Genomic DNA, 72,089 nt, shown 5'->3' with positions numbered 1-72,089 from the left:
AGTATGCTATTCATTCAAAAATACAATGGTCAATGACCATTTGGTCAATTTGGATTCCGTGTTACAAAATATGGCTTAGTAGGACCAGGCTTAACATGAACATTATAATTGATTATTCAAATTTATGATCTCAACACAAAATTAAGACGTACCTCAAATTTTCGGTCCGACTTTGACCTTCATCTGGAGACTGGCAACCCAAGTTCGGGATCAATAACCTTTTAGACACTTGACCCCAAGACTCGGTCGTACACTCTTGGTAACTTGTATCGGCTAATGTGGCGGTTGAATGTTGATTGGTTGACTCTGATGTAAATTGATTCCGTCACACCACTTTCAAAGTATCTATCGTTCAAATTTTCGGTCACCACTTTGACCTTCATCTGGAGACTGGCAACCCAAGTTCGGGATCAGTTACCTTTTGGACACTTAACCCAAAACTCGGTCGTACAGTCTTGGTAATTTGTATCGGCCCACGTCGCGGTTGAGTGATGTTTGTTTGACTCTGATGTAAATTGACTCGTTCACCCCTTTTTCAAAGTATGAAGCGTCCTGGTCAAGGATTTTAACAGTGTTCAAATCAACTTGGTGGCCGATGTATTCAATGTGGAGGTGCTGGGAGACTTCCGACGAGGTTGTACTCGGACGACGGTGTCCTAAGAATCTGGTTTTCAATGATCTTTCTGTGCCACCAAATATAAGATCCTACACATGTGACGAAATTTCTTGAAGTGTGTTTGAATTGTACTTATTCATGGCAAGCTCCGAAGCCCTACGAAGAATTTTTATACAGCTACAGTGTCAGAGTTTGTTTTTAACACACTCAAACTTTGAGGCAGCTGCTTGTCTCACCTAAAGACAAAACCGAGAAAAAAGACATTACCGGACCAATATATTACATCCCCTGTCAGGGGAAATCCCTTTGAAGATTCAGTGTCCAGAATCTTATATTTGGTGAGACAGAAAGAGCATTAACAACCAGAATATTAGAAACCGTCGTCCGAGTACAACCTCGAGTACAATCTCCCAGCACATCCAGATTGAATCCCCCGCCCACCAAGCCGATTTGGACACTGTCAAAATCATAGACCAGGACGCTTCATACTTTGAAAAAGGGGTGAACGAGTACGAGTCAATTTACATCAGAGTTAAACAAACATCACTCAACCGCGACGTGGGCCGATAAAAATTACCAGGAGTGTACGACCGAGTTTTGGGTTAAGTGTCCAAAAGGTACTAGTAACTGATCCCGAACTTGGGTTGCCAGTCTCCAGATGAAGGTCAAAGTGGTGACCGAAAATTTGAGGTACTTCTTAATTTTGTGTGAGTTCATAAGTTTAAAAAATTAATTATGAGGTCTACCAACACATATGAACTTTCATGCTAGGAAAATCATATTTTCACCGTCTCTTTGTCATAAAATACACAGATATGCCAGTAATAAAAGTATTCAATATTGTTAGAAATCGTAAAAGATTAACTCATTTAAAAACAAAATATGAAGATTAATTATGATATGTATTTCTCAAAAAATAGATTGCTCATACTTAACATGTCCAAGTATACGTGTAGTTTTTCTATCGAAACAGAGGAACATCACAGCAAACACAAAAACGTTTTAAAAACATTTTAAATAAGTTATATTTTGGCTTTTGGTTTGGGTAAAAATGTTTTAATAACATTAAAATGTCGGGTTATATAAAGGTCATGAAAACGTTTTAAAACGTTTGGTATGAAAACACACTGCAACAATATTTTTAAAATGTTTTCAAAATGTTATTGTAAACTATTTTGCAAACATTTTTCCAAATGTTCTTAAAATATATTTTTCAAAACGTTTTAATAACATTTAAATGTCGGGTTATATAAAGGTCATGAAAACGTTTTTAAAATATTTTGGGCAAACATTTTTCGCAAAATATTTTGTCAACCCCAAAATAACATTCTGTTTAGAATGTTTTGTATCAAGTTTTCAAAAATGTTTTTGGAACGTTATAAAAACGTTTTTATACCCTTTATATAACCCGACATTTAAACGTTTTCTATGAAACATTTTGTGTTTGCTGAGCAGTTGATTATCAAGAAATGTTTTTTAATGTTATGAAAACGTTTTATACCATACCCTTTATATAACCCGACATTTAAACGTTTTCTAACAACCTTTTATAACCTTTTGCAAATGATGTCGAAAACGTTTTGTGTTTGCTGGGATTGCATTAAATGTAAATATTAGTTTTGCTGTTTTAAAAAAAAAAAAAATAACGCATCTTCTTACTCTCATAATTTCAAATCTCTTTTAATTTATTTTTCAGCTTATTTCCAATCCTTGATAGCATTTGAACTAATAAGTTCTATCGCCACACTCACGGGGTGCCTTGTAGCTCTAGCAGCGATGGTTCAGGAACAGCCACTAGCTGTTCTAGTTGCAGGATTTACTATGTTCTTCTCAGGTAAGTATAATGGGAAAGGGTTTCTTTCTTGCGCCTCGGACAATTTACTTGTCAAAACCAAGTGATTTTTTTAACTCACTATTAATATTTCGTCCTTCACATGCATCTGAGGACATATCAGATAAGACTGATATGATCATTTGATCTACTGGAAGAGAGACGAAGGAGTATCGGAAACCGGAAAGTGTATCAGATGACCATATCAGTCATATTTGATGAAGTCCTCCGATGTGAAGGACGAAATATACAAGATATTGTGAATAAAAAAATGCCTTGGTTTTGACAAACAAAAATCCAAAAGGGCAGCAAACCTGATGATTTTATTTAATATGCTTGTAAGTACCCGTCTCAGGTATAAGTATTTGATTTCAGGAAATCAAGACAATGTTTTTTGAGTTGAGCACACTGGGGAAGCTTAAATATACAGTCCACAAGTTCTCCTCTAATACTTTTTAAAATAAGTCGAAAAATATTTAACGAAATGTAAAAAGATATGTATATAACCCTATTTGTTTTACCCATGTGGACCAATTTACAGCGTTACACATCATTGCGTTCAGTCGCAATGGTTAACGTTGTAAGAAAAGAGGCCTGGCCTATAGTATTGTTTGAGATCTTACTCTTATGGACTCAGATGCCACTTTTAACACTGTTTAAAACGGTCTCTTTTTTTTACATAATGATAATGAACCTTTGTGACTGAACGCAATGACGTGTGTCACTATAGTTTGGTCCATATGTGTAAAACAAATAAGGCTACTTTTTATATCTTTTTACACGTTTGCATTTCGTCAAATATTTTTCGATTTATTTTAAAAGGTATTTAGGGGAACTTAATAAGTTGTGGACCCTACGCTGTTATGTATAGATTTGCACGGTACAAGTACACCCTCGATACCACGATACTCACAAACACAACAAACATCCCCACAGACTAAGCGAGAAAACAAACATACACACCCCACACCCTTTTGTATCACCTTCCAAATCTGGTTTAATAAGGGAATCAGACCAGAAGCATCTGGTGTACTGGAGCGAATCATTACAAATACACCTCCCTATTTAGCACTTACATAAAGAGTAATTGCAAAACACAACTGGTCATTAAGAAAACGCTCATTACATTGCTTACTTGACCAGTCCATTTTAACCTCATGCAATATTCAATGATAATGCATACTTACAACACCGTAAAATCATGTAATGGAAAATAGATGAGGCCAATATTAAAGCAGGGCTTGTGCAAAGGTGTTACGGACTTCCATCCACACAATTTTACACAGGATTTAATTTTAAGTGACCTCTACACATGAAATGGGTCAACACTTAATTTAACCATTTGTAGGTTCTAAATATTGTTTTGTGTTAGAGATGGTTACAGTGAATAAAGGAACACATTTGAAGAAATACCAAGGTCGATAAGTGGGTTAGGATTTCCATACAGCAGTATGATTAAATTGCACAGATAACCCCCTGAGCACTAGCTACCTGCCGATCTAACATTGCCTCTGATTGGTCAATTACACGATATCTTCATTTTAATCCCCAATCAGAATGGAGCTTTGCAAATAAGTCACCCCAATTTTTTTGCGTGGTGAAATTATTCTAACAATATTGCTGATTGGTCCAATTGATAATGAAAACTTCTTTTTGGCCAATCGGCAGGTAGTTCTCATAGGGTTAATAGCATCATTATAAGTACAATTAGATATTCTTTCGACCTATTTATAAATAAGGAATTCTACAACGTATTACATGACCCAAATCATGCAAGGACGTAAAATAACATAGAACTAGAAAAGCCTGATTACCCAACAACTGTGGCAATCTTGAAGTATCTGAGATTTTGAATTCTATCCATAGCAGATTCTAGTCATTTTTCAAACAGATTATAATCTATCGCTTGCTTGCTTGCTTGCTTTGCTTGCTTGCTTATTGCATATTTGAACTTGTTTGTATTTGTTTGTTTGCTTTGTTTAGACTATAATGGGTTAAGACCATAAAAGCGTGACTCTATAGCAGTCCCTACGGGATTCTTCATTTCAAAATCTTTCAGCGCAGACGACCATGATATTGCCTGTCATTTATTTAACAGCAATTTCGCGCCATTAGATATTCACACCTCAAATCTTTCCGAATGAATTATATTGCTTAATGTTTTTATTTTATTTTGCGTATTTTCTTCTTCTTTTCGTTCCAATGGTATCATTTATATCATTTCTATATGGTCCTGTGTCACAACCTGGGGTACCTTTGTGTTACATAGTAAAAAAATGAAATGCTTCAAACATTTTACCTACACGTCTCATTTGAAGTGGTTCATCCTCCTGAGCATTTTGACACCTTTTTTTATGGAAATCGGTTAAAAAATGAGAGAGTGCGGGCAAAAACAATCACAAAGTACTAAGTAGGTGGGATTTAACCCCACCTCTTTTTTCCACATTTACAATCATTCTAAGCAAGTATTAGTCTTTTAAATGACCTTCTGTATTTATTTACTTGGTTTAGATGTCTGGGAGTTCATTTAGACATTTTTTTACTAGATTTAAATTTTTAATGGGGGTTTTAGATCAAATTTACGATACGAATCCCTCCTCCGAATCCTCCTCCTCCTAATCCTCAACCACCCTTGGCACATTTCAAACGTCATAAAAAAATAATTTAAAAATATTTTAAAACAGGATAAAAACATGAGTAATATAGAATAAATTAGCCTCAATTTAAGACATAATTGAATCTTCTAAGTGAAGGAATACTCAAGCGACATTGTTTTGAAGTCCAAGCTGCACATCAAAATGTAACAAAACCACCTTTTTGGGTACCCCAGTATATGACACAGGATCATGCGTGGATCCTGGATTTTGACTAAAATTTCTTCCCACAAGGTAGTCATGGTAACACTCATAACGCTAGTTACTATTGTATTGGTATACGAGGTTCACTCAGTCATTTAATTAGGCACTGGAACTGATCGAATTCAATGTTGAAATGGGCAAAATTGTGAGCTACACCTTTTCACTTTAAAATTAATTTCCTCATCCAAATGAAAAGCAATCATTTTCATTTTTCAGTGAATATCAGAAGAAACCATAATACTTGATACTTAGGCGTGAAGTGTAGTCTTCTAGTGTAAGAATTTCGATTTTGACAGGCCGGAACTTGGTCCGTGAGCATTTTTTTTTTTTGGTTGGTCAACGTTTTAGCTTTTCAATATAGTTCGCCAATGAAATATTTTCCCGACTTTCTAAAGCACGTCATATGGGGCTATATATCATAGTTTTGTCAGAATTTTCGTTTTGATTGCACTATTTTTCACTTCCGACTGCCAATTTTTCAAAATTAGCACGTGAATATACCCATTGATTGTGAGTTGATTCTGCATGCCACAATATAAATATCGATTATTTCTGCTGGTTGTACTCGAAATAAAGTACTGAGGTGGACATTTTGGCAGTCGGAAGTGAAAAGGGTGAAATCAAAACGGAAATTATGACAAAACTATAACGATGTGCCTTATGGAGCTGGGAAAAATCTTTCTTTAGCGAACGGGCCAGGTTCGGGTCTGTAAAAATCAAAAATGATTTTTGAAAGGCACTTGTCTCTGATTGGCGAGTGGAATGGAAATAGAAATTTGGTTTATGTTCTTCATTTCATCGTTGTTTTGGAGTCATTCATGTACGTACCATCTTGGAGTCAGTATTGTTGCAAACCATACCAGATGGCGGAGTTTATAGCATACCACTGATCTGGAATATAGCATACAACTGATCTGGAATATACCACTGATCTGGAATATTTAAAAATAGCACGCATATAGCACAAAACCATGCAATGAAAGATACCAGCGATTGTAAAGATAGGAATGATAGTCGTTTCCATGACGACACAATTATGTTGAAAATTTCAGACGGACAGGAGATGAAGGATTAGGGAATAATTATGTAAAGGTAGCACTTTATCGTTTTTCAGTGAAACATATTTGTTGGGCGCCATTGGTTTTTAAAGAGCAATAAATATCCATTGCTTGAGAGAACAGACCTCCGAGAGAGATTGCAAGCCATTCAAATTTATTAACTATGTTGCATATAAAACCACAACACGTCAGTACAGTTTAAGTAGTTAATTTTAGACATGTAAATAAAACAATTTAAAAGAGCTTCCGTTTTTAATATAATTCGAAGACCTATAAATCGATTACGTAACGTTATAATATATTACATTGAAAACTAAATAATTTATGGAAACAATATTTCTGCAACAGTACAGGCTGTATCAAAGTGACTGTTATCCATTAGTTTTGATGTTATTGAAATATCGAAAAGCAGCTTCTTCATAATCACTGTTAGTGTTAAAAAGTCTGCTTCTTCCAATGCAGAATTGACAGTATGTTACAACTTACGTATTTATAAATACGCACGTGACCACCTCCGCGCTGCCATAACAGCTTGTTAAGCTCGAAGTAAACTCTACATAGCGGGTGGTCTTCCTATACATTTGAATGCAAAGGCGGTAAACAACGCGAGACTGTGCAGCAAAATTGTCTATGTTGTTCAACTTTGTGATTATATTGCAAACGTTTCCGTCGATAAATATTTTTTCCGTAGACAAATACTTTCACAATGTTTTTTATGATAACATATTACAAATTCGGACCCCCCCCCCCACGTGTAATAATTTTGCTATTCAACGAACACTTAAATTTGATGATATTTATCTTAAGAGTTCCTATCCTTTTCAATGGTATGAGGATTTTCTCACGCTTGCTAGCCCACGGTTGTTTGATGGCACGTAAAACTGAGTCATTTTAAGAAAAGTTGAACAAGATGGCACTATTTATCTTAAATCTTATTTGCATCTTTACAAAGGGTAGACACTTGTATAATGGTATTAGAACATCAGCAAAAAGACTAACAAATGACAAGGCAATTTAAAAAAAACCTTTTTATTTTAAAATGTAAGGTTTAACTCATATTATTTGGCTAATTCAAATTTAAAATATATGTAAATAGCGCCCTCAATTTGCACAAAAATGTACAGTTTAAAGAATAAACATTATCACAAAAAAGCAGAAAAAAATGAATAATTTGATATAGAAACGAAAATCTATGCTAAAAACTTGCTACAAAATATATGCGTATAATGCAGTTTATTAGCGTAGTAGCTGTTTGTATTGTTCAGGTCTAGAATAGAACATTATATAATGTTTTGTTATAAAGTTTATAACAAGTAATGTCTTTAAAAAGACAACACCATGGATGAAATTCATGTTTCATAATTTTACATTGACAAGTACTTGGAATGCTAGTAGTAGTAATTTTGTGTGTGTAGCACATGCACAACTAACCGGGTTGGAAATGTTGTTACCACAAATACCACCAATGACATATACTATAAGCTAAATTGAATAATGTGTGTTAAATAGGTCTACATTTAATTTATACTTAATTTATACTTGTACATATTCAGACGACTTTGTGATTTTATGATAATCAAAAAGACTGATTACTCAATCCCAGGGGTTCCCTGGCTCAATTCAATCTTTATTTTCTGAATGTGTTGATTATAATTGTAACTGCCCAGTTGCTCTACCAAAATGTATAAAACCAAAGCAACTATCTACCCCAATTACTGGTATTAACCCCCCCCCCCCCCACTAGTGTCACTCCCAACATCAATTAGTGATGGTATAAACTAAAAGCAGGTGCCTGGGCACCTTATACCCAGCTTGGTTCCTGTCTGGTCAGATAATTGCTCATTATAATTGTTGAATTAGTGGTCACTTGTTGACAGCTTATCAGTAGCCTGGATCAGCAGGGGTGCATTTATATCATTTTTCATAGAGCAATTGTTCAAAATATTTAATGTCAAATGGTTCCTAAAAACCTTATTTGTGAATGGATTTTTATCGTTCTCAAAACAAAATGTATGTTTAATATATCAATTATTCCATTAACAGCAATTTCCTAAGTTTCCATCTATAAATAATCACAGAGTATCATCTGTTTACAAAATAAGTGTTTATTTTCAGATTTCCAATTAACCATTATCAGTATAGCTGACCTTGCTAATAGTTATAGTCAGAAACAGGTATTTTGTCCTGTAGTCCCTGTAGTGGCTCACTCGCAAACATACACGACAGAAACGGGCTGTGAAGGAGCCTAATGCACGTAAACAACTTCCTTATAACATGTATAATAAAATCCGATTTTGAGTATAATAAAGAAAGTCATGCATATGCAAAATGAAGCAATTACCTATTGCTAACTTGGTAAAATTGCATACTCGTAGCCCAATCTTGTACATCATAGCACCCAGTTTTGGTTTGTGGTTTCGAAATGTTGCAATTAAACATTAGTTCTTTCAAATATGAAACACTAAAACCCAAATCTAGAACAAACAATCATATATTTAGAAAGATATAGCAAACTTTCCATGATAGAGATTGGACCCAAGACAAAGTACACCCAAATTAAGTGTCAATTCAGAATTATCCCACCATGGTGGAAAAAAATAATAAAAGACCACGTCAAACATGCTGGTCTTGGTATATCGTGCCCATGCGTCACGTGCGTATTTATAGATATATATTTAAGAAATAAAGGGTAATGCATGATCCTTTACACGAAAATAATGTGTTCGAGGCAGTAAAAACGTAAATAATGGGTGAGGCGCAGCCGAACCCATTATTTAAACGTTTTTACTGCCGAGGACACATTATTTGCGTGTAAATGATTATGCTGCACCCTTTATTTCTATTTTCTATTACCCCCACGACCCATTATTCAAAATCGCGCACTGTGATTTGTTGAAACGCGTCACGTGACAGACCATTAATTAGCGATAAAGTGTCAAGGGCAACGAACTTTATGTTCTTCTATCATCACAGCGCACAGCAGAGCGCACAGCACACCTGCTTATTAGGGGAGAATGGAATGTCAGGGGTGTGTTATTGTATGTGCATACCTGCTTATAGGGGAGAATGGAATGTTAGGTTGTGTTATTGGAATGTGCATACGCTTTGGCTACGCGTATGCGCTCCACCTTGAGGTAAACAACTTGAAATATTTGGGCAAAAAAATTGATATTTTCTCTATTTTGTGGTAATAGTTATAAATAAAGTCGAAGGTAGCTGATTGAGTTCTCCTTAAATGACCAGAGTGTGTAGTTGTACCTCTCCTAACAATTAAACTACAAATTATGCAGATCTTGTTTTGCTTTTGGATGTGGCAGTCTTGTCTGTTGAAAAGTCTGCTTCTTCCAAATACAGCATTGGGTTCTCTTTAAATGACCAGAATGTGTCGCCGTATAACCTCTTATAACAATTAAACTACAAATTAGGTAGATATTGTATTGCAGTTGAATGTGGCAATCTTGTCCATAATCACTATTGCATTAAAATCTGCTTCTTGAAAATGCAGCATTGGGTTCTCTAGAAATACCAGAATGTGTCGCTGTATAACCCCTTATAGCAATTAATCTAGGTTGATCTGGTGTTGAACTTGGATGTGACAGACTTATTCATAATCATTATTGAAAAGTTTGCTTCTTCTATGCAGCATTGATTTCTCTTGAAATACCAGAATATGTCGTTGTATAACTTCTTATAACAATTAATCTACAAATTAGGTAGATCTTGTGTTGCATTCGAATTTGACAGTTTTGTCCATAATCACTATTGAAAAGTCTGCTTCTTCCAAATGCAGCATTAGGTTCTCTTTAAATGACTAGAATGTGTCTCTGTATAACCTCTTATAACAATTAAACTACATATTAGGTAGATCTGGTGTTGCATTTGGATTGGACATATGGGTTCTCTTGAAATACCAAAATGTGTAGTTGTATAACCTTTTTTTTTTTTTTTAAACAACATTTAAACTACAAACTTGGTAGATCTTGTGCTGCATTTGGATTTGACAGACTTGTCCATAATCACTATTGCATTAAAGTCTGTCTGCTTCTTTAAATGGCAGCATTATGTTCTCTTGAAATACCAGAATATGTCGTTGTATAACTTCTTATAACAATTAATCTACAAATTAGGTATATCTGGTGTTGCATTTGAATTTGGCAGTCTTGTCCATAATCACTATTGAAAAGTCTGCTTCTTCCAAATGCAGCATTGGGTTCTCTTTAAATGACTAGAATGTGTCTCTGTATAACCTCTTATAACAATTAAACTACATATTAGGTAGATCTGGTGTTGCATTTGGATTGGACATATGGGTTCTCTTGAAATACCAAAATGTGTAGTTGTATAACCTTTTTTTTTAAACAACATTTAAACTACAAACTTGGTAGATCTTGTGCTGCATTTGGATTTGACAGACTTGTCCATAATCACTATTGCATTAAAGTCTGTCTGCTTCTTTAAATGGCAGCATTATGTTCTCTTGAAATACCAGAATATGTCGTTGTATAACTTCTTATAACAATTAATCTACAAATTAGGTATATCTGGTGTTGCATTTGAATTTGGCAGTCTTGTCCATAATCACTATTGAAAAGTCTGCTTCTTCCAAATGCAGCATTGGGTTCTCTTTAAATGACTAGAATGTGTCTCTGTATAACCTCTTATAACAATTAAACTACATATTAGGTAGATCTGGTGTTGCATTTGGATTGGACATATGGGTTCTCTTGAAATACCAAAATGTGTAGTTGTATAACCTTTTTTTTTAAACAACATTTAAACTACAAACTTGGTAGATCTTGTGCTGCATTTGGATTTGACAGACTTGTCCATAATTCACTATTGCATTAAAGTCTGTCTGCTTCTTTAAATGGCAGCATTATGTTCTCTTGAAATACCAGAATATGTCGTTGTATAACTTCTTATAACAATTAATCTACAAATTAGGTATATCTGGTGTTGCATTTGAATTTGGCAGTCTTGTCCATAATCACTATTGAAAAGTCTGCTTCTTCCAAATGCAGCATTGGGTTCTCTTTAAATGACTAGAATGTGTCTCTGTATAACCTCTTATAACAATTAAACTACATATTAGGTAGATCTGGTGTTGCATTTGGATTGGACATATGGGTTCTCTTGAAATACCAAAATGTGTAGTTGTATAACCTTTTACAACATTTAAACTACAAACTTGGTAGATCTTGTGCTGCATTTGGATTTGACAGACTTGTCCATAATCACTATTGCATTAAAGTCTGTCTGCTTCTTTAAATGGCAGCATTATGTTCTCTTGAAATACCAGAATATGTCGTTGTATAACTTCTTATAACAATTAATCTACAAATTAGGTATATCTGGTGTTGCATTTGAATTTGGCAGTCTTGTCCATAATCACTATTGAAAAGTCTGCTTCTTCCAAATGCAGCATTAGGTTCTCTAGAAATACCAGAATATGTCGTTGTATAACTTCTTATAACAATTAATCTAAAAATTAGGTAGATCTGGTGTTGCATTTGGATGTGACAGTCTTGTCCATAATCACTATTGAAAAGTCTGGTTCTTCCAAATACAGCATTGAATTCTCTTGAGTTCTCGTTGTATAAACTCTTACAACAATTAATCACGGAATAAGTAGATGAACCGTTTGACCACATATGAGACTAGTTATTTTTGGTGGGAATATTTCTGCCGGGGAAAGTGCATGAAAACATAGACCATGGAAATATTATGACCAGACTTCAGTGAATAGATTCATCAGGTTTGTAAATCAAATCAAGTAGTAATTTTGTTTGGCAAAACCAGTAAGTTTTTACTTACTAATATTTCGTCCATCTCGTCGGAGGACTTCATCAGATGTGAACATCTGATCCACTTTCCCGGGAAACTGGCTTCCGGTTTTGAGTAGTCTTACTTCCAGTCTTCAAAGCAGGCCAAGTTCAAAACTTAACCGATCACCTCAACACAATCGACAAAACAGACAGTATAAAATTCACCTATGAAGAAGAGAAAGAAGGAAAAATTCCATTTCTCGACACGTTAATTGTCCGGAAACCTGATGGTTCGGTAAAGCTCCTGGTATACAGGAAACCAACCCACACTGACCAATATCTCAGTTTTAAGTCAGAACACCCTCTCCATCAGAAAATGGGTGTAGTCCGTATTCTTGTTTGATCGCATGTACAGCGTGGTCACGGACGAAACGGACAGAGCAAATGAAGAGAAACATGTGCGAGGAGCCCTAAAAAACTGTGGCTATCCAAAATGGGCAGTAGACCAAGTGAAATCAAAAATGCAACTTAAAACAAAACCAGCTGTGAAACCTACCGCAAAGAAAGACCAAAAGAATGAGGACAAAAGCAAGGGTATGGTAGTGCTCCCTTATGTCAATGGAATTTCCGAGCGTGTTCAAAGAATTTTCAAGAAGCATAAAGTCGACACCGCTATGAAACCTCATCAAACCCTCAAAAAAATCCTGGTCCACCCCAAAGACAAAAGAGACAAGCTAAAAACAGGCAATTGTATTTATGAGATTGGCTGCCAAAATTGCGATCTCACTTATGTTGGCGAAACCTGGCGTCTGTTTGGGATAAGACTTGCGGAGCACAAAGCGGAAGTAAAGAAAGCCAACGAGAAAAAGTTTACTCGGTCAGAACGTAGGGCATCCGAGCAAGAACAAACAAAGTCAGCCATATCGGATCATGTCGCAAGGGCAAATCATGTAGTCAATTGGGATGACTCCAAGATACTGGGCAAGGAGCATGTCAGAAAGTCAAGAGAAGTACGAGAAGCGATGGAGATCAGAAAGAGGGGACCAAGACCATGAATAGAGAGGAAGGCACTTATTTCCTAAGTCACGTATTTGACCCACTTTTGAAGACTGGAAGTAAGACTACTCAAAACCGGAAGCCAGTTTCCCGGGAAAGTGGATCAGATGTTCACATCTGATGAAGTCCTCCGACGAGATGGACGAAATATTAGTAAGTAAAAACTTACTGGTTTTGCCAAACAAAAATTACTACTTGATTATGACCAGACTTTTCTTTCTACGAAACCTTATTGTGCATTTGGAGACGTCAGAGGTGTGTGTTAGTGGTGGGATTATGGGTGTAAACTATTATAGGGGTGTGTGTGGGGTTGTGTGTGGTGTTTGTGACATTATTAAGGGGTAATATCGTTTACATTACGATCCGTAAAAATTACGGACTATTTGCATTTTAGAATTTCTAGAAGGTGAAATGGTATTGCAACCAGATTAAAAGGTTACATAGAAAATCTGATAACTCTTATTAACTTAACCTCTACGGAAACATACAATGCTCCGAATGGGAGGGAAAGTAAAATCTTACTAATTTAATGCTTTGTTCTTGTTGTTCTTTTGCCAGGAATGTTCATGCTGGTAGGTCATTTAATGATGCTTTATCAGCACCGTTATAACGACGATGAGATGGTCAACTGGGAGTATGGCTACTCTTTCAAACTCGCCTGGTCATCCTTTGTTTTGTGCCTTATAACAGGAATCATTGATTTCATTGTCTACAGAAACTTCCGTAAAATTACAGAAGAAATGATGCTTGGAACTGTTCCGGCCCCTAGCGCGAAATATGTCACACGGCCATCACCAGTAGATTTACAAGCAAGTATATGATCGCACTATTAGTACAAGTTGAATCAGAAATAGAAAAGGAAAAGAATAAAAGTAGTCTTTATTAATTAACCAAAATCTTTGACAGCAGAATAAACAGTGCGGTATGAACATAACTTCTCCCTATTCCAGAAAAATACAGCACTAATTTTTTGGGATTAAAAAAATATTATCAAGTTCTGCCAAATAAAACATAGCTCAATCCTAATCATTCATTTAGTACTAACTGGAGATAAAAGAAAAAAAAATCACTATTATTTTTACTACTTTCTTGAAAAAAAGAGCCACATTTTCGGCATTTTTTCTGACAATCGAGTAACAAAAATCAAAGACATGGAACAAGATAAAGCATTCAAAATCTTGAGTATAGTAGAACACCAATTGACCAAGTTTTAAAATTGGACTTTTATTGCCAGTTAGGACTAACGTATAACTAACTAAAGGATTAGGATTCAGCTAAGTTTCATTTAGCAAAACAGGATAATGTTTTTTTTAATCCCAAAAAATTAGTGCTGTATTTTTCTGGAATAGGTAGTAAGTAGACTTCCCGAGTGGGAATATTCAAAGGAACAATGTAAAACAAATTAATTTTGATATTATTTTGTGTGATACCTGTATGAACCATTGAGCATTAATTTGTTTTTACTTAAAGCCATATTATAACATTTGCTGAGGAGAACGCCCTCAAAAAAAATTAAATTCAGGTTTTTACACGATTGTAATGTACTTTAGTAAACAAAGATTCTCTGCAAAAATCAAGACTTTAGGTGCTGTAGTTTTGTCAAAATCCGAGATTTTGAATAAACCGCCTGAATCAGCGTTTTATTATTACGATAGAAATATTAGTCGAACGCGTATGCGATGTCAACACACCCCTACGTACACGGCGTGCGGGACACACACACACACGCCAGAGGGTCGTACCATATTACAACCGCCGGCGTGACATGCATTGGCGCTAGTTGTAAATTCCGATTTTCTTTGCTTTACCTCACTTGTTCGGCTCAAAATTAAAGGGGACATATCTGACAGTAAATGCTAATATTTTATTGAAAATTAATACTAATCTATTTTTAAAGAAATGTTATAATATGGCTTTAAGAGGGGTGGAATAGGTGCTTGAATTTACTGGCCCTCATCGATTACTCAGCCAATTTGCGCCATTTTTCCAATACCTTCATTATCAATGCGGGATATCAGGCGGATTAACAGGGAAGGCAGCCAAGATTTATGCGACTGAGGACACCCGAGAATCTGCGGATGTTCGTCTGGGAACGGCCAAGGCTCCAATTTCGGGACCTTAGTAGTGCAAAATCGGACAGAACCGCTACGCTAATCCGCCACCCCTCTTAACACTAATCATATTATTCTCTAAGGCTTGAAATATGAAGTTAAACCTGGAACTCAATGACGCCTACCAGGGATCATTTATATAGGTCTATAAAATTACTAATGTACGTATTAGCGACCCTACTGATCCGAGACCCGGATTGATACTGAGGTTGTGAAATCCATCTCCGGGAGTCGCGAAACTGACGTCACACCAACATGCAAACATAAAAGTTTTTTTTTTTAAGGAATCAGCAGCCATATATTCATCGCGGATTTGTACTCAAAACTATATCTGCTTGCAGAGTTGCCGTTATTGTCGGCGGTTGTTTGTGTCATGTATGAGTGTGTTTGTTTATAGTTAACGCTTGGGTCCTAAACATGGAAATAGTATTTTCATGTTTGAAGATAAAGAACAAGGAAAAGTGTGACGTCACTTTTGCCTCTTGCGTCTCCTGCAGTTGATATCCTCTCTAGTACAGTTAAGGCCGTAATGTGCGATTTTTTAAATGAATTTTATTAATTTTTTGCAAATCTAATCTAATATTTGTGATGTTTTAGGGATCATTCAAATTCATTATTATCTGAATTCAGATAATAAACACATCATAAATAGAAAGTCTCCAGTGTTTGGTGGTCATTACTTTAAGCACATAAAATAAATAATAAGTAATAAAATTGACATTTTAGAATGTGTGGTGAATTTGGTTAAATACAGTATGCTACCACAATTGTATAAAAACAAATTAGAACATGGAGAAATTAATGAATAAACGAAATTCGGTGCAATTTGAAAAGTTGCACATTCAAATCATCCCCATCATCAGCCATGCCCAGCAAACTGCAGGGCGAAAGTCTCCCCAAGTTGGCACCAAAGATTCCTTTTATTAGTTTTTGCCATCCATCTGATCCCAATGAAATTCGATATCTCATCCCTCCTTATCTGATATGTGTATGTTATCACACGAGTTGGGCGCAGCCCAACGAGTGTGATAACACACTTATACATTGGTTACAAACATATATCAACTTGTTCCCCCTCATTATCACTTATACATTGGTTACAAACATATATCAACTTGTACCCCCTCATTATCACTGTAAGTGTCTGATAACACACTTATACATTGGTTACAAACATATATCAACTTGACAGGTGGTCTGATAACACACTTATACATTGGTTACAAACATATATCAACTTGACAGGTGGTCTGATAACACACTTATTGGTGTTATATTCACAGGTGGTCTGACAGTTCTGTGTGTTCCCTGTCGTGTGCTCCCAAGGATTCTCATTGCTGGAGTGGATGGTATGATATCAGATATATTCCCTCCACTTTCAGCACATTCTTTGAGTGAATTTCCTCCGTTCATATCACAAAACACCGCGTACCAATGTATAAGCATAGTATCTCGAGCCCAGCCAAGAGCATTAAGCACGGTTGTGTAGTATGTATGGAGATCACTGAAGACTTGGAATAACCGTGAAGTTGAGTACTTATTAGAGGAGGGTATGTAAATTCAGAATCTGGGTGCCTTCTTGGCACCCGGCGGGATTCTGAATCTTGTTACTTAAAGTAACACAAATACAACTTCACACCCATAAGGCCATTTTCATCCATACAGTAAACGACGCTGCAACTTTTCGAATCGCACCAAACATGCCAAATTTAATTCAATCGTGAATTTATTGGTCATCCAATTTTGTTTTACCATAATTTACACAAGTATGGTATCATACTGCAAGTTAACAAAATTCTCCAAGCGTTCATATCAAATGTGTTACTTGTAGATATTTGTGCTCAAAGTTACGACCTCTCAAACTAGTTATGCTAGTGGAGACTTTTTTGAGTGCCACGTTAAACGGTGAAGATAGACCATCGTTTTCTTTCATTTTATCCCATTTTTGTACTAAAAATGGACAAGACAACTTCCCTCCTACTAATATTATTTTATCATTTTTGAATAAATTAAAACATTAAAATTTGTCGGAAATCGTACATTATGGCTTTAAGAATATCAGAATTGTGTATTCAGTATTTCCTTGAATAGACCATTGCTGATGGATGATTGTTATGTTGGTGACGAACACGTTGTACTCTTAACACATATTCTGAGATATGCAAACTGAATTCTTTATCATCAATATTTCATTCACTTTTATAAGGCCGAATTAAAAAGACTAGTTTGCGTATTATGACGTCCTGTCAACCAGACCAAAAATGCCGTACTGCGCAGGTCAGGAACCAATCATGCTGCGCCTTTGCCCTGACGTCAGACGCAAACTAGTCTTATTTTGGTCTCCAATTATATCTAACAAACTATGGCATTCCGTTCTATACATTTCTGAAAATGCTGATCTTAGCATATTTTTTGTATCTGGAGTTTCACGACCCAATCTGTTATGATGAACTTGCTAATAGAAGAAGGTTCATTTGCGATGTATTTGAAAACAAACATATTCCGCTGAGTGCACCAAATCCGCGTAACTTCGGAGTAAGCTACTAGTTTAGTAAGTTGGCGAGTATCTCGCATTTTGAGACTTCCAAATCGGCGTAACTTACTAGACTAGTAAGTTCTATTGTTATTATACTCGACAACTTACTCTTCATCTTTTGCGGAGTAAGTTGGCGAGTATCTCAGAATTTTGTGACTTCCAAATGTGCGTAAGTTACTAAACTAGTAAAGTTACGCCGCAGCTATTGTTATTTACTCGGCAACGTACTCTTCAACGTTGGAGGAGTAAGTTGGCGAGTAAGCAAAACGATGCATAGATAGAGGAGAAAATCATTGATATTGATGAGATTTTGAAAGTAAATATTTCGCATTAGAGCGTATTCTGCGTGTGGTGCGTCTCGTATGCGGCACCGCAAACCTTTCGTGTAGGCCTACGGACGGAACATTTATTCTGAAAGGGAGAACAAGACAAGATAGATCATCGTTAATTAGTATAAACGCTCTTCAATCAATCAATCAATCTATCATATATCAATCTATCAATCAATCAATCAATCATTCATTCCCTGTGACATGTCACATAATATAGGCCTAGTGATTAGCGAATGCATGTTGGATTCCATTATTTGTATCATCAGTAGATAGCATAATTTATTAATTATAGTAGGCCTACCACAATAGAGTCAAAGTCCCATTACTTTATGCGATTATTTTATGGCTTACAAATGACAAGGACCGTTCACAAACACTTGATAGGGGGCCTGATGCAAAAAAAGAATCATTGCGAATTTTTTTCGGGGCCCCCCGTTTGAGATTTCAAAAATTTCAGCCCCCCTCCCATTTTTTACATGAAAATTATGGGTCAACCCCATAGAAAAGCTTATAAACTCAATTTTCCCAGGAAAATTTGTGGTCATTTTTTCAGAGCCCCCCTTAGGAGGGTCAACATATTTAAGGACCCCCCTTTTTGCATCAGGCCCCCTAACAAGTGTTTGTGAACAGTCCCCAATTGTATTCTATTTACTACACTGAGTAATAATTCGAATTCGAATCTATATAAATATTTTAATATCTGGGGAAACATGGATTCAAAACTCAGGATATCTTTATTAATATCTCTATTAATACCGTATAGGCCTACATATAAATGATCTTTTTTTAGGATCTCCCCAAGCTTTACGAATTAGGAATAATTGCAAGTTTTGTGCCAAATAAATATTCCCTTCACACGGCTGGATACAATCACAGAAACAAATTATTTCCTCATGATAATCTCTTATTTTAACCTGATAACGGCAGATCCATATGCTATATCCCAATCCGACTGGCCCTGGATGGGATTTATTTTAAGTATATTTCCTGACCCTTGAGGAATTATATGCCCCTCTATCCTCTTGTTTATTCCATTCCCGGTTCGCCTGGTTGCAGGGCACACCATCTGATTAATGTTTGAATAGAGTATATGTAGGCCCACAATTGTCAGATATTTTGCCCAAATTGAAAACAATTTTGCGACATTGTTACCAAATATCATTTTTAAAAAACTTGCGCTTTTTGTGATGTTTTAGAAAAATACAAACCTTTATACTAAAATTGGGGAGCCATTATTATACAAGAAGCCCCAAAATGAGACCCACATTTTGCGGCTTATTATCTATGACATACGGTCATTTGAACTGAGCACCAAGGTGGTCTTTGTGGGGGGGGGGTGGATTGCTAACTCCCCCACCCAAAAAGAAAATTCCAACCCCTAAAACCAACCTCACGTACACCCTAAAACCAACACCCTAAATATTTCACCCCCTGACCCCCAGTGTAAAATTGAAAATGGCCCTGTAAACACATAATTTTACCCTTATTTGGGCAAAATAAATGAATTTTGGCATAGAAAACAAAGAATATCACCTTAATTTGGGGCCAAAATGGTGTAGGCCTACATTTGATTTGAGCAATTATCACAATAACACATAGCCACATTTTTTTTTGGTCTTTTCCCCCTCCTACAACTGACTCTGATACGCGACTGAGCATGTAAACTACTTTGACCCCGAAAGGATTTTTACTAAAACTACACTGCTGAGTCCCACTCCCCACCGCGTGTTACCCCTTCTGTCATGGTGTGACAAAAAAGATATCATAATCATAAGCCTATATTATAGGCCTACTACTCACTACATAGTACGCTAAACACACTGATGGTATTTTGTTTGTACCGGGGTATTTAGTGACATAACACTGCTTATTGTTGAAATTGAATAACAATTGACCGCGTGGTTAAAAACGTGATATTAAAGGTGCTGATTGGGATTTTTTGCTCCATTAACGAAGATACTAAAGAAGTAGTTACTCGCCAGATACGCTTCAGCGCAAGTCCCAAAAATACTAGTTTAGTAAGATACGCGGCAGTTGCGGAGTAGTTACTAAAGAAGTAAGCTACTAAACTAGTAAGTTACGCGGATTTGGTGCACTCAGCGGATTGTGTTGGAATCATTGTTGTCAGGTACAAGGTGAATCAAAATGTTATGTACCCAACTTTTTTATTTTTGTTCTGGAATGCAGTGTACACACCCTGGACAAAATTAACGGTGCGCTTATGATAGAATGTTGTTTTTTCTTTCACATAAATTTAAATCTTAGAAATTGGTTGTTTCAGTCAGAATTTAATGTAGCTATTCATTTTGGGCGTTAATTGTTGGGCAATGCGCAGTGTCTCATTAAGCACTATGGAAATACCTAAAATGGTCTAAAACAACACAACGGATACCAGAACAACTTCATTTGGAATACTCAGATATGAATCGTTATATTTATAGCTTAGTGCTTAATCAAGATATTTGGAATCAAACGAACAATGAAATCACAGTCGGGTATCATATAGAATGAATTTGTACAATATATGCAGAGGTTAAACTGAAAAGCGTAAAGACAGTGTGGTTCTATTGAACATGCGTGTACAACTTGGTTTTCGTGATGTCTTTTGCAAATTATCTTGTTAAGTTGGGTACAGAATTTTTTGACTCAACCTGTATGTGCCAGAATGATAGAGCCCGCCGAGAGAGAATATAAGCATTGATTATTTTCAAGTTGAATAGAATAGATATATTGTCATTATTTTCAATAGTTTTGTTTTTAATATTTTCCAAATGGCAAAGAAAAGAAGCATAATCATAAAAAGATGTATTAATTGTAAAGAAAATATGAGATATTAAATGGAAGGCTTTAAACATTGTTAAACACGTACAATATCAATTGCATGACGTACAATACACAAAAACTTGCTTAACGTCCTAATGGATTTAATTAAAGTAGATGATTTTTAAAGCGAAGTTTTATTTTTTTATTTTTCAATTCAATGTAAAGGGCTCACGAGGCAAACCTTTTTTTTGGCCTAAAGTATCTTAATTATAGCAGTTGGCACAGGCGTACTGGGAACAAACCTGGTCTCACTAATATTCAGTCTGTATTGCACTGAATCCACATTCAATATTCAGTCTATATTGCACTGAATATACGGCAGTAAATAACGCCCTCTGTTGGTGCAATGTTACATTAAGGTTACTGTTGGCCAATGTTACTTTAAGGTTACTTTGAGCCGAAATCACACCCCCCCCCCTCCGATTAACTACGTCACTTCTACGTTAACTAGTAACAAACGCACAGCGCATGCGCGAGCCAGGAAATTCAGTTTTGGTTTTGAAACGTAAACAAAGCCGAATATCAACACAACTCCATGCAGAAAATCACTTCTTTTTATAAAACTAAGCAAAATTACAACAATTACTTCAGGGAATATAAACACCAAAGTCATATCTACCATGTCAAAAGAAGTTGAAAATTCATCAGATAAGCGAAAAAGGGTAGAATTTTCGGTCAAAAAAAAATTCGAAAAAAATCATATTTTTTTGGCCTAAAACTTGGCCATAACAAAATTCCCGTACACCACCAATTTCATGATTTTTGTCCTCAAACATTAACTGAGTAATCCTCATAGTGTTTTCAAGTCAATTCCCCGGGAGACGGACAAACGGACATATAGAAAAAAAGGTATTTAATTTTATTTAATTTTATCCACAAATTGACACCTGAGTTCGGGCGTTGCAAACGTGCCATATATGTGTAGGGACCGAGTCTACAGCAAGCTTAAACTTCCCGGCTCGCGCATGCGCCGTGCGTTTGTTACTAGTTAACTTCTACGGCGTATAATGGTTACCATCCATATTGGGTTATGAAACCATTTTTGTTTCTGCATCAAAACTGCCAGTGTAAGTTTGAGACACTATAAAATGTTGGTGTTTATTGCTGCTTTTTAGAAGTATAGAAAATGGCATGATTTGTCAAAGAATTGATGCTGACATTGCAATTGATTCTTTTTTATTATTTCATGTTTGCTTATGGCGCCATCAGTATGTAAATTTGTTTATCATGTTCACATTGAAGAATCTATTAAATGTTTTATACACATATATAAAAAATAATAGAAATATTTTTTCTAAAGTTGAATAATTTTATAAAATATCAAATGTGTAACTCTAGTAGAAACGGATGTTGTTTACTTCCCAACTATTCACAATATAGATATAGGATCATAAATTATACGAACAAAGTGTAAGTAAACATTAGTGTTTTTGTATATAACTTCCGAAAAACGCAGCCATTTTGTATTTAAAAATTAAGTTATATATGATACATTCTGTAAATAAGAATATGAATATCAAAGGGGTAATTCGTGATCTACAGCCTCATTCACCCACTACCAACTTAGTCCAAAACGTTGAGATTATTATTCTATCCGAAACCTTTTCCTGTATGTCAACAGATAGAAATTACAAGACAGTGGCCTTGGGGGAGACTGTCATACCTACAATTATGGGTTAATTGAACAGCCGAAGCAACTGAAATTTTGTTAGAGGAAATCTCCGGCAATCACAACGTTATGCCTCAGGCATATATGTTAGGAAAATTATTATCACGCACGAATCACATGGTTTTATTTTAAACAAACTCACGAATAAAAACAGCCGTGTCTCATAACACGCGATATTTAAATTTCCCGGGCGCCGGCATTATCTGATTGTCCCAGTAATCCAATGGCGACAGTCGTGCGCAAATAACCATGACGTCATTGCCCTAGATAATTTCGGCGCGGGAATTATGAATCTGGCATGTTGAGACATGAGGTTTTTATTCGTTTTTTTTATGGTCAATATGAGTTTGCTTAAAATAAAACCATGTGATTCGTGCTTGATAATTATTTTTCTAACATAATGGCATAACGTCGTGATTGTTGGAGCCTTTGCTCGTGGATATCTATTGAAGTTGAGCCATCCCTAAAAAGAGAATGCTAGAGTCACGAAATATCCCTTTAAAATGTATGTATATAAATTGCATGACGCAAAGGATTTAGGAAGCACACGTGTAAATAGAATTGCCTAGACATGTAAACATACCACCAATAGAATCGATCATCGCTAGTCTCTCAGTTTTGCCATATGTGTTTTGTCTTAATGTTGTTTTCAACGCATGTTTAATAAGCGCATATACAAGAAGGCTCAAAAGGGGGTTGGTTAAGTATTATTTAGAAGAAAAAACATATCAGGGGCATCCTTACACTCTGAGAACAAAATGTATACAAGTGAACCACATTGTTTATTTGTTGTAGAATATTATTTATCAATTTTATCAAGTGCGGGTATGCAAATATGCACGGAGGTCTGTTGTACATGTGCCTGGGTAACCAAGCAAGTTCCAGTGGTTGAAAGAGTGACCCCATATGAGACCAAAAATGGGTAAAATGATACCATTTCGAGACTATTTCTGGTTTTAAAAAGTACCCTATGTGAGACCTTGCAGTGTTGTGATACCATGAACAATATAGTAAGGATATGGGGCCATGGGCTATTAAAAATACCCTTGCTCTTTAATTCTCCCAATATCCGTTTCACTTTTCAGAAACATAGACCGTTGGTTACTCGTTCGGTATAATGAGACCCACCCCCGGAAAATAAAGTTATTTCAATTTCCTAACCAATTATCCCAAAACGTTGCGTTAAAACAGTCGGACTAACTACAGATTCGCAAATACAAGGTGGTCCAAAAATCTCGGCACCCAATTTCACATGTTATTTTCTCAAAAGTCTGTTTCAAATTCATGGGCCTCATGGAAAAAACAGGTGATTACTTATCCACTGAAAGAAATGAACAAACATCTTCTAAGAGTATAAAAATTATCTTTAAGAAAATGATTAAATTAAATATATGGCTCCAGTTTTTGAAACCTTTTTCAGCTTTTTGAGATTGACCCATGGCTTTTGAGACATTTGTCTGTTTTGAGACCCTTACATGTGTCAGCCTATACAAATAATCGGTTCTTAAATTCAGCCATTTAATTTGAATAAAACGGAACAGACAATCAAATATAAAATAAAACACATCTATCATTTATTTTTTTTAAATCAATTTGAACAATGATATTGTCACTATTCAAAATGTGAAATTAACATTTTCACGCCTTCGACATCGACACACTTAAAGGGGCACTTCGTGATCCACAGCCTCATCCCCCACTTTTCTCAAAAAAGTTGAGATTTTTATATCACTGGAAACCTCTGGCTACATAATGTTTATGTACAAAATATTTCTTGCAGATTAATTCGTTTTGCAAAGATATCGTGAAATTTGAATTTCGTTCTGGTGCACCAGAACGAAATTACAACGCATTGTCTATGGAGCAGTGTAATACACATAATCATGCATAACTCGCAAACGCAAAATCGGAATCAACTGAAATTTTGGGAATAGGCTTTTTTCGTGGATATGTACTGAAAAATGTCATAAAAAGAGGATGCTAGGATCACGAAACACTCCTTTAAATGAAATGCATTTAGTCGGAGCTTTTAGCAATTCTTGTATTTATCTTAAATAAGTGTGCGCTCCCAAGTATTGTATTTTATATTTGAATTGACATTATGTTGTTTATAAAAGTTAACACGTCAAATAAAACCGTCTTTCTGTTTATATCAAAAATAAATAGTAAGTGGAAAAAACTACTTAAAATAGTGAATATCGAGGTCGGTCAATATAATAGTACCTTTGTTTTTATAGATGGCCGATTAAGCCGTCCTGTTCACTGCATTTAAAACGTTCTTTTGTATGCACATTTAAATTTGTTTGCATGCAAAATGCAAAATAAGTGTTTTCACATTTTTACAATAAAAGCTGAAATTTTTATAAAATTGGAAAACATCGAATACGCTTTTGTTGTTGAAGTCTTTCATGTTTAGTTCTTATCAAAACTGAAATTGTACTATAATAAAATTATGTTTTAGCTATGAAATGTTTCTTTTCTCTTATTTGTACAGCTTAAGCCGTATTCATGGTAATGTTCTTTGAACATGTGGAGTCACCAAATGTGAAAAAATTGAGATGCTTTATATCACATTTTAATATGTCACGAAGGAATAGTATACATTCTTTATAATTGCTAGGGTTTTTTTAAAATAAATGTAGACATGATTACATGTTTGAATTTAGACTTAACAGGAACAAGCCAAACTCACTATGTTTATACATGTAGTTAACAAGACCAGTTTACAATTCGTCGCTGTACACGAAAACCTATGTGCAAATGCAATTTCCAATTTAAGGATAATGTCATTTTGCAGGAAAACTACCCAACTGGTCAAAGATGGTGTTTTTTTATAAGTTAAGTGATATGTGCCCTGCAAAACGAAAACACCAACAAATTTGACATCACTGTCACCTATTTGCCGAATTGGTCAAATTGAAAATGCACTTTTTCCTGCTCAGTGCGGCGGCGAATTGTACTCCCTCTTTACCCAAGGTATTTATTTTCCGATGATTACGCTTTTACCAAATTGGTGGCGTACTATGTGCAGCTTGATATAAAAAAAAAAACCCCGTGATTAACGATAGAGGGAGTTGTCTATGCACGATGTATATCATGTATTTCTGCTATTTTTGTCAACGGCATTCGCCCGTAATAGTGACGTCATTGGTTTTGCGGGAAATTTGGTCAACTTACAATATTTTTACGGACTTTCTATAATTAAAGACAGAGATAAAAATAATTTAACGCGTCTTATGTCACTGTCAGTTACAATCCTTGATTGGTTTTCATAGGTTAATAGCGCGTAAAAGGAAGACCGATCTATCTGGTGCTGATCGGAGAAAAGGAATAGCAACAAATGGCGAAAAATTTCGTACTTTTACTAGGCAAAAAGCAGCTTTTCTAGGCATTGTTGACATGGTGCCTTCGGTTAAGAAACTTTCCTACTATAAAGACCTAACTTTTGAGATGGTTTGCATGTTTCAAGGTGCAAAATTAACAATACGGCGACCGGTTATAAATCCGCGTTCAGCAAGTCATCGTCACGACACTTGTAAACAAGCCGTGCTCGAGTTTGATTGACAGATGACATCAGACGCGATAAATTCTTTTTATCTCTGTCTTTAATTATAGGGCGACGCGAATTCAATGCAGATAGCCTGTTTGTTCTCTCTGCATATTCTTTAATTGACACATCCCAGGACTTTCATTCAAAAACATTTAAGTTGACCTTTTACACATTAATCATATGGGCGCGAACTATCGTGGACGATTATAGACTGAAGCTAACAGCAAAAGAATAATTAATTAAGGTACCATTTATATTCACCCCTGTATACCATAAAGAAAGACAGATATGTCGTAATTAGAACTGGCAGCCAATGTCTGCATCTTTTAGCTCGGATGTAAGACCCGGTGTAAGACCTCATTAGTTGTAATTGCTTAAGGGCTGGGGTATGAACGTTTGGACAGTATTTATTGTGGGACATTAGAGCACATCAGACATATCGAATTGCATTCTGAATACGAAGAATGTCCTTCTGATATCTAATAATTTTGATTTTTGAAATTCGCAATTTAATACACATTTTATGGCAAATCATTAAAATTGATATTTTTGATATTTAACAGTACTCGAAGTAAACTTTACAAATCTGATGATTTATACTTAAAGTGTATGTAGGTGGGATGAAAAGCCGACGATCAATTGAAAATTTTGACCTTTCGTATTGGAGATATGGATTTTTTTTCCCAAAACACCAAAGAAAAAAAAAAGGTCTTTTGGGAAATAATCCATATCTTCAATATGAAAGGTCAAAATTTTCAATTGACCGTCGGCTTTTTCCTCCCAGCTACATACACTTTAAGAATATATCATTAGATTTATATAATTTACTTCGAGGACTGTTATATATCAAAAATGTGAAAAATATTAATTTTTATAATTTTGTCATAAAATTTGTATTATATTGTGATTTAAAAAAAATGAAAATTATTTGATATCAGAAAGACATGCTTCGTATTCAGAATGCAATTCGATAGGTCTGAGGTGCTCTCATGTCCCTCAAAAAATACTATCGAAACGCAATAAACGCTCATTCTAGATCCCTTAAGAAATAAAGACACGATGATCCAAAATCCCAAGGAAGACACGGGAAGATTAAAAAGTTGTAGATTGCTCCATAATTTGGATGCCTATATTGATTTGTGCACAAATCGTTCTCAAATAAGAGAACTAACGCGCGTCGTGCTTTCCATTGATTTAAAACATGAAAGTACAACTTTTGATTTCGTTCCTTCCTCCTTAGGTTTTCGACCACCGCTTCTTTCAATCTCAACCAATTTCAAGAAATGAGATAGCTAAAGCAGTGGCGTACCGTGGCCGCTGGGGCTGACGAAAATTCAGTTCTGCCGCCCTTCCTCAACAGCCCGAAAAGGTTGACCCAATTTTTTTCGGGGTTTGAAAAAGTGAAGAGCAAAAAAAATTTTTCCCGCCCTTTTTCTTTACTAATTCTTCTTGCCGCCCTTCTTCTTCCGCTTCCCCTTTGTTTTGGTCGCCCCTGCTTTTTGCCGCCCCTTCTTCTTCCGCCGCCCCTTCGGCTCGCGCCCCAAGCCCCCCCAAAAAAAAAACCTCGCGCATGAAGGGGTACAGGTGTTGGCTGCTTGTTTGACTTGATTCTTTTGAATGCTGAATAGGGCTACATGGAATATAGTATTGGAAGGAGAAGAGGTCAAAGGTTAATCAAAACGTTTTGTTAGTATTTTACTTATATGAAGAGCTTATTTCCAAACCGTGTTAAGTCCACAACCTCATTTACTTGTGTGATACAATCACAATTACTTTGACAAGTTTGACATTACAACAAGAGTTGTACCATCAACAATCCATTATTACCATAACAATGCTGCATAACAATATGCAGACTATTGTTCTCATTTGGGAAACAAAGGCCTCACACAGTATTGTTACTGTGCATCCATCCACTGTTTGCTTTGTAATGGTGCATCCAACTGAAATTATAATACATATAGCATCACAACCCATTGCAATCATGCACCGGTAAATCAGAAACATGGGGTTGTGGACTTAACACGGTTTGGAAATAAGCTCTTCATAAAAATATGTATAATTTTATGAATTTATAGTATTATTATTATTTGCCAGTGAATTCATCATCACTTTCTTTATATTACGATTTATATTATTCATTATACTTTCCATCAATATTATTGTTTAGTTCAGAAGCATTCGTACTTAATAAAAGAACAACATGAAATAATTAACAAGGATAGCATTTGTGATTTCTTTACTGTATACCATACTGTGATTGAAATTATTGAAGTACCGGCGAGGAATGTCGAACAGCTTTGGAATACTTTGCTTCTCAAGACCACCAACTTGATAGGCTCCTATCAGAAAAAAAAGTCTAGTTTGACATTATCTTTCAGCGTTTTCTAGTGAATATACCGAGTTTTGAGTATACCGTATACGATAATCCTTGTATATATGTGAGTGGACGCGGCGAATCAGCCGTAAACTCGGCAAATTGTATTCTGAGTTAAAGTGTAAAATGTATGTGAAGGTCGTATTCATAGGTGTATCAATTCGTTGCGACAAGTATCTTATCAAACGCTGTTTAAATCAATCAATAATACTACTGCTGAAGAGGATAATAAGCTTCTACCTATTTCTATAGAATAGTTCTTGTCTTTGTTTGCTTTGGCTAAATCCTGTTCAAGTGGTAGATAACAAAGCATTGTATTTTGTCTAGGTATGTATAATCAACAATGAACAATGAGAGGATATTTCTGAACCTCGTTGACTTGGGGATGATTTGAAATGACCGCCAATTATGACTGTTGGATATTTATTACCAGAAATGTAGAAAAAGAGACACATGTAGAACCGATAAAAAATACAATTTTGTCGAAGGAACAGAGTTCAACAAATCATAACAAGAGAAGATGCAAGGACGAGAAGGGTTACTAGAGAGCTTGCGAAATGGCGTTACTTTAACTTTAACTTTAACGTCTAGGATTATAGAGGATTATGTATTCAAAACCAAGGTGGTTTTGAATACATAATCCTCTATAATCCTCTAGACGTTAAAGTTAAAGTTAAAGTAACGCCATTTCGCAAGCTCTCTAATAATAGAGATAATTCCGCTGGTAATCTCGTCGCATCTATTTATACATAGGCCTAGTCCTTTTGTTCGTAAGTACTAGACATCCATTTGAAGTACCGTTTGATATTATGGTGTATGACTTTATTTTCTTTGTACCGCACGTAAAAGGCAATAGACCATGTAGAAGCTGTGTATTTTGCCGAAGGGAATTCTATTGTGTTGTAAACTTTCATCATTCTTTTGTCTACGTGTGTTTTCGCCGCAGGTGTAAAACGGGTGATGGAATGCAGTTTAAAATTCCCTCCAAGGCCGAATCATTTCACATTTTGGGTGCATTGAAGCCGACAGGGACCCAGTTATGGCTGCCAGTGAGGTGTAGGAATGCGTGAAATGAGATTCGTCTATAGGTATCTACATTCCCAGCGGAAACGCGTTTCAGAAACATATCACCTTTTATCAGGCAATCGCTGAAACCGAAATATGTAATTCCAGGCCATTTGTAAAAAAGAGTGTGAGCTTAAAATAGGTATGAATTTGGGACCCCACAACAATTGTTTGAATTAATATCAGACCTGTTATAATGATAAAGTGGCTTTCATTCTAACCCATAATTTTTAAGTTGCGATTTTTACTTTTTTAAGGAATAAATTATTTTATCATAGCACTGGGAGGGAATCGTCACCTTTAATTCTAGATCCCTTATTACTTAAAGGGCAGGTCTATAGCAAAAACAACATCATATCATTGGCAAGCTAATATTATGAGGACAATGAAAATGACTCCTTTTTGAGAAAATAAGACGTTTAAAATTGATATTCCGCAAACACCTACTTAAGCGATGAGTTCCTTCGAACGAGACAGATTTGGCCTAGAAAACCGGTGACGTCATGAAATGAGATGTGCCCGCTGTGAGAAAAGGGACTATAAACGCTCTCAATGGACGGAACGTATACTGTTGCTGTTCACAGAAAAAAATTCCAAATTAAGTATTACAAATTTCATGGTTTTTAAACATATGGATAAAATCAGCCGCTTCTTTTTTTATATATTAGACAATTGTGATATTACAATTCATATGTATATCAATATCATGACAAATATTAGGCCTAAAAAATAAATACATAATTTGAGCTTAGAATTTCATCTGAGACTAGCATATAAACCGTGTTAGTCCACAAACTCTTGTATCTGATTTTCCTGTATATTGCAATGCTATAGTTTCAGTTGGATGAAATATTACAAAGCAAACGCATAGTAACAATTACTGTGTGGGCTTTGTTCCCGAAAGAGAACAATAGCGTGCATATTGTTATGCAGCATTGTTATGGTAAGTGATAGTACAACTCATTGTTGCTAATGTTAAACTTGTCAAAGTGATTGTGATTGTATGATGAGAGCACGATAAAGTGTCCGCTTCATTTACCTACGTCATCAGTCAAACGGGGGGAGAACACGTACGCTTCAAACGGGGGAAGAACACGTACGAGGCTGTATTTTACCAACACAATTTGTCCTTTTTCAGGAGAAATACGCACAAAAAAATTGCAACAAGTGTCAACTTGTAATGTAATAATTATTCTCTTCGAATAGAGATAAACTTGTTTTTGCTATACACCTGCCCTTTAACTTCCTTTGTCAGGATAGTGGTGGTTTCACATAATAGCCTACGTGACTTCCTTTGTAAAGTTGCCCTAGTGCCCAAACCTAAGGAGGTTATATAAACACCACAACCCTACCGGTATTTGAAATGAGATGTGGGCTAATTCCTGGGCCCGGGGGCGCTTCCATAATATATGCATATGACGGGTATATGTTCCTTTTGGTACGTGGCTCTAATCCAAATTCAGAAGAATTGCAACATGATGCAGTCATGTCTACAGTAGAATTCATCTCGACCTTTGCAGGACTTAACCCCATTAAAAGCTATTAAACCAAGATAACACTCATTGAAACAGCTCAACTGATTAAATCGGATCTACTCTGGCTGTGCACATGTGACTGTTTTCATGTGCGATATCGCAATAAAGTTTGCGTATTATAGCTTCAGTTGGGTAACCGATTATAAAGGAAACGAAAGGAAACAATGGTATGTGTACTTTTGTTCACGAAATGAGACAAAGACCTGCTTTTTGTTAACCAGCATTCTTCAAAATGAGCAACATAATGATTGTTGACTTAACACGGTTTGGAAATAATTTCTTCATATTTTTGGTGTTATCTGTCGTTTACATATCCTTCCTAAAACACAAAAGTGCGACCCTCTCCAAACATCTAAATTAGCTAAAAATTTAGGACATGTTACAAAACTTTATTTTCTAGAACCTATTTATAATAATTTAAATGTAGCTTTTACCGTTTTTTTTGTGGCATCCTTCAGAAGTGAGCGGTCCGATACCAATATTTTCGGTCAAATCTCCATTCAATTAACACGGGGAGTTGGCTAGCTATGCCTTGCCCTCACTCATATTTTACAAAAGTGCGACCATTTCTGAACATCTAACCTAGCTGTAATTTTAGGTCATGTTAGAGAAATATATTTGCTAGAAGTTTTGGAGAATAAATAAAATATTGGCTGGTTATTTTTCACACAGTGATGTTAACTAGGCAAGTGTCCATTCTCCCAACATACATCATTTGTACAGGTCACGCGTCAATGGTGAGAGCACTGTGTATTGTGTATAGGAAAACGGACAGTAACTGCAGTATGAAGAGCGTGTTTATACGAAAGAATTAGGTAAAATATACACGGGCGAGTGTGCTTTACCTAATTCTTTTGTCTCATATACATTTTTGTAAGACTCACGCAACAATGTGTGGGAAACTGGTCCCATTTCTTCCACTATATAAATATATAGTAAAGGAGACGATCCTGTATAAACAGTGATCGGAGTGCCCATCTCTCTTTCATTGGCGATTGGGCCAGAATCCTCCATGTAATGTTGCTATAGGGGATCGCTACACCTCCTCTACAGCGAGTCTGTTACCTTCCCAGCATTTAAGAATGCCGGTACCCATTTAAACACATGGGTGGAGAGGAGTAAACGGGATAAAGTGCCTTACTCAAGGGCACACCACGATGGCATCACCGGGGCTCGAACCCGCAACCTTTCGATTAAGAGTCAGTGCCCGTTCCGCTAGGCCACCGTGCTCCCATAATAAATATATTTAAAAAACCTGTCTCAAAAAAATTGTGCAAGTGAAAAACGCCCTCTTTGGCAATTAGAAAATACCGTTGTGACATGAGGCTTACATCAACGTTAAGTGCGTAGTCTTAGCTCTCAAATATAGTTTGTTCTGCTCAATTTGCTTGTTTCTATCTCAAGATATGTTTAGTTAACAACGGAAGGGTAAAATCACAATTGTGCTACTTTTACTAGGGAAGTGGGCTGTACATGTAAATCAATGATAGCTGATGTTGATGCGTATAATGCACTTCCACCATTCGGGCTCGTGCATTAGACGCATCAACATCAGCGTGCATTATTTTGTTTAATTTCTCTCCAACAAGTAAGGCCAAAAAAAAATAAACATGTATGTTTCCTGTAGCAGGTCAAAAAGTCAAATGCGAAATGCGGTTTTTTATTTTATTTTTTTATATAATCCATGTCTTCAAATGAAAAAAAAAACACCTTTTTTGCTGCAAATTGGAATGGAAATTTACAGTGGGTCTCTCCGACACACAAAAAAAACACATATTTCTTCATATTCAAGAATATTTATGATCCCCTTTCAACCTGCAGATTAAAAAAGTATTAAAATATGTGTGATGTTTTCTCAGTAGTTTTTCACTAAGCTCGTTTGTTGTGTGATGTGTAGATGTTTACTCCAATAGTGTTTTATATTATTTTTTTGCGATTTTTTCGGGGTTTTTTTCCTTCTTTTATTTTCAAAAGTGAAAAAAAAATCTAAATGCGCAAAAAAGCCGTCAAAAACGAAATGCGCGCGCTACAGGAAACAAACTTGTTATTTTTTTTTGGGCATAATACGCGTTCATTAACCTATAAGTATGCAATATTATTGTAGTTTAACATGTCTTGAGTGACAAAGAGAACAGTATTTACCATGATAAAATCATTGACATGCACATGTATTTAATTTTACAGCAGAATGTGAAATATTTATTTATCTTTTAATCTGTTTTAAGTGGAAAAAGGGAATCATTATAGCTGTATCATGATAAAACAGTAAAAACAATTTTGTATTGTGTAATTGATTCATTCTTTTGATTTCACGAAGGAACTCTTGATAAACTTGATGCTATCATTGATTTACACGTACAGCCCTCTTCCCTAGTAAAAGTGGCACACTTATGATTTTACCCTTTCGTTGTTTAAAATTACCATTGTTGGTAAACCTTGGTAAAGAACATCCTTTTCCCGCCAAAAAAGTTGGGCAAAGTATCGTTTTGCCCAACCATGGTCACATGGTGTTCCTTTCCAAACTGTGATTGGTCATTGTGTTGGGCAGAAATGCATTGCAGCAAACAAGATGGCCGATGAGTGGCTTGCTGCACAGCTGTGGATTGGGGTCTTCAAGATCTGTTGGAGACATTTGAAGGTAGGAAATTATATTATAAAATATATCATTTTATCGGGTAAGCTTAACCAACTGTTAGGTTTACCGGTTGTGGTGGTAGAGCTGTCGCCGATAAATCATCGTAAGTCTTGATCGCAGTCTCGGCCTCGCACACACTTAAACTAAGTGTTATGCCCGATAAAATGATATACTTTATAATATAATTTCCTACCTTCAAACGTCTCCAGTTGTAGTTCATTGTGTACTCATTTAACCTGAGTCTGAACTAACCAACATATTGGTTAAAATATGAACAATGAAATGAACTTCCCATTCATAGTGTTTAACCAACTATTGTTGTATTTTGCCCAACATGCTTTGCCCAACTGGTTGGTTACCGAAATGTTAACCAGTAGTGGGTTAATGTTGAATAGTTGGTTAAATTTTAACCAAGTTGGTTAAAAATTTTTAACCAATGTTCTGAGAGTGTAGTTAAAGGTGGTTTTTGCGACAGTTCATCTGATAAAATAGAGTCTAAGGTTGCGTTTACACAGAGTGAACTTCGCGCCCATACAGCTATTTCACTACCATTTAGACTAAATACTTTTGTCTAAACGCGCCCTAAGGAGCGAGATCATGTTGGGTCTCGAAAATCTGCCAAGGGTTTTGACTACCGCACAGAAATACTGACAAAATTATAACGATAGTGTGTGACCCCCGGATGTTATTTTCCCTTTAAAATGGTTGAACGTGTTTTTGGAAGGCGCATTCATTAATGACAACAAATGCAAACGGTATTGCCTATTTGTATATTGTACACACATTGCTAATGCTTTCTGTTCACAATGATCACAACGGGATTGATTCTACTACTTTTTTGCTCGATATACGCAACTACTGGACATGAAGAGACGTCAAATCAAAGTGGCGTGGAAGTTACAGACGGTCTTTTGGTGAGTATTTATTCCAGAAATTCTTTAGAAAAATATATTTGCGTTAAGTGCACCTTCAACCTTCTATTAATAGTAAGCTATAGCATAGTACACAGAGCCTTAGCCAATTGCCAAGGGGGTTTGGAGGTCCACTTTTTTCTGTAAAAACGTTGACATTTTGAGGTATTCACCATTGACGGTGTTTTCTGTCCTCAAAACAATTATTTGTCTTCAAAATTAATTGGACACAGATCATAAGAAAGTTACACCGAAATACAACATTTTTGCAAGGTATATATTTTTACAGAAGAGCTTATTTTCAAGAGATGTTTATATTTCATAACTGGTATAAAGGGCTAAATCCCTAAATCTATCGTAATGGCCTATTAAGTATTAAGTTAAAAGAATACTACTATATTTCATATAAATGAAATATATTGAAACGACGAATTTGGAAATTGCTTTAATCAGTTTATAGGTATATAAGCATCATATAAAACAGTAACGTAAATCTACACTGCAGTATTAACGTAAATTGTTATCAGTTACCAGACCGATGTCAAAATAGGAAACGTACCACGTTACTGTTCATACCAATATCGTTATGTTTTTCCTTTTAAGAGAAAGCTATTATAACGGTAATCTCACGAGTTTTTTGTTAGCAATTCTGATTTGGATTTCAAAAGGAAAGGGTCAGGGGAAAGGGAGGGAAGGGGAGGTGAAAAAAGAATCTAACATTTCATTTTACCGTCGTTGTTGTTTTTTCTCCAGACTACTGCGGAGAAGCTCTTTGATTTGATATGTAGCTGTCATGAAAATGGCAAGTAATGTAATACAGGGTATCCCATAAAGAAATACCTGGTGAATGAATTTGGATATAAGTTGAGAAATAGGTATCAGAATCCAAAATTTAAAAATCAAAACGGCATGTAAACTATCTTATTCTGCTAAGTTTACTTGAATTGGTTGACTGGTTGCCACTGATTGCGAAGAAATGGGCGATTCAGTTTGAAAGAAAGATCATGTTAAGTTTCTTATAATTCAACCACTGTGTATCAATGTGCATGTAAATCAAAAGCTATGTTCAAGTTGTTAACACCGTCGGATTATGAAATAGATAAGAGGACTAAATTTAATGAGATGCACAAACTTTAGGAAGGGGTGAGCGAGTGTGAAAAAAGTTCCTGCTGGAATGAATTGCATTGTCATGATTGTTGCGCGCATTATGTAATCGCTCATTTCTTCAACCGAACGTGTCTATATGATACACAATAAAATGAGCTACGTGTTGCTTTTGAGATTTTTTTTTATTCTAATGCCAATTTCTCGACTTGTGTCTAAATTTATTCATCCGGTATGTTTTTCTGGAACATCCTGTATAGCCATTATATAGGTCCTTTTTAAATGCACATTTTGCAAGTAATTGGTCACACAGGAGTAAAACTTGACGAATAATGTCACGAGAAAGCTTTAACCATTAAATGCGTTTTAAGGGTATACGATGTATTGTTGGTCGAAGCAGCAAAAAAATGTAGTTCACAGCATCTTGCGAATGGTAGTGAGCTTTAGCAAAAATTGCATTGCTCAATTCATAGCGCGCGTGTAGAAGAATTCAAATATTACAGATATACTTTTGTAGGTCCTGTGGTTCTTGAGTTATGTTGTAAAGAGGGCTGAAACAACAACACTTTTGTAAAACGTACATAACTAAATTAATCAAGTTTTCAAAGTATATGATATGTAGAATGAACTTTTGCAAAACACCAAAGTGCTATTCTTCAATAATATATTGATTCAGATAATGAAAATCGGTTTTTTTATTTTTTGGCTGTTTCGACCAACAATACCTCGTATAAACTTAATGGAAAAGTGTCATGGTTAAACATCTATTGTGGTCATGTTCGGTCATATTGTGTCCACCTTCTTATCTCTTCAATGCTATACTTGCAAAAACTGTTATTTTGGATATTTCAAAATATCTATGGTTATGAATTTTGACACTTTGATGACTGAGGAGGAAGTAATTCTATATTTTTATTATCGTAACTAAATTTAATAGTATTATATCTTATACCTGTAATGAACTTAATTGTTAGATATACAGAATTCACGTGTCATTGAATCTGCAAAAATACAAAGGAAACTATTCAAGTTTCTTCTTATGAATTAAGTACCCATGGAACCTTTGAAAAAAATAATGCAGAGAAAAATTCCGGGGATTTCCCTGTCATACCCTGTCAACAAATGGCATATTATTTTTCAATAGATTGCAGTGAAATTCAGATATTTGCCTATTCAGGGCCAGTCCGTTAATTTTCTATAGAAAATATTTGACATTATGAATTGTACACATTATTTTGCTCCTTATACCATGCACTTTTGCGTTCCTTAACGATTTTTCAAAGGGAGGGTATGTCTATAATAAGCTATAATACAGGTATTTAATGCTATACGGGGCATAGTAGGGCACAAATTCTCGCGATTCACAATACAATGCACCGCCAACGGTTCACAGTGTCATGGCAGAAATCGCCATGATGGTATGTTGAATCCACAGCCACGCATGGCCATTTTGTTCCGATCTGTTTAATAGTTTTGAGACGCATATATAAGATCAGAATTTTTGTCAGTTTTTGGGTTCAAAACGCACGGTTCTTTCTCAATACGCAAACTAACGACTATCATATTCTTTCAACACATATATTCAAGTGCAAGCCTTGATATTGGCTTCTTTAGAATCAAAAAATTACGGGAGATATTCATCATTTTTCTACCCCGGTATCCAAACATATTTCGTCTGAATATCAAATTGTGCATAGCACATACACATGTATCGATCCCGGGTTTCTCTGCTGTATAATGTAATTATGTACCAGGCGATGTCGGTGTGCGGTTGCTCTTGTTAGTCCAATTTTTGACCTCCGAGGTCGACATCGCCTTCCTAGCCACCATTGGATTTGTGATAATAATGCTGAAAACAGCTCCACGAAGGATTCCGTGTGATACAATGGATCGAAAATGGATCTATACTTCAATTATTGTAAACTCCTGTTTAGTGTACATTCTCGTGTAACATAATTATATTGACATTACATTTTTTAAAACACACAATGACATGTTCCTGTGTTGTATTCGAATTACGCAGGCTTTAGATGTTGACATTTTCCCATGATGCACTGCGTATTTTGGCCTCTCCCCAGCTACCGCTGGTGGCGCGTCGTATTATGAATCGACCGCAAAAAAGTCAGGTCCACTCCATTTTAATCGTTACTCCATAGTAGTATACGCAAACCAATAATTCCACTATTGTTAAAGGATATTGCTAATTGCTCGGTCAACATCATATCATCTTTTTTTCAGGAAAAACTTGTAATGTAATACTTATTTTCTTTCAATAGAGTTAAACTTCACTCATATATGCCCTTTAATGTAAATCTAATATTTTCTTTTCTGCTCACTCATCGGTGAAATAGGTTTGAGACATGAAAGAAGTTAAGTTTTATATACAGTTCAACAATAGGACGTAATGCGCGACCTGGCTTTCCGGGGTATGTGAATACTAACGATTAGACGGGCACTGATTTGAAATGTGAACAAAATGAGTATTTTAAGGACGTGCATGTAGTTTCTTTGAGGTGTTTTCCATTGATTCACGAATTTTGGGCAAAATGAGCACGAAACTAAACTGGCCTCAAAAAGAAACTTATAATTTTTCACAAGGTCATATCTTAAATTCCTGTCCATAAAAATGAACAAAAATTGAACACAGGATTACTTCAATACTCTATTCTAAACACTGTTCAGTGACTAAACAGTTGTCCAACTGATACAACAGCAAAATGCACTGACATGGAACAGCTTCCTGGACCACATTCACAGCCCAATAATTGGCACCCAACACAAGAAATCTGTGAGTAAATGGAATAGTGTGGAAAAAGACCTGTTTCTTGAAGGAAGTGTTCGAAAAGCAGAAGCAGCCCCGTTCCACACTATTCCACTTGGAAATAAACGCATTCTCACATATTTCTTTTGCTGGGTTCCAATTATTTGCCTGTGAATGTGGTCCCGGAAGCGGTTCCTTGTCAGTGCATTTTACTGTTGTGTCAGTTGGACAACTGCTTGGTTACTGACATGTGTTTAGAGTAGAGTATTGAAGTAATGCTGTGTGTAATTTTTGTTCATTTTTATGGACAGGATTTTAAGATATGACCTTGGGAAAAATTATAAGTTTCTTTTTGAGGCCAGTTTACTAAAATGAAATTTGCATTTCTTTGCAACACCCCATTACAAAGAGAGTCATATACGGGACGGGGATAAAGTTTGTAAAAGCTTGTAACTCAAAAAAATACCGATATAAAGTTTTATCTGAGCCAATGACCATCCATCTGTATGAACTGAAATTGAATCTTCTGTCCTTTTCTCCTAAAATACGTAGATAACCGAGATTCTTCGTCGCAGTCATCTACAGTGAACCTGTCATCTAATCCGTCAGATTGTTCCGATATCAAAGAGCTAGGTTTTACAAAGAGTGGACGGTATAATATTTTCCCCTCCAGTTTTGGTGTGTCAGATGTTCCAGTCGAGGTTTGGTGTGATATGGATACACTGGGTGGTGGCTGGACGGTAGGTTATATTCTTCTTTTTTTTATGTCGCGCATATCTAGGCATTAACAGCTGAACTCTAGGAGATAAAGCTGACGAAACTTCGGTCAGGCACAAGTGACCTGGTGAACGAAGGGGGTCGCCGTAGATAGCTGGTCGGGGAATTTTTGCAGAACAGTCAAGTGTATCCAACAATCGGACTTATCACCCTGATCGGAACCGACTGTAACGAGGTCTTTTGTCATGGGTCATCTGCCCCGCCATTACCAGATGAGCCACGGGGAGAGCGGAATTAATTTTATTTGGTCCTGCGGGGAATTGAACCCGGGACCTCTTGCACCAAAGGCAAAGACCTTAACCAGTGTGCCACGCTGCTCACACTAATTCAATATTCAATACCTTGTTTGGTGATGATAAAATGATCCCACATTAAAATAAAGTTTTTATTCAAACGCTAGTTAGACTAGTACAAAGTCAAACAACACAATCAAATATGATATATTATGTTCTTGCTACTCATATCACGGAAATAACCCAGGTGTTATCATGGTTTATCAAAACATTGTACGGGATGTGTCCACGAACTCTGGAATGCTACCATGTATACCACCAGGTGGTGGTCGCCGTGCATTCTCTAAATTCAGTAAATTTTCATCGCCAACCGTGTAATTGAATGGGATTATTTTGAATTTTTAAAACGCTTGAAATGTCACAAACAAATAGGCCTCTGTTAATAAATAATATATAAACAAGCTAAAACCGTTGGGGTTCGATAATGAACCCCACAAAACTAACCGAGTATATGGAAAATGCCATACGGCCGGGCGGTTTCGCAAGTTGCCGGCTCTATCATGCCACTCGCCGCCTGTATACCACAGAGGCTCTATACACAACTCTTACGATCTGGCAAGACCGAAGGCCGGAATCACCTCTTCCAAATTCACATAAAGATACATAATTAACATTCTATAATTCAAAATAAACGAATTACTTATATATTATGAAGTACAGTATGATTGGAATAATGTTTTGCATGTAAATCATGACTCAAAACACAGACCTATATTACAAGAGGTCATGAAACATTGATTATTCTCAAAGTCTTGTTCTACTTGTTGCTGATCGTTTCGCTCATTAGTCCTAGACGTTAGGTCGAAAAAGGTTTGTTTGCCCTTTCAAGGTTTAAAAAAGAGTGTCGGTCGGTTGATGTTTTTTAGACATGTGAGACAATCACAATGCTAGTCGTGGTTTATTTCTAGATTGCAAAATGATCTGAATATTAAATATGCGCTTCTATGTTTTAATAATTGTATTGTAAACAGCTCACCCGATAGGAGAATGCATCATAATGGCTTAAATGAAGACTGAGAGTGGTTATGTCACTTATTTGGTTTATTTACATTGTGTAAGGCAGGTAATTTCTGGGTGTTTGGGTTCTGAGGGTTCAGTGGGGAAAAGGCAAACAAACCTTTGTCCTAATAGGCAGTTACAACTTTGTCCTGCGAAGGCCCATTCAGTGCTTTGCTCATCCGGATGATCGTAAAAATCATCAAAATTCAGATTTTTGGTTACCTTGTCATTATCATAGATGTGCTAACATAGCCTGCTATTGGCTCAGCCGAAAGCCATGTATTTAAGACAAAATAAAGCATTTACATGTCATATGTAATTCATATACTGTATGTAAATTAGCTACATGTATTTAAATGGGGCTTCAAATTCGACAATACTGCCGTTTTCTTCGTTTTTGCCAACTTTTCCATGTCAAAAATACCAAATGACAATTTGAATGAATTTTTGTACACCTGCGCTGGGATCACTGAATGGGTCTTTAAGTTGACCGTTTCCAAAATCCTTTATTTAGGAACAATTCAACTGCTCAACTTACATTAATAGAACTGTATTAACCAGAGACCAGCTTATTAAAAAGATTAATATATTCCTTTTGGCGGGAAACTGCGCACTTGTGGCGTAATTCAGAATCTTCTATAATTGAAGACCGAACTAAAAAGACTACAAACAGAGGAAGAGGCTTACGCATCATACACTGGAACATAGAAACATTCAAACATTACAACTAGTGCACGAGATCAAATTAATGATGCTTAATCGTTATTCTTAATATATCAAATATATATACAGGGGAAAGAAGAATTACAGATCGCACACTAGCACATTAAAACATGAATTTACAAATGGAAACATAACATGCATAGGCAGATATACCAGAGAAAAAACTCTGGACATACCTGCCTGTGCGGGGACTTGAACCCCAGACATCTCGCTTGTCGGGCGAGCGCTCTTACCACTGAGCTACACAGACTGTCCCTGATAAACAGGACTCAAGTCTGGTACTTAGATCTCGTGCGCTAGTTGTAATGTTTGAATGCATCATTAATTGATCTCGTACACTGGTATGTAATGTGTTGTTTGTACTGTTCACCCTTGACTGCTCATATCTATAAGTACCAGACTTGAGTCCTGTTTATCAGGGACAGTCTGTGTAGCTCAGTGGTAAGAGCGCTCGCCCGACAAGCGAGAGGTCTGGGGTTCAAGTCCCCGCACAGGCAGGTATGTCTGGAGTTTTTTCTCTGGTATATCTGCCTATGCATGTTATGTTTCCATTTGTAAATTCATGTTTAGTGTGCGATGCGTAATTCTTCTTTCCCCTGTAAAAAGACTAGTTTGCGTCTGACGTCAGGTACGGAATTTTGGTCTGGTTGACAGGATGTCATACGCAATCTAGGCTTTTTAATTCGGTCTTCGATTATATCACTCAGCGGCTGAATTGTAGTGCTTTACTACTCCAATATTAAATATCCATGTGATTCTAATATTTACATGTACCTATTTGACTGTGAGTATACCAAATTCGTGTAATACTTTGAAAGGGAGTAACCAACATTCGCATCATTATTTGGCACATTAATTGTCTCTGCTGTCCAGCCAAAAAAGTTGGACATGTGAGGAGGCATCGCATGTTCATAAAAATCCTTGTTGTGTTGTTTTTAGGTTATTCAACGGCGTGAAGACGGCTCTGTTGATTTCAACGGTACTTGGGCGGATTATAAGACAGGATTTGGCTACGCTGGGAGCGAGTTTTGGCTAGGAAATGACAACATTCATACTATCACTAACCAGAAGCTCTATGAGCTGCAAATTGAACTGGAGCTATGGAATGGAAGTCAAATTATGACTCCTGATTACCACCATTTTCGCCTGGGAGATCAAAGTTCGAAATACATACTCTTTATTGAATCTTCAGGACAATCTCGTGAGTCTCTTTTCCAAGTTTTCACTATGTTGATACATATCATCTCCCGGGGTGTATAGAGTTTTGTTCATTACATTGTAGTATACGGTACGGGCATTTCGGCTGGTGCCTTCATCGGAGAAAAGGAATCACGAATAATGGCGCACAATGACTAATACCCATGTTAATACCTTTCGGAGTCCTTTTGGGGAGTCACCCGATACGAGCTAATACGGTAGTAGAAGTGATTTTAGGAGGCAACAAATTCGCTGAAGAAGTAGTAATGTAACAGGATTAATTACCATAGCAATGGGTTTACACTATGTTTGAATGTATTGCCCTGCACTAGTCGTTACGCTGTCAAAGAACAGAGATAGAGACCGGAATTGTAATTCTATAGAAATTTATTTCGCATTATGCCGAGTCCATTGTAATTTCCCTTGCACCGAAAGGCCTGTATAAAGATTTGAAAAGAAAGATTGCCCTGAACCAATTGCTATGGTAGTTAATCATGTTAAATCATCACTTCTACGGCAAATTTTACACATACACAGGTGATGAGTGCGGCCTGATTATAGTGCAGGGCAATACATTGAAAAATAATGTAAACCCATTGCGATGATAGTTAATTCTGCATATTACTGCGTCTACAGCGAATAATTACCTTTCTGCATACCATGCATTTTTGTTTCTGTTTTGTTTGGTGCTGTCGTTTTTGTCCTTATTGTTTTTCTTGTTGTTCTTGTTCGGCACCATTGTTATGTAAGAATCATATCATCTTTTTTTTTTTTGCTTTCTTTCCAGCAACTTCACACACTCATTTAGATGTTTGTAATAGCAAACTTGGAATGGAAGACGGCCGAATTAAAGATAGTCAAATAACTGCTTCTTCCACTTGGCCTTCACAAAGTGTCCAAGTTGCAAATGCACGACTAAATCGACCAGGTAATTGGCCCATATATGCAGGGTCTTGGTGTGCTGCTACTAATAACATCAATCAGTGGATACAGGTGTCTTTGAATGACTCACAGATGTTAGGTGGAATAATAACGCAAGGCCGATCGTCGTCAATGGGCAGAGACCCCTACAATCAATATATTACCAAATACAAAGTGCAGTACAGCAATGATGGCACTCATTGGAAATTTGTTACGGATGACAATGGTCAAGACGTGAGATCTAGTTATTATTTCTTCATGTTACTCTGTAATCAAATGGCTTAAAATCAGTTACTAATATTAATTTCCCAAAATATTTATTTTCAAGGCCATTGTTATAAATGTGTAAAGAGGCCGTTACTACGGGAATCCATAACAAGCAAATATTGAAAAAAAAACTGTCAAACTTTCGTCATCAGTCCTGATGAATTCAGATCGGCACAAAAACATTTGTCAACTTTAACTCTCTCCACGCGGGTGTCAACTGCAGACGACAAGTTTTTAAAAAGAATTCAAAATTTCAGAATTGTAAATTTTCATTACCATATTTGGAATCAACATGAAAAATGCATTAAAATGAGTACAAACAAGCCTAGTATTGGTTCAGTGGTTCTTTAGATAGCTCTTGATATTTTGAGAAAATATCTCAAAACTTGGACTTTTTATGTTGAAGCTCATGGCTAGCACGCAGAGCATTAACTTTCCATCGATCCAAATCACCCCCACCGAATGGAACAGACTTCTTTATGAAACTGTAACCCAGCCATAACTGATCCGGGAACTGACCATTCAACCAACTAGACCACTCTTAGTAGCTCTTAGTGACCCCTCATCCAGTCACAATGACTCCCACCAGTGGCGTACCGTGGCCGCTCCTACCCCGGGGGGCCGAAGGAAATTCAATTTTGCCGCCCCTTCCTCAACAGCCCGAAAAGGTTGACCCAATTTCTTTTCGGTCGTTTGAAAAAGTGAAGAGCAAAAAAAAAGCATTATAAGCGCTAGCGCCCTAAAAGCAACACATTTTGATGTATAGTACAATTTTTTCAAAATTTGTTATACTTATCAAACAATTGTCCACCCTTTTTTCTTTACTAGTTCTTTTTGCCGCCCCTTCTACTACCGCCGCCCTTCTTTTTGCCGCCCCTTCTTCTTCCGCCGCCCCTTCGTTTTGGCCGCCCCTACTTTAACCCCGGGGGCTGGCGCCCCAACAACCCCCCCAAAAAAAAAAAAATACGCGCGTGCCCACTGGTATCTGTTTCAATCCACCGGCGTAGCCGTTGAAACCCTGTCGTTTGTTATGTATGAATGGTCAATGGTGATGCGAGTAAACCTCACGACCAACTGTCACCACAATAGTGGTGAATACACGGTCATAACATTCTTACTCAGTAGAAACAGTGCAGGTGAAGATTTGGTAGGTGACACAGGAAGTTAATAGCCTACTGCAATACAGCAGAAGCTGTCATAACCATAAAGGTCATGAAAAATATTTTCTGGACTTCCGCCTTCCCAACTATACTGCGCCAATAAAGTATCCTTACACTTGGAAAAATAATCACAACTTCCAAACTGAACAATATTGGGGTAAATTTGTTTTTTTAATAAATGCATTATCTAATCCTGCACATTATGACACCACAATGAATCCAATGTGACTTCAAGAAGCAAAGTTACAAACATTTAATTAGACGAAGGTCCAGTTTTAAAAGTGACAAACTGGCCTATTCAAAACTCCACAGACTAGACATCTGGTTTGAGAGTGGTGAATGGCTAATTTATGCGTTTGGCTTTAATTTAAAACAAAAGGAACAAAAGAAAACTGAAAAAAGAACTGACAAATAAAATAAAAGTTGTGAAAAGTACAGAGAATCAAAAACTGAAATAAAAGCTGCTTTAAATAACGGTTCATTGAAGAAACTGTGTTGTCTCTTTGTTTCGCTTGTTGGAATCTTTTTGCGCCTTGTATAGGCCAGTTTGTCACTTTTAAAACTGGACCTTCGTCTATTCAATTGCTTGTAACTTTACTTCTTGAGGTCACATTGGATTCAATATGGTGTCATAATCTGCAGGATTAGATAGTGCATCTATTAAAAAAACAAATTTACCCCAATATTGTTTAGTTTTAAAATTGTGATTATTTTTCCATGTGCAAGGATACTCTATTGGCGCAGTATATTACATGAGCCGGGATGAATAGTGAATCGTTACCCTGCATTTACAGCCCAGTAGAAACGACCCGATGAAAGTGAGAGGATTAAAATGCTGGTGAATGTGAATTCGCGGTAATGCGAGGCACAGTGTCAACACTATATTATAAATATTTTTTTCCATACAGCTCCCTACTCCGTTGAAATCAATATTCTATTATTGACACAGATAAAGAAAGTTTACATATGCATTGTGTTGTAGGACTTGTGATTGAATATTCTATACAAGCACCTGGATCTTAACTGAATGGGCTAAACGTGTTCCTTTAAAATATAATTGTAATTCTCAAAATTAAATATATGAAGAGCTTATTTCCAAACCGTGTTAAGTCCACCCACCTTCAAAATTGAGATTTTGATGAAAATGGGTAGTGAGTAACTAGGGCTATCCAGCAATGTGTGTGTTTTTATCCAAAATTAGTCAAGTTCCGAAATATTGACACACAAAGTATCGATTTTTTTCCAAAACGTGTTAAGTCCAATCCAGTAAGTCCACGAACACTGCCCTTGTGGGCAGCTTGTAGGCAAGTAGCACGGCATAGGGCTTCCAATAGTTTATCGCCAAAGTTCTGCATGATTGATAACACTGCCTTGCTTTGCGTCTTCGTTCTTGTTTGGTCCTGAGACTAGTATACCTGAATTTGGTCTGCATAAAAAGTTGTTGTTTTTTGGGTGTTTTTTAAATATTAGTAGGCCTAGTTTGTATGGGATTTCTTAAATATTCGATAGATACCTCCAGAAAGACATGAACAGGGTGGGAAGGGGGAGAGGGAGAGGTTGTGATGGTAGAATAATTAATGTTAGAGGATGGTGGTACTGGAGTTAGTTTTTGATATCATTATTGTGTATGATTATCAAAATGTGCTACTAAATTCAAGGTATTACTTTTAAAGTTAAAGATGTAAAAAACTTACGACTGTCAATATGAGATTAGGGTGGCAGCATGGGGGAGGGGAAAATGGTGATAATGTGATAAAACAAGTGGATATTTCAGGTCATCACTTATTGTCAGTGAAATGATGTTTATTCAATTCTGAGAAATGCAATACAACTAAGTTTTGAATTTTGAACGATTTTAAATGTCAAATTTTGGTAAAAAATGGACGGGAGGAAGGGGTTCAAGATGCAAGGTGTTTTGTGGCAAAATTGTGTTTTATATGTATGTTTGTAATAAATTTGTTATCTTTTAAGACTAGTTTGAGAAAAATATGGCTAGTTCTGTGTTACAGATACTTTGTTTTGTGTCAAAATGTGTTAAGTCCATGCCAGAAATTGCGTTTTGTGTCAAAACGTGTTAAGTCCATGCTATTTTTAAAACAAATTAATTCATTAAAAAAATTAAAAGTCTCTAGATTTTAACTTAACATGTTTTTATGGTCCTATATATGTCACCTTCACTTCACTGTAATTTTATAGAAATCAAACTTTTTTTCATTGCCATAAAGAAAATTCCTGATTTTCTTCAAAGTGAATCTTGTGGACTTAACACGGTTTGGAAATAAGCTCTTCATATCACAATTTTTACGGCGATTTAAAAATCTTTACGGATAAAATGCAGTAAAATATATACACAGCAAACAGCAGTCGCCGCTAATTAGTGTATTGCATTTCAAGTTAGTGTACTGGAAACAAAACCTGGGTTTTACCTGAAAACAAATCGATTTTTCTTGTAATAGCAACATCATATGGGGTACTAGAGCATGCACAAATCGTAATGTGTAGAATATATATAGAAACTCTGTGGTATCTCATATGATAGTCATATGGTGTAAATGGTATGCTTAGCCTGAGTCGCTCGGCCTATCTCGAACAAAATCGCCATGCGTAGCTGTTGAAAAACGAGAGGATTCGCTGTACTATCACGGCAATTTTTGACACGAAGATATAGGGATGATGACGATGTGCGAGGTGCTTATTATGGATTCCCGTTGTGAAGGTCTCTCTACTCATTTTACTAATGACTTTGAATACAAAGAATTTTGTATTCCCAGATTTAGATATGAGGCAGCAATATGGAGGGGTTGTAATTAATTATGGAAACCGATAAATTTCAACTTTAAAATTGCGTATTAAGTATTGGAAGCCAATTTGTATTTATAATGATTTCAACTTGATCAATTCTATAATGAAATTATATCAATTTAAGCACGCCCTTTAGAATCAGTTATTGCATAATCAACAAACAGTTTCAACCGGCAGTGCTCAATCTAGCTCTAGTATAGAGCCTCTCTGCCATTGCCCAATAGCACAAGTAATTTATATGAGGTCTGACTACTACCATACCACAAGCAATCCGAGTTCTGACTGGGCAGGGGCGCGCCTCGATGTCGGCGCTATGCGCCTCTACTGTTTGGACATCGCGATCCGAGGGAACTGACCAAGTTCTATGCTCAATCTGGAGGCAAACAACCCACAGTGACGTATCAATACTTCACAATTCTAGGGAGTCTCACCTACCCCGATTTAACTTAGCCTTTGTTTAACATTTTTAATTGTATAAACAGGAGGAGTTCATCGGCAATTATGACCGGGATACTCCTGTCACAAACATGTTCGACTCGCCTATTCTAGCCCGTTTCGTTCGAATCCGACCTACTGAATGGAATAGTCATATTAGTATGCGTTTGGAACTACTTGGATGTCAAGGTAAAAAAATTATTGGTTCTAAAATTGAATAGAAGGTAAAATAAGACTATTGTCAGGTTTATACCATGATTCCTTGGTTGTTCGTTTGTTCTTTCTTTCTTGTTTGTTTTTACTTATTTATTTGTGAATCCACTTCTTACAAAACGGCAAAACTGCAGGAATTTTTGACAGAATTATCCGTTTTTACAGAATTGTCCTGGATTTGTTTACAAATTGTCCGTTTTTACAAAATAGTGTCTGTCCTTCACAGAATATTTGTGTTTTTCACAGCATTCTTACAGCATTATACGTATTATTTTGACAATTGCATGACTTGTGACATGTGTTTTCCCCTACCGATCTTGATTGTATTCGTGTGATGTTTAACACGGTTAGTCCTTTAGGACACGCGCTAACTGTGCCTTTAATCTCATCTGCGAAAACAAAAACACTGAGACCATACATACACGATCCAAAAGCCAGGCCAATAAACCGAGACCACTATAACATACCGTAAAGGTGGACATAATGGTGCATATGGGCTCCCTCGACATAACTGGGATTTTAGGAACAAATAAAAGTTCCCTCCCATAAGATCAAGGACCCCTAATTCTTGTTTGGATTTTCAGAGAAGAGAGCTTTCTATTTGTACGTTAACTTTACCGTAAGGCAATGGAGCCAATGTGCGCCATTAGGAAAATCTTTACGGTATATAAAATATAAATCTATTTAAGAAAGCACTTATAACATTTATTTTGTTACCTTCATTCCTCACCCATTGGCTGATAGGTGATGATCGTTTGTATGGGGATCCTCTGCGTAATCAACTCAGCTACCAACATTTCTCCACTATGGATACAAGTGATGGTTGTGCGACAACTGGAGGTGCTTGGTGGTATAATGGTAGGCCTACATGCAGTCAATATGGTTTGAACGGAGAATACCTCAAAGGTTCCGAGACTACTAACCGAGGCATCACTTGGCAAGATAGCAATGGAGATCAATATCAGCTGAAGAGTACAGAAATGAAAATACGCCCAGTGTCTTATAAACCGGCTAATGAGTAATGAGTAATCATACATTTAAATAAATATCACTGTGTCCAATACAGAAAAGAAGACAGGCAACAAAATATTGAAATATTTAGTTAAAGCCATGATTTGCTGAGGAGAACGCCCTCAAAAAAATTTTAAATTCAGGTTTTTACACGATTGTACTGTACTTTAGTAAACAAAGATTCTCTGCAAAAATCAAGACTTTGGGTGCTGTAGTTTTGTCAAAATCCGAGATTTTGTATAAACCGCCTGAATCAGCGTTTTATTATTACGATAGAAATATTAGTCGAACGCGTATGCGATGTCAACACACCCCTACGTACACGGCGTCCGGGACACACACACACCCCCACACACCCCCACACACCCCCACACCCCAGAGGGTCGTACCATATTACAACCGCCGGCGTGACATGCATTGGCGCTAGTTGTAAATTCCGATTTTCTTTGCTTTACCTCACTTGTTCGGCTCAAAATTAAAAGGGGACATATCTGACAGTAAATGCTAATATTTTATTGAAAATTAATACTAATCTATTTTTAAAGAAATGTTATAATATGGCTTTAATATCCATGTGTAGGTGACATAATAATAGCGATATTGTGTCGACATACCCACAGTCACAGTCAACTGTGTACACGATGATGATAATAGCGATATTGTGTCGACATACCCACAGTCACAGTCAACTGTGTACACGATGATGATAATAGCGATATTGTGTCGACATACCCACAGTCACAGTCAACTGTGTACACGATGATGATAATAGCGATATTGTGTCGACATACCCACAGTCACAGTCAACTGTGTACACGATGATGATAATAGCGATATTGTGTCGACATACCCACAGTCACAGTCAACTGTGTACACGATGATGATAATAGCGATATTGTGTCGACATACCCACAGTCACAGTCAACTGTGTACACGATGATGATAATAGCGATATTGTGTCGACATACCCACAGTCACAGTCAACTGTGTACACGATGATGATAATAGCGATATTGTGTCGACATACCCACAGTCACAGTCAACTGTGTACACGATGATGATAATCGTAAAGCCATATTGTAACTTTTCCATAAAAATAGATTTGTATTTCTTTTCCACGCCATGTACCCAGCAAACTCAAAACGTTTTCGACATCATTCGCAAAAGGGTATAAAAGGTTGTCAGAAGACGTTTAAATGTCGGGTTATATAAAGGGTATATTAAGAGTATAAAACGTTTTCGTAACCTTAAAAAACATTTTTTGATAATCTACTGCTCAGCAAACAAAAATGTTTTGAAGAAAACGTTTAAATGTCAGGTTATATAAAGGGTATAAAAACGTTTTAATAACATTTCAAAAACATTCTTGAAAACTTGATACAAAACATTCTAAACAGAATGTTATTTTGGGGTTGAAAAAATATTTTGCGAAAAATGTGTGCCCAAAATATTTTCAATAACGTTTTAAAAACGTTTTCATGACCTCTATCTAACCCGACATTTAAATGTTATTAAAAGGTTTTGAAAAAACCTTTTAAGAACATTTCTGTGTTTTGCTGGGTTCAAATATTTTATCATAATGTTACATAAGTATTGACACAATATTTGGCAAAAATGTTTGTAAAAATAGTTTACAATAACATTTTTTGAAAACATTAAAAAATATTGTTGTAGTGTGTTTTCATACAAAACGTTTTAAAACGTTATCATGACCTTTATATAACCCGACATTTTAATGTTCTTAAAACGTTTTTACCTAAACCAAAATCCAAAATATAACTTATTTAAAACGTTTTTAAAACGTTTTTGTGTTTGCTGGGATACGTGCAATGTTACGTATCATGTATGAGTTCGATTAATATTTCGTTCGTATGAATTAAAAATGTCGGATTTTGCCACAAATACAGCACTTATACAGGCATAATTTTAATTTAATTACAATCAGACTTTTAAGGGATCGAGGAATTTTTTTTAGATTGCACAGAAATGAGAGGCGTCTTCTATGTTTGCTATGAATGTTTGCCTAGAAATATTGATCACAGCTACAAAATTGATAGTGCTTACCAATGACCAAACTCTATAGATTTATATTTGAGCATGATCACTTGTGTAAGTTAATAGGAAATAATGTAAATAGGCTTGTAGTAAATCAAAAAGCAAAAGATAAGTCTGTGTACAAATTTAACAAGGAAAAAACATTAAAAATTTTTAAAACAAATCATTATTCTGGCAACATTTATCAGAATTTTAACATATATACTTTGGGGGTATTGTGGTTTAAATGTCTCATTAGTAGGACTATATGTGACCGGATACGACGAATCAGCATTGTCCATTTTTTTACAGTGTTGTCTGTTTCTTTACAGATTTGTCCGTTTTTCACAGAATATTTGTTTTTCTGTTTTTCACAGCATTCTTGCTGTTTTAAACGGACGGATATCTTTTGATGTTCACTGATGTATGTAGGCTGACCTTCTCCAAATAAAGCTGGTTAGGCTATTAGAATATCAAAGCGTCCGCATAGTTCCCTAAACCAGTACTAGATGAAGATTAATTATTTGCATAATAAAGGGCAATTATAACCTTTCCTTGTGCTTGTGTGTACAAAATCGTATGCCATGAGTGAAAATAGCCAACTAGTTGGCTGTAAAATGAAAAATAAAATATTCAAAAAACACAGATATTTCTGTATAACTTTGTAAATTTCTTTAATAAATCACTTGTTTAGATGCTGAACTCAACTGATGAAGATTTTCTCGTTGTATATTTATAGGTTAATAAAATGTGTATCACTTGTTGGGAGTGAAATTGTACACAATAATACACGCTTACTGAGATGTTGATGCGTCTAATGCACGAGCCCCGATGTCAAATTATAAAGTCTGCACAAAAAGTAACTCAGCTGTTATAAATACGCCTATAGAATCAGAACTAATAATTGTTTTCCCAATATTTCAACATAAAAAGTTTTAAAAGAAAAATACCCCAATTTAAAGGTTGCAGTTATTTGTATTGATTTGAAGTAAGCGCGAAGATAATGGCGGGCTTTACGGGTTTTCAGTGCTGGCATTTATAACCATTGATCACTGTAAACTGCAACTTTTAAATTCGGGTATTTTTCTGTAAAAGCACTACTGTGTTGTTAATATTGAACGACATTTGACGAATGGGGTATCAAAATGCGTGTAAATAAATCATCCTTCTCGCTATGTTGAAATATTGTTAAAACAATTATTAGTTCGGAATCTATAGGCGTATTTATAACAACTGAGTTACTTTTTGTGCAGACTTTATATTGCCTATCATACGTTCATAATTTAGAGCCCATTTATTAAGAATATGAGTGCATTACGAGGAGAATGCTAAAAGCAAGCAATATTATTGTAGTCTACCGGCAAATGAGAAACAGATTACATGATGAATACTTAAGTAAAAGCCTCCCGCATTTTATACAAATGATGATGCATTACTATAGGGCGAATGTTTTTATAAGTAAACGCGCATTATCTGGAGCATGTATGACTAACTTAACCAAAACTGCAGCTATTTACGACGTTCATGTATCTACATTATAGATAATGCGAAAGATATTTGTTCCTACTGAAAATTATAAAAATAACTAGCTGTATCCAACATTTTGATGTAGATGAGGAATGAACTGCTCGACTTACCAACGCTTCGTTGTTTTCATCAAAAGGAACGCCTCATTTTGTGGTATCATATTTTGTTCACGTGTAGGCGTAAGAGTTACATAGGACCAGAGACAACACACAATTTTGGTAAGATGTGAAGCTTTTTGGACCAACGTGATATTTGCATCGACAAAGCATAGTACAATTGAATGTAAATAGCCACCATACCACAGGAACAGCAGTATAACTTTATTGGCCCAAAACTGATCCCATCATCGAATGATCGGCATTGAAATGTGTGTACCAGAGTTATGTAAGCTTGCACATTTGCGCAAAGATGAGAAAAGAATATTTGTGCGAGAAAACTAGTGGCAATCCAATGAACATCAAGTCTTAGTGAGGATTACGTGTAGCTCGTCGTCCGATTCCATTTCAAACCGCGCCAATTCTACCGAAAGCCATGAAAGCACTTCTCGCTAATTTAATAATGTATGCTCGAGTAGCAAGGAATGAGTCATGGTCTTCATACAATGATACAACCTCTCATCCTTTGACATTTGAAAATGCTGAATATTTGTATTCGCACGTTGAGAGAATTATTGTAGGAGTGATATGTTTATTTATTTGTATATTTGGATCAGTTGGAAACTCTTTGGTAATCATTGCTGTTTTACTGTCACGAAAACTACACACACCGCCAAATGTCTTCGTAGTAAGTCTTGCGACTGCAGATTTACTTGCGAGTGTATCATTAATTTGGAATGTTGTTGCCTTACTTGGGCCCGATAGTTGGCCTCTACATAACGCAACATGGTTCTGCACCGTCGCTGGTTATATCGTACTGGATTGCATTGGAGTCAGCCTGTTTTCTTTGGCTGCGATATCACTTAATAGATATGTACTAATCACAAAATCATATCAAATTTATCAAACTATATATTCACCTATAAAATTAGGACTCATGGTCACTGGTGCATGGGTTTTTCCATCGTTTTTATTCTTATTATTGTCACTTACTGGAACCATTGGTTTTGGATACAATAAGAAATTATTTCTTTGTAATGAATTTGCAAGACATCCTCGAGGTGAACTCGCACTCCTACTGATCAAAGCTTCAACAACGTTGATGGTACTCGCAACTGTTGTTGTGAGTTACACTCTTGTGATAAGACACGTCAGACAACATTTTAAAAAGAAGAGGCAACGTGAAGTCAACAACATGACCATGGAAACTTCAACACCAGGAACAGCATTCGAATCACAACAACAGAATACATGCTCTACTGCAGGAGATTCGATCCGTTATCCTGGTACATTACACCAGGTAACTCACCACCAGGTAACTCACACAACCGAGAATTCGTTCAATCAAATGGATCTCGAGGTTACCAAGAATCTATTCATCGTTGTTGCCATATTCTTTGTCTGTTTCATACCGTATGCCATTATTTTATTTATCCCTGGAAGCGATTCTTATCATCTCTACGGCGTACTTTTAGTGTTTGCCAATTCAGCTTTTAACCCTGTCATATATGCCCGTCGTCATCCGCACTTTAAAGTAGTTCTCAGTGCGATGATCAAATGTCAGTATCAAAACATACCTGAACCTACGGGTTTACTAAAGAGAATCTCCTCAATAAGAATTAATCCTAACCCATGAATGTTGCATTACATTGGCTTATAAAGATTTTCAACATTGGGGAGGTGAAAATAGAAAAATATTTGATGGGCCACCCTGGGGGTGCCCGAGGGGGCTTTCCCCTGGGAGTCAGAAAATATAGGTCACAAACACCCATTTTGCCTATATTTTAGCACAATTTTTTTAACTTCATCTAGTATTATTGGGTGGGGGGGCTGAAAGGTATTCCAGCCCCCGCACCGAAATTATTGAGGGGCTGAGCCTAAGCCCACCCCCTCCGGTTCCTAAGCCTATGAATTTTGTTTAGAGAATCTTTCATCGTGATGTCTCAGCCTTGACATCCAAGGTCCACGAGACAATGGACTAAGGGACAATGTGATCCGTATAAACTAACATAGGAATCTATTATTTATGCAACTTGTATATAAGTCTTCATGCAGTGTATTGACTATAGACTAATCTTATTTCACGCATTCCTATACCTCAATGGCAGTCATAGCTGGTCCCCGTAGTGTATATCCCATCTAAAATATGAAATGATGCGTCCTTGGCGGCGATTGTAAACTGCATTTCATCACCCGTGTTACACGTAGACAATAGAATGATGAAAGTTTACAACACAATACAACATAACATCGATTTTTAAGCGGCTTTAATCCACGCAATTGGGCAGTCACAACACCAGTTTGGTGCGCCGGGGACCCAGTCATGGCCGACTAAATTCTGCCATGACTTCGCTAGTATTCAATTATCAGCCATTAATTTAGTATTAAAATAAGGCACTTATCATGGTTACATTATATAACCAATCTGAGCGTATCGCGAATAAAATGCTAATAGCATAAATAGAAACAGAAACAATAAAGTAGACAGATTTCGTGATGAATGCTGACAAGAAATAGCCTTCGGGAAACTCCTTGCCCTAGCAAATCTGAAATAATCGGCGTAATGCATTACTTACACCCACACTACGAGCATTAAAAAATCAAGTATTAAAATAGATAACGTACAGTTAATAGTATTACTTCGTTATTGTTGCGCTGTTGTTGTTGCTGCTGTTGCAAAATAATTACACCCTGGTTGACTAATATGCGAGGAACCGTTTGGCATTATAAAGTAAATATACGAATTGAACAAAGGAAAAATTCATTTTTGTTGCTATAAGGCTGCATGTAGATTGGACATCGATAACGCGCCAGAAACTATTTTTTTTGTCTAATAAATTTTTAGTCATGTTAGATGTGTTGTAATAAATACCAACTTTAGTGGAACAAACGGTACATTACGATTGTGGTACGACTGTTAATTGGACCAACATAATTTTGAATTGAGTACTTCATAGAGCGATATATTTTTAATTTACATGAAATGCTAAACCAAACAATGTGAGCTTATGTGCTGATCCTGGCTTAGCAAGTAACATCTGCGCGTAGACAGGTTTTTATCAAACTAGTGCGGACGTAACGACAACACCAACTTAACAACAACTGAAGATCCCTCCTTCCGGTTGCATTCATTTCAATCAGGATTCTGCACTTATTTTAAGGAAAAACTTTTCTCGCTGCTATTATATCTGGTTCAAATATGGGTGATCAACTACCATCGACTGAAGCATGGTCAGTAGACAATGAAATAACATCTTCGAAATTGGATAATGCTGTGAGTCTGTATTCTTACACTCAGCGAATTGTTGTGGGAATGATATGCCTTCTTATTTTCATATTTGGATCTGTAGGAAACTCTTTGGTAATCATTGCTGTTTTACTGTCGCGAAAACTGCACACACCGCCTAATGTCTTCGTAGTAAGTCTTGCGACTGCAGATTTACTTACGAGTGTATCATTAATTTGGAATGTTGTTGCTTTACTTGGGCCAAATGGTTGGCCTCTACAAAACGCAACATGGCTCTGCACCGTTGCTGGGTATATCGTATTGGATTGTATTGGAGTGAGCCTTCTCAATCTCGCTGCGATATCACTTAATAGATATATACTCATCACAAAACCGTATAACAAGTATCGAAAGGTGTATTCCCCTGTCAAAATTGGACTTATGGTCATCTTCACGTGGGTAATCCCATCCTTATTGTTGTTGTTGCTGTCACTTATTAGACTTATCGGGTTTGGATACAACAACAAATTATTTCTTTGTAATGAACTCGAACAACATCCTCAAAGCGAACTAACACTTCTACTAGTCAAAGTCTTGATTACGCTGTTAGTCCTTGTAACGGTTATCATCAGCTATATCCTGGTTTACCGACACGTCAGACAACATTTTAAAAAGAAGAGACGACGTGAACTCAACAGCTTAAACATGCAAGTTTCGACATCTGGAGCAACTGCTAGACCCGCTGCTAGATTTGAGAGACAAGGCCGTGGAGCATGTTCTACTGCAGATTCGACCTCCCAACCAGTTACTTCAGGACATGCAACCCGTAGTCGGGAGAATGCATTCAATCAAATGGATCTCGAAGTTACCAAAAATCTATTCATCGTTGTCGCCATATTCTTTCTCTGTTTCATACCGTATGCTATCATTTTATTTATTCCTGGAAGCGATTCTTATCATCTCTACGGCGTACTTTTAGTGTTTGCCAATTCAACTTTTAACCCTGTCATATATGCCCGTCGTCATCCCCACTTTAAAGTAGTATTCATTGCGATGATCAAATGTCGGTACAAAAATATACCAGAACCTACAGGTATCGTGAAGAGATTCTCCTCGAGAAGAGTCAATCCTAACCCATAACTGCCAAGTATATAACTTGGCATAGTTCCTTGGTGTACGTAATATAACTTACAAAAAAAGCGCAGTGATTTATAGTACGCTACGCACAGGCACAACGCCTAGACGTTGATCCACAAGCCTCAGCACACTTTACAGTTGTCGCTGACCACTACGGCCCCGCCCCACTTCATTCCATAAACCATTTAACAACAATACAGGGACTTTGCTGCTTCAAGAGCGCACATCCTAGACATTCCACAAATAACCTTCGCAACCAGGATCAGCTCCCCGAGTTTCGTACGGGTTACAACGAAACAATTAGCACTAAGTTCCTTGTCCAGGGGAATTTCAAGCTAACTCAATTTTGCACGAGAGCGTACTAGGCACCGCCAGGGTTTGAACCCGTAACCTCTCGCACCATAGTCGAACGCCTTAACGATTGAGCTATAAAAATATTAAAAATACCAAAAAATCAAGGTCATGCTATTGATTATGTTAAACGCCGTTTTAAATATTCCATTTTGTTTATTTTTTTATTACATCTCCTTAACGATATTGATTAAACATTATGATCCAGAATTGCTGCCTAAACCTTAGATCGCAGCCGTGAACTTAACATTTTAAAGCACTACGCGTATGTATATATTTTATCCGTTTTTTTGGCATATGGCGTTATGAGCGTAACATAAGAATTACCTTATATTCTTATGCACATGTACAAATGAGGGATGTGTGTAGCGATGCGTACTAAATTTCCATTCGATATGTCATTTACTCCCATGAATAAATGAATGGCAAATTGAAGCCAACTTCAACACAACCTGTTCCTTCCCGGACGAAGAATTTACTGATACTTGTTCCGGGTTTTCCATATAAAAACTAGGAACGCGATCCGGGATATGAAGATTATTTAAAAAAAAATCATAACGCCAGGTTATACTCGGACGTCTTGCTGGCGAAATCCCTTTGCCACAGATATTTAACAGACGCAGTGGCTAATTTTCCGGCAATATCTTCCGCAGTGGCTACAATTTACCTTCGCGTCTGAGCTTCCGCTGCAGATAACGCTAATCACTTGAGTGAAACACTTCAATACCGAGAATCGCAAGTTGCTGCACCTAAAAATCGCCCGAAACAACGTCCGACGTTTTGCCGTTGCGGTGGACGACGCCTTTTCGGTTCTCCGAAGCAGTTTTGTTGCCGCTGCGACCTGCAATTCGGAATTTGTTATCCTTATTCACGTCTTCTATAGCGAGAAAATATTAGCCTCTGCGAAAAATGAAAATTACCCGCTACGTCTGTCGCAATCGTAAAACGCATGAAAGACGTCCGACTTTATAGTGGTCTTCAAAGAGTTAGAAGGTACCGCTGCACAGAATAGCTGTAAATGATTCATGTGTGTATTGGGGCACAGTTGCAAAGTCGGATAGCATGTACCCTGTCCCTGAAAGAAACGTATCGTCGGAAACTTTAATGTCTGGAAACATTCATACCATGAACTAAACAAAAACAAGGGAATAAAACGGTTATTATATACATAGTTCTGGTTTAAATGTTGACAATATAAATATTGACTGCTCAGTTCTTGAAATATACATGTATAATAATAAGTGGCGTAGATTTCTTTTTGACATGGGGGGGTGGAAACAAAATCTTGAAATATAGTGAATCCAGCACCTTTTGGCGACAGAATAAGTGTGATATTTTGAAGCTAAAGTGATGAAATATGGTGTAAAAGTGGAATAAATGCGCGCAAAGCGCGCGAAAATTTGCACTTTTGGGGCTAAGATGGGCAAATAGGATCAAAAACCTATATGGTGATTGTATGGACCATCCCTCAGCAAAATATTGGGGGCATTTATCCCCCCCACCCCCACCCCACCCTACCCCGGATCTACGCCTATGATAGGAATTGTATGACTACCCCGTTTTTGATTTATCAAGAATAAGAATTTTACGACAATACCTCTTTTTCAATCAGTTCTGGGATTCAAATTCTCAATCAATGACAATAGACACCACATGCGCAGTGACTTGTGTCATGTGTGTTCGAGATACATATCATTGATCAGTTGATTGATATTTTAATCCGTGAAACGGTTTGAAAATGAGGTATTTTCGTAAAATTCTTATATTTCAAGAACGAGCAATCAATCATCAAATTTCAATGTGGTAGCTTTTTATCCTTTACCTACCTACCTACCAGTCAGCTTCATGCATTTCTGCACATGCTGCCTGGCTCAAGAGATGCTTCCAAATCCTACGGTCCAAAGCTGCAACCTCAGCCTCCTTTACAGTCCACCCTAGGTCCAGCCTTGAGATGTCTCTGTGGATGACGTCTCTCCATGATGTCTTAGGACGACCAGGTTTGCGTTTCCCATGGGTTGGCTTCCAATGATAGAGCCTCTTGGGGGTGCGGTCTCCATCCATTCGTTGCAGATGGCCAAACCACTGTAGGCGGCGCTTTCTGATAACTGATGTGAGTTGGGGCTGTTTGGTCTTGGATCGAATACAGCTATTTGATATATATTGTGACCATATCACTCGAAGAATTTTGCGTTGGCAGCGCATGTCAAAGGCATCAAGTCTAGCCTCGTCCCTCTCTGTGAGTGTCCAGCACTCAGCGGCATAAAGGAGTGTGGAGATTACACAAGCATTGTAGAACTTCAGCTTGGTCTCCATGTTGATGTTACGATCCTTCCACACCTTGTCCAGCTCTCTGAAGGCTCCTGTGGCTTTACCGATTCTGTTATTCAATTCTTTGACATTGGACCCGTCAGCACTGCAGTAGGCACCAAGGTACTTGAAATGGTCAACTACTTTGATGAGACCTTCATTGCCTAGGTGGACAGCTGGTTTTGTAACATTGGATCGGCTAATGGACATGATCTCTGTCTTCTTATAGCTCATCTGGAGTCCTAGTTTACCTGCAGTAACACGGATGGCTTCTGTTGTCTCTGCCATCTTGACATCAGTCTCTTCAAGGAGAGCTATATCATCAGCATAATCCAGATCAGCTAACTTTTCTTCTGGATATCTTGAACTCCTCCTTGGCAATAGGATTAATCCTCTGTTGTTTTCATCAACAGCCCTCTTCATGATGAAGTCAATGGCTAAGCCAAAGAGTAATGGAGACCAGATGTCACCCTGTCTGACTCCGGTGATGATCTTGAACCAGCTAGAAAGGGTCCTTCTGCTTTCACTGCACATATTGTGTCCCGATATGAACTCCTTATGATGTTAATTATCTTGGGAGGTATTCCATAGATGCGGAGAATTTCCCACAGGGAGGGCATGTGCACTGAGTCAAAAGCAGCCTTGAAGTCAATGAAATTAATGAGGCAGGTAGTTGTTGGTCCAAACACTTCTCAATGATCTGGTTTAGGCTGAAAATTTGGTCTTGACAAGAACGGCCCTTTCTGAAGCCTGCTTGGTTGTCTCTCATTTTCAGGTCCACTTCATCTTTTACTCTCTGGAGTAGAATGGTTGAAAACACTTTTCCGGCGATGTCAATGAGGGTGATGCCTCGGTTGTTACTACAGTAGGAGAGGTCTCCCTTCTTTGGCAAGGGTAGTATTATGCCTTTTCCCCACTCTGCTGGTGTAACCTCGTTCTTCCATACATGCTGGCAAATACGGAGCAACCATTCTCTGATGACATCTCCGCCATCCTTTAGGATTTCGGGAGTGATATTGTCTACTCCTGGAGCTTTGTTTCGTTTTAAAAGACCAAGGGCTTTATCAACCTCCTCCCTAACTGGTGGATCCATATTGATGTTTAATTCTTCTGCTTGGGTGAAGACAGAGAAATCTATGGTTTCCTCAGGTTCATCAGCATTGAGAAGACCTTTGAAGTACTCGGACCATCTCTGAAGTCGTGCAGCTTCATCCTTGATGATGTTGCCATTGACATCTCTTATCTGAGATGCTCTCCTGGAGGTTTTTCCAATTAAGATTTCTTCATTTGGTATACTTCTCTCATGTTGTTACTTCTGGCAGCAGACTCAAGATCATCAGCAATCTTTCTGTACCATGCTTTCTTATCATTCCTTAGACTTGCTCTTGTCTGCCTATTGAGCTCCTGATAGTCACTGCCAAGTGATGGTTTGGCTCTCTTTCTCCTTGATATCAAATCCCTAGATTCAGAGGAAATCCATTCTTCTTGCTTCCCTTTCCTGTATCCGAGATGTTCTCTTGCTGCTGAGTTCACAGTATCAGTGAAGTTGGCCCACTCTTTGTTAATATCGGAGGTATCGTCCAATTCAGCAAGGATGTTGAATTTGCCGCCAATTGTAGCATTGAAGCTTGCAAGTATGTCTCTGTTTGACAGGTTTGAGGAGTTGAACTTCAACTGCTTCTTCTGTTGTTTCAGGACTGCCAGAGATAAGCGGACGGTTGTGATAGCAAGGTTGTGATCACCTCCAACATCAGCCCTCTGTATACTTTAACATCTTTCAAAGAGTTTCTCCATTTTCTGTTAACCAAGGTGTGGTCAATCTGGTTCACTGTTTTACCATCTGGAGAGTTCCATGTCAGCTTGTGGATGTTCTTGTGCGGAAAAAGTGAGGAGCCAACAATAAGGTCATGTGCGAGGCAGAAAGTCAGAAGTCTGATGCCATTGTCGTTTAGGGCCCCTACAGCATGGCAGCCAAGTGCAGGTTTCCATGTATTCACATCATCTCCCAGTTGAGCATTCATGTCCCCAACTACAAGTCCTTATTTGCAGTATCACCAGGACGGGTTTCACTGTTGGTAGGAGCATAGCATACTACTATGGTGAGTTTCACATGCTTGCAGTTGAATCTTGCTATGAGCAGCCTGTCAGAAATGCATTCATATGACAGCAGGGATTTTGCAGCTGTGTGGGATAACAAAAGGCCGACGGTTTTCTCTCTTCTGCTGGTGTCTGGACCGGAGTGTATGATCTCCCAATTCTTGTGTCTACTCCTTCCTTGGCCTGGCCAGTGCAGTTCTGTCAGAGCGACTAAGTCCAACTTATATCTATATTCATCAATCAGCACATCGATCTTTCCTGGGGCATTGAGGCCCTGAACGTTCCAGTTTCCTATCTTGAGTTTGGTTTTTGTGATGTTCATTGAAGTTGTTTCTTTTGGGTTGTACCTAGTCTTCCTCCCTCTCATCGAGTTAGTGGCTTCCCTGGAGGGGCTTTCACCACTACCCTTCATATGGACTGGTTTAGTCTGAGGTGGCTTTTCGGTACGAGTTTTGGTAGTTTCTCTTTGTCAGGTTTCGTAGTGAATAGGTTTTTTACACTGGATGGGACACTAGCCTGTCGCAATAACCTATGCCTGGATGATGTATTTCAAGAATACACCTTGGTTAGGGGAATCCAGATAGGCTGCTCCCCCGTTGGACACTGTGGTAGTTAGAAACGAGCTGTTATCAATGTGTCCTTACTCACATAATCACGAAAACAAGGGGGGGAACCCTTGTTGGTTTAAATTAGGGTTTTCCTTCCCATACCCAGAGCCCCGTCTGTTTCCTCAGGCCGCAAAGCCTGAGTTATCCGCCTGGTACCAGCTAGGAGGTGGGGTTGAGTTGCAAGCACAGTGGCGATTATGGACAAGTGGGCTGATGGAATTGCCACCTGTACATACAGCTGGGAGAGTTAAAGTGAAATTAGAATGAAGAAGAGTATAAAGGGGGAAGGCATGCAAGGAGAAATGCAGGGGTGAAATAAAACAGAGGTGAAAAATAAAGAGGAAAGCAAGCTGGAATTGCGCTTCTACAAGCCATATACCAAGCAATATCTTATCCTTTCACCACTTCTAATATTCTTTATCCTTTCACCACTTCTAATATTAAAAAGTAAAGTTTCCGGCGTGCTTTTAGGGAAACTGTGTACATCCTGGTTTTGTATTAAATTTCGAGTCAATTCAAGAACGTAGTACGAGTAGTAACATATTGAGCAAAATTGAGTTAATAAGTATTGTAAAAAAATATAGCTAAATGGTCTTGCACTAGCATGACGCTTTATGGTTTGGAGTTATTAACCAAATATAGGACGTTATTTTGTCTTTAAACATAGAATACGTCACAAGAAAGTTTTGCAAAAACACAAAATCTTCAAATCCATATTTCACGAATGCACAATGCGAATAATGAATTCACTGATCTGGAAACATTGGTATTGAACACGTCGTAATATTGAGAAAGAGCAATTGTTCATCATATTATTAAAATCAAGCAATGTCATAGAAGCGTATAGCAAAGTCTTGAATGTTCATTCTTTAAGGGATGGGGTATGAGTGTTTGGACAGTATTTTATGAGAGCACATCAGACAAATAGCAGTGTAATGTTGTGTTCGGCAACAAAATGTATAGTATAATGCTTACTTCTTTTCGACAACAATCTGCAGTTTTAGTACAATACCTTTTTTGATCATTGAAATAATAAGCATTCGAGTGACTATATAACAGGGATGTGCGTACAAGGCAGACTGTTTGAAACAATGCTATGGGTGGTGAAGTCGCAGTAAATACTGACAACGCATTTTTTACATCTAAATCTACAGTTACATCTACCTCTTGAAGATCAAACTGAAGATCTACATCTTTACACCGTGCGAGCTGTTATTGATGCAATATATATTTTTTATTTGTATATTTGGATCTTTTAGAAAACTCTTTGGAAATAATTGTTCTTTTACTGGCACGCATCTACAGACACCGCGAGTGCAGCAGATATTTGATCAGAAGTTTTATTCTTAAGGCCCATATTGGAAAAACCTTATTTCCCAGGGAACGATTAGACAGCAGGCCAGACCATGTCAGAACACGAGTAGGTTTATTTCACTTTCAAAGCATGGATAGTCTTGCAACTGAAGATAGCCAGGCGTGGATAATCTTGCAAATATGGGTTCAGTAACGTTCCCTTCTGTCATCCAATGAGCCATGAATTAGTAGGATTACAACAACTGGTATCTACTGTTCATACTCATTTCCACAGCTATTGTTTCTAGCTGTGGCTTTTAGGTGAACCAAGCGTGACAGAATTCGTTTATAGAATTTCTTAATATTTCGATATTTGGTATTGCATATGTGAGGTGAGGTGAAGTGAGGTGAGGTGAGATGTGCTGATAATAAATGGGAATTTAAATCAGTCTCTTCACTTTGTCTGCAATTATTACATAAAACTCTGAACTTGAATTAGCTGGCAAATTTGATTTTGCTTTAAGTTTGCGATTCAAGTGAATTACACCTATATTGTGAAATAAATAATTTGATCGCAAAGAAGAATTTCTGGTATTTACTAAATATTTATTATACTTTGGTATGTGAAAATTCGATTGGAAGTAATTGACGCCATTTTTCTAGCTATTATGAACCTTATTGCTGGTGTGGATCTAGGTTTGCCGATAGTGAGAAAACGCACTTTTTTTCTACCTTTGCTGAACACGCTTGCTAAGTATCGAATACTTTGCACGTTACAACAGATAATGTGAAAATATTTTACACGGGTTAAAAATAAAATACATATCGCGGATCGTGCAGCACTATAATAAAGCTACAACTAAATGGGAAACAAAATTGTAGTGTACGATAAAGACGTAGATTAATCACGATGAACATGATGAATAAAAGAGAAAGAAAAATTACACACTGATAAAATGCATTATAAATATTTGCTCGCATAGGAGGACTGGAAAATTATAGATAAAAGCATCCGTGTTGGTAACCAGCAGTGTGCTATTTAGCAATAGACCGTGAAGAAGACGCATGTTTTACGACCTGAGGCTACTCTAATTATCGGGATTTAGACTTACCGTGATATATTTTGGCAAGAGACTGGATGGAAGAAGATATTCGTTTCACGACCAAAACCTACTCATTGATTGGACATTGGTGCAAACGCTGACACACGTACATGAACGCTGACGAGCTTGGCTGTCTAATTTGTTTTTAACATGGAAGATGATAGATGAAGTAATGATCACTGCTGTCAACGAATCTTCAGCATCGGACAGCGACATTTATTCCACTGTTTCTGATCTCAAACCGAGTGAAGAATTGTATTCCTACGCTGAGCGAGTTGTTATTGGGTTTATATGCCTCTTTGTTTGCATATTTGGATCAGTCGGAAATACATTGGTGATTATTGCTGTTTTACTGTCACGCAAACTACAAACACCGCCTAATGCTTTTGTCGTGAGTCTTGCGACTGCAGATTTGCTCACGAGTTTATTCTTAATTTGGAATGTAGTCGCTTTGTTAAGTCCCGAAGATTGGCCTCTACCTAACGCAAAGTGGCTGTGTACTTTAGCTGGTTTTATTAATGTAATGGGAATTGGAGTCAGTCTCTTCTGTTTGGCTGCAATTTCACTTAATAGATACATACTTATTACTAAACCGTATAAAACATACCAAAGGGTTTATTCTCCGGTTAAAATAGGATTAATGGTTATTCTGATCTGGATTTATCACTTTGGTATATTATTGACTCTGTCATTAAATAGATACATAAGTTTTGGATATGACCAGAAATATCACGAGTGTTCTGACTTTGAGCATAACGATTCTAAAATTCGTGGTTTGATCGTTACACTTGCCAAAGGCATAAACTTATTTTTAGTGCTTGCAATTGTCATCTTTAGTTATGCTTTTGTGTTCCGACATGTTAGACGTCATTTTAAAAGAAAGAGACGACGTGAACTCAACAACATGCAAGCTTCATCATCAGGAATAGCTGGTGAGCCCTCAAGACACCCTCAGCAAGCATGGTATGTTACAGAAAATTCGACCCAAGGTGATTCGACCTCCCTACCCGAGGCTTCAGGACAACCAAATCGCAGACGGGAGAATACATACGATAGAAAGGATCTTGAAGTCACTAAAAACCTGTTTATAATTGTTGCCGTTTTCTTTCTTTGTTTCATGCCTTATTGTACCCTGTTATTCTTTCCTGGGAGCGGCGATTTCCTACGCTTATACGGTGTAGTATTAATTTATTCTAATTCATCTATCAACCCCGTCATATATGCCTGTCGTCATCCACATTTCAAAGTAGTTTTCCGTGCGATGATCCAGTGTCAGTATCAGAACATTCCAGAACCTACAGGTATCCTGAAGAGATTGTACACGAGAAGACTCAACCCACAGCAATAAATGCAGTTCATTATACTTACAGGTCTGCTTGTTCTCTGTTGACAAGGGGCAGTCTTCAGTAAACGGCTCTTTTCAGAGCCACCAGTAGGCAAGGGGCGGCCTACATATCAAGGGGCAGTCTTCAGTAAACGGCTCTTTTCAGAGCCACCAGTAGGCAAGGAGCTGCCTACAGGACTTGTCTCATTCTCAAGTACTTAGTCCTGAAGAAGTCAGAGCTACTCCTGTCGAAATCATGACAGTTCTAAACTTGTCCGATGGCGAACCCGCTAAAAACTTACCAATTGTTATGAACACCCGTCGTAAAATACGATGGAGGAGGTACATGTACAACGAAAAGCTGAGCCTGTAGAGTGTAGATGTTGTATACCTGTTACAAATTAATTAAGCAATCAAAATAAAACCAGTGGAGGATTAAGCTGTCAGAAGAAATACATCATTTAGGCCTACAGGGGTTGAAAAGAAAATAACATCTTGGCCTCGACGACAAAGTAATCACAGGTGTCCAAAGTGGCGTTTGGGTTTCAACATAATATTCAGCCTCAGTGGGCTTCAGAAGCCAAAATGTACAAGGCAATGTAAATATGGGCGTGACCTGCCTCAAGTAAACGATTAAAGCGTGAAGTTTCGGGCCAAAGGCCTATACCAATATTATACACAAGCCCTCATACATGACCTGAATAAGCTTGAAAAACAGCGTAAAATGACCAGAATGGCCCTAAAATGAGTTGAAAATAAATTGCGTAAATCTGGACAACAAAAAAGCCTGAATTCTGGTGAAAGCCTGAAAACATCGGTGCATCATTTTTGGAGGGGCAGCGGAACGATTTTCGAGTTTAAGTCACTTCCAAAATTGATCCGGAACACCATCGTTTATTCTTTTCCTTAGACGTTGGTGGTGGAGTAAGGGTAGTAATCAAAACGCTCATTCCAGTTCCCTTAAATTTAAAAAAGTTAAGAAAGTAATCGGATATTATATATATTTGAAATGGGTAATATTGACCATAGGTTTATGTTTGTATCCATTTTGGATTCATGCAGGCGGGGATTAATTTGCAATCTTCTTTGATGATTAATGGCATAATAAGTAGCTTTCAATATTTGAGTAATTGTACATCATTGAAAAAAAAAAAAAGATATTAATTATAGATGTCTCATAAAAGCAAATGGAAATAAAATGTGCATTAGTTACACAGAATATTGCCATTATTTTCCAAATAAATTGCAAATCATAGTTGTAATGACAATTTATAAAACAATCGTAATGCATTATACTATCATTCCAACAAACTTATTGCCATAACAACAGGGCTTCCTGATGCAGGTTCCTTTATGTGTTGATGCTTTTCTACATTAAAGTGTTGGTATAATAATGACATTGTTACGAGCCGTAATGACTCAAGGCCAAAATCACCTTTTATCCAGATTCACACTGTTTGATTAAGTTAACAAAATCTAAGTCTTTAATTGAAAGTAAAAATACGTGACAGCAAATGCACATACAATATAATCAAATATAATCACTCTTTTAACTAATTACTACCTAGCCGGCAGTCTTCTTCTTGGTGATCATAGAGTTCTGGACAGCTGATGTATATATCCTTATTCACTTGTCCTGCGAAAGTCACTATTCAGCGAAGTCCACTGTGCACTTGCATTTCTAATCCATTGCGTATAAAATCCTCTGCGTAAAATACTTTGTGTATCAAATCCTTTGCTTATTAAATCCTCGCACAGAAATTGTGCTGCTTTCTCCAAATACTTAACTCCTTGCGCAGTTCTCCAAACACTTAACTCCTTTCGCAGTTCTCCATACACTTAACTCCTTGCGTAGATGACAATTTCCAAAAATGGTGTTTCTTTCACCAATCACTCCCTTTCCGGGAAACAGGCTTCTTTCTGCACTGCTCCACAGATCCGCCTTATGCCACTTTCTTTTTATATTTATACACATTTTATAATAGTATACCAACTACGAAATATCGGCAAAATAAAAAACGCTGTACTGTCTGGCGTATCACCTTGCGTATCTTACACCACTATGGGATAAAGCCGACTATATGCCTATATAAAAAATTATTGGTAGTAAAATGGAAGCATAAAAAGTCATGGATAAAAACTCATTTAGGGTCATTTTCGTTCAACCCTATTATTTCAGTATTGATGCAAGCTGCTGAGATATTTCAGTAAAATTTTATAAAATATCAAACATATTATATAGTGTTTTATTAGGTTACGTGGTTACTCCACAAATGACATAATGACATTAACGCGTAATGAACACACAAAAACAATGTTTTGGTATGATTCAAGGTCATCGGGTAGGTACATGTATATAATAATGTATGTTCATGTCCCCTGAAGATGAAAACATTATGTCTCTAAAACTTTTCCAAATATCAAGTTTTTTCTAATATCTCACAGTTTTGATGGAGTTGGGCCCTTCTTCCTCTCAGGTATTCATTTTTGTTTTGTAATCTCCATCACCTGTAACCCAGGAAACACAAAATATATTTTAAAATGACTTTTTCAAACATTCTATATATAAAACAAGTTTTTAGAATGTTGCTGAAACGTTATTGTAAACTATTTTTTGAAAACATTTAAATACTATTTTGTCAACACTACAGTATGTCACAATGTTTTGTGGAAAGATTTTGTGGCAAAAAAAAAGACCAGTAGCGTACCGTGGCCGCTCCTACCCCGGGGCTGAAGAAAATTCAATTTTGCCGCCCTTCCTCAACAGCCCGAAAAGGTTGATTAATTTTTTCGGTGGTTTGAAAAAGTGAAGAGCAAAAAAAGGGGATTATAGGCGCTAGCGCCCTAAAAGCAACACATTTTGATGTATAGTACAATTTTTTCAAATTTTTTCCGCCCTTTTTTCTTTACTAATTCTTTTTGCCGCCCCTTCTCCTTCCGCCGCCCCTTCGTTTTCGCCGCCCCTGCTTTTACCCCGGGGGCCTCGTGCCCCCAAAGCCCCCCTCCCAAAAAAATACGCGCATGAAGACATTTAACTAACCCGACATTTACACATTTTTAGGAAACCTTTGTGCACCTACCCTTTAAAAAAGTTTTGTGTTTGTTGGGAAGCACAATACTTAGAATACTATTCATTAGGACGTCCCAGAAGCCATCTGATACATTAAGTGGTTCCATATTGGTATGTTTTCCTTTTCAAATGAAAGTTCTTTTTTTATGGTTTTGGTAATGAGAACCGCTTTGCCAAAACCATCAATCCATTTCAATCCATCACCATGTACTTTATTTACGCGTATTACTACAGACTAGGCGGTTACCCGTATTTGGCGGTTCTCGGCTGTCGCGATTACCTGGCTGATGGTGACTGTACCCACCAAGTTTTATGCCCATAGGACAGTTTTTTCTAATTTGACCTCAGATGACCCCTTGTGACCTCGAAATGACCTTCCAAAATTTGGCTCTAAATGTTGACTGTAACCACCACGTTTCATGCCCATACAACAGTTTTTAGTAATTTGACCTTGGATGACCCCAAAATGACCGTCCAAAAATTTGACTTTAAAAGTTGACTGTAGCCACCAAGTTTCATGCCCATATGAAATTTTTTACTATTTTGACCTCAGATGACCCCTGGGTGACCCCGGATGACCCCAAAATGACCGTCCAAAAATTTGACTCTAAAAGTTGACTGTACCCACCAAGTTTCTTGCCCATACGACAGTTTTGACTAATTTGACCTCAGATGACCCCTGGATGACCTCGGGTGATCTTGGCCCACTTACCGGAACAAACTTGTTCTGTCTGAGGTCCAGATGCACCCACCCACCAAGTTTGAGGAACGTGCGACCCCTGGTCTCCGAGAAAATAGGCGGAAAACAGTTTTTACTAATTTGACCTCAGATGACCCCTGGGTGACCTTGACCCACTAACCAATACAAACTTGTTCCGTCTTAGGTCAAGATACACCTACCCACCAAGTTGCATGCCCATATGACAGTGTTTACTAATTTGACCCCTAGATGACCTCTGGTGACCTTGACCCACTAACCAATACAAACTTGTTCTGTCCCGGTTCAAGACGCACCCACCCGTCAGGTTTGAGGAACGTGCAACCCCCAGTCTCTGAGAAAAACAGTTTTTACTAATTTGACCCCTGGGTGACCTCAGGGTGACCTTGAACCACTAACCAATACAAACTTGATCTGTATGGGGTCAACATGCACCCACCCACCAAGTTTGAGGAACGTGCGACCCCAAGTCTCCGAGAAAATAGGCGGACAGACACACAGACAGATAGATAGACACACAGACAGATAGACGATGCCTATTATTATATAGATGGTCCGTGAATGTCTCGAAGACACATTTTTGTTTCAGAATTTTGGCGACATTAAAATTTAACCTTAAACATGTTTAGACTATATGGGTAACAAGGAAAACAAAGACTCTCCACCATGCATATCCCAAGTGAATTTACCCCAAATTCTTGCAGGAAAGCACCAACTCTGTACTTACGACAATTGTCTGTAAAAAAAACCCTGTTTCTGATCATAACGAGGATGAAATAGAGCTACAGGTCTCGAAATTAAATCACGGGTATTCACTCCGGTATTTAGTATTTACTATTCATGTTTTGTGTGAAATTGAGCAAGGGCATCGTGTCCACCATATTCATAAGAAGCTGCTGCAAATTTGAGGCACCAAGGCCACCAAAATTGAAAGGGCAATGTCAAGTTAGATTGGTTGGTGCTCAATGTTTTTAAAACCTGATTTTTTGGCACATTTGTGATGTTTACACATGCTCCGTTTTACACCTAATTGGATTCAGCCAAATTCATTGTGTTTGTAGGACAACGGAGCAAGTTTGAATTAAAGTCATTATTATGATGACTTAAAATCCCCTACAGTTAAACGGCTAAGATAGTAACCGAGTTTTCTTTCATTTTACCTCATTAGTTCGGCTTAATATGACCAGAAACCTTTCCTGATAGTTGATTCAAATAATATTTTATAATATATTTTATAATCCAGATATCAACACTCGTCTTAAGCACCCTTTCATGCTTACACTTTTAGAACAGATTAGATTTAGAAGCCCGACACCTAACCTCTTTCCATTGTTAGGTAGGCAACACATTCTGCATAAAACACCCATTTGGAAACAGAAAATTGAATTAAAAATCAATTTAAACTTATCCTCGCTATCGATTCTATAATAAAATACAAATCCTGACAGTCCATTATCTCAAATCCATTAGATAGTACTGGCAATCGTATTTCCATATTTTATTGTAAATTTATATCAATTTTTACTAGTTGATAGGTCTGGTATACCATTTTTCAATAAAATGTGTACATTTTAATATCGCTTACGATATTGCGATCAGAGGTATCTTTACTTAACGGATGTGTCTTGCTGTTATTACTTTATAACAAAAATTTTTTTTTGTTTAACATGTTTAACCCGGAAGCAGATATCTTGAGAATGATCTGAAATACTAATAAGATAGAAATTGAAACAATAGACTTTAAAACGACTCTATGTGCGTATACAGGGAGGACTGCCTGAAACGACGCAATGGATGGTCCAGCAATA

The 72,089-nt window shown here is 37.0% G+C and overlaps 6 protein-coding genes across 6 annotated transcripts in view; 5 read left to right on the top strand and 1 right to left on the bottom strand.

Annotated features, from left to right (window-relative positions):
- LOC140150975 (uncharacterized) overlaps positions 1 to 14,235 on the top strand; it is a 96,812-nt gene extending 82,577 nt beyond the window's left edge. Inside the window, exons 3-4 of the mRNA XM_072173150.1 lie at positions 2,313 to 2,450; positions 13,743 to 14,235. Coding sequence (XP_072029251.1) covers positions 2,313 to 2,450; positions 13,743 to 14,005 — 401 coding nt within the window. The 3' untranslated portion in view covers positions 14,006 to 14,235. The remainder of the gene's footprint in view (positions 1 to 2,312; positions 2,451 to 13,742) is intronic.
- A 20,307-nt stretch (positions 14,236 to 34,542) lies between these two features.
- On the top strand, positions 34,543 to 52,070 carry LOC140150974 (uncharacterized). The gene is made up of 7 exons (XM_072173149.1): positions 34,543 to 34,731; positions 35,482 to 35,530; positions 39,146 to 39,333; positions 42,325 to 42,586; positions 43,370 to 43,737; positions 48,215 to 48,356; positions 49,125 to 52,070. Exons 1-7 carry the CDS (start codon positions 34,624 to 34,626, stop codon positions 49,400 to 49,402), a joined length of 1,395 nt encoding a protein of 464 aa, XP_072029250.1. The 5' UTR covers positions 34,543 to 34,623; the 3' UTR covers positions 49,403 to 52,070.
- Positions 52,071 to 55,985: 3,915 nt separating this feature from the next.
- LOC140150233 (G-protein coupled receptor moody-like) lies at positions 55,986 to 57,413 on the top strand. The gene has a single exon (XM_072172238.1). The coding sequence runs from the start codon at positions 56,247 to 56,249 to the stop codon at positions 57,411 to 57,413; it is 1,167 nt and encodes a 388-aa protein (XP_072028339.1). The 5' UTR covers positions 55,986 to 56,246.
- Positions 57,414 to 60,636: 3,223 nt separating this feature from the next.
- LOC140150232 (uncharacterized) lies at positions 60,637 to 62,089 on the bottom strand. The gene is made up of 3 exons (XM_072172237.1): positions 61,906 to 62,089; positions 61,423 to 61,765; positions 60,637 to 61,324 (listed from the first exon to the last, which is right to left on the bottom strand). Exons 1-3 carry the CDS (start codon positions 62,087 to 62,089, stop codon positions 60,637 to 60,639), a joined length of 1,215 nt encoding a protein of 404 aa, XP_072028338.1.
- Positions 62,090 to 65,326: 3,237 nt separating this feature from the next.
- On the top strand, positions 65,327 to 66,517 carry LOC140150230 (G-protein coupled receptor moody-like). The gene has a single exon (XM_072172236.1). It carries the CDS (start codon positions 65,327 to 65,329, stop codon positions 66,515 to 66,517), a length of 1,191 nt encoding a protein of 396 aa, XP_072028337.1.
- A 5,554-nt stretch (positions 66,518 to 72,071) lies between these two features.
- The window catches only part of LOC140150229 (type-1 angiotensin II receptor-like), a 1,121-nt gene continuing 1,103 nt past the window's right edge, over positions 72,072 to 72,089 (top strand). Inside the window, exon 1 of the mRNA XM_072172235.1 lies at positions 72,072 to 72,089. This exon is cut by the window's right edge and continues 316 nt beyond it. Within this exon, the coding sequence (XP_072028336.1) occupies positions 72,072 to 72,089 (18 nt within the window).

Source organism: Amphiura filiformis, chromosome 4 (assembly GCF_039555335.1).
Source record: "Amphiura filiformis chromosome 4, Afil_fr2py, whole genome shotgun sequence".
Classification (NCBI taxonomy): domain Eukaryota; kingdom Metazoa; phylum Echinodermata; class Ophiuroidea; order Amphilepidida; family Amphiuridae; genus Amphiura; species Amphiura filiformis.
Note: the sequence above shows the minus strand (reverse complement) of the source record. Positions and strands in the feature narration are given on the sequence as shown.

Excerpts from the sequence above, each read along its gene's own strand:
- LOC140150974 (XM_072173149.1), top strand. The coding sequence starts at position 34,624 with ATGATCACAACGGGATTGATTCTACTACTTTTTTGCTCGATATACGCA. Across the intron at positions 34,732-35,481 it reads AAGTTACAGACGGTCTTTTG|ACTACTGCGGAGAAGCTCTT; the intron begins GTGAGTATTTAT and ends TTTTTTCTCCAG. Across the intron at positions 43,738-48,214 it reads CGGATGACAATGGTCAAGAC|GAGGAGTTCATCGGCAATTA; the intron begins GTGAGATCTAGT and ends TTGTATAAACAG.
- LOC140150233 (XM_072172238.1), top strand. The coding sequence starts at position 56,247 with ATGGGTGATCAACTACCATCGACTGAAGCATGGTCAGTAGACAATGAA.
- LOC140150232 (XM_072172237.1), bottom strand. The coding sequence starts at position 62,089 with ATGAATGCTCAACTGGGAGATGATGTGAATACATGGAAACCTGCACTT. Across the intron at positions 61,766-61,905 it reads GACATGGAACTCTCCAGATG|TCCTGAAACAACAGAAGAAG; the intron begins GTAAAACAGTGA and ends TATCTCTGGCAG. Across the intron at positions 61,325-61,422 it reads AGGAATGATAAGAAAGCATG|GAGAGCATCTCAGATAAGAG; the intron begins GTACAGAAAGAT and ends AAAAACCTCCAG.
- LOC140150230 (XM_072172236.1), top strand. The coding sequence starts at position 65,327 with ATGATAGATGAAGTAATGATCACTGCTGTCAACGAATCTTCAGCATCG.